General features: G+C 40.4%; 1 protein-coding gene and 1 long non-coding RNA gene across 2 annotated transcripts; both read right to left on the reverse strand.

Moving 5' to 3' along the window:
* Nucleotides 1-4,872: 4,872 nt before the first annotated feature.
* LOC118350862 (uncharacterized) lies at nucleotides 4,873-37,131 on the reverse strand. Its single transcript, XR_004805460.2, has 3 exons — nucleotides 36,976-37,131; nucleotides 8,664-8,851; nucleotides 4,873-5,207 (listed from the first exon to the last, which is right to left on the reverse strand). It is a non-coding gene; the product is annotated as an uncharacterized LOC118350862 (long non-coding RNA).
* A 12,348-nt stretch (nucleotides 37,132-49,479) lies between these two features.
* LOC112654286 (histidine--tRNA ligase, cytoplasmic-like) lies at nucleotides 49,480-50,864 on the reverse strand. Its single transcript, XM_035698970.2, is given in 3 exon segments — nucleotides 49,480-50,363; nucleotides 50,366-50,659; nucleotides 50,662-50,864. Coding segments are annotated over 3 exon segments (1,347 nt in total). The 5' UTR covers nucleotides 50,831-50,864.
* Nucleotides 50,865-72,089: the final 21,225 nt, after the last annotated feature.

Genomic DNA, 72,089 nt, shown 5'->3' on the forward strand with positions numbered 1-72,089 from the left:
AATTGAAAGGCTTTTTCTTTTTCCATGGAATTGCAGATGTCCGAGTGAAAAAAGAACTTTAAAGATTACCTAGTCCAGCTCTGTTAACTTACATATGAGGATTCTAACACCCAGAGACTTTAGCTGACCGGTGCAATGTCACACAGACCTGGGTCTAAATGTATAAACTCAATTTCATTTAATAACAGACTGCATGAATTTAAATAAAAAAATTTAAAAAAATTAACAGATGCAGATCCAGTAACTACTAATCAATCTTGTTGTTTTTCAAAATCAGTAGATGTAGAATAAAGACAGAAGGCTTTTTAAAATCTCTATTTCAACTAACGTATTAGAATTTTCAGGATAAAAAAACTTGTGATAAAACCCATTTCCATTTATTGGGTGCCTATGATAATAAACCACTTATCATACATTATGTGACATATCTTTTTAACTAATCTGTGCAACAAAACTTTGAATTATATACTCATCAATGCAGAAGGGCCAATATGTTGTCCAAGGACATACAGCTAAAAAGAAACAAAACCAGTGTGAATCTGGTACAGGTTAAATCTCATTACAATGATTTTGGGGGAGACAAGTCATAGTGCCTGATTATAACAGAAGTTTGTTGCTTCTGGAAATCACTGAGTGCTTTCCAGTTAAGACACTTAAGTGGCTGCCATATGGCAATGGAAAAGGAAAAAAATGATTTTGATGACTCTCCTCTTCTTTTCAGGGAGGATTTTTTTCTATCTCCCTCTCATTCTCTCAGTCTCTCTGTTTCTGTCTCTGTCTCTGTCTCTGCCTACTACACACACACTGCCTCTCCCCTACATTCTAGCCAACCAGTTGTGCAGTGTTGGATAACCATCCTAGAGCTTTAGTTTGTCGCACTTTCTTCATTTCTAAAATGAGAGTACACCTACCTCCTTCAGCCTCACGGCAGGGATGCTGTGATGATTAATGAGGAAGTCTTTATGAATCTTACTCGATTTTGCAGAAGGCAGGTGTTTAATAAAGCTGAAGAATCATTATAATCGTAATTAGTCATATTTTAGGCCAGATGGGCAGGTATTTGGCAGTAGTAACTTGGCTGGAGTTGTTGCCACACCAAAGCAATGAAGTCATGTCAACATGTCAGCAGCATCAAGTTGGGTGCAAGGAGGCCATAGTATCTTCTTACCCCACACATTGCCTTGTTCATCATCCCCGCCTGGCACAAAACTGTTACATACTCAACTTCATTTCTAATGCAGTTAGGCAGGTAACCTTAGGAGAATCACCTCATTACTGTGATTTATAGTCTCCAAAGAGAGCCACCACTGATGCCTTCTCTCTCCATATGTGCATACTACTCACGCCAAGAGACTGAGCCTCTTCCTTGTCCTCTTGAATCCGGTCTGGCCCTGTGACTTACTTAGATCGATAGGATGCTGTGGATAGGACTTTGCTAATTCTAAGTCAAGCCTTCAGGAAGAGGAGCAGTTTCTGCCTTCTCGTCCTTGGAAGAGGGCTGCAGGGTAAGACGTTCAACTACCCTGAGATCACCTCACTGTGAAGAAGTCCAAGCTAGCTATGTGAAGGAGAGAGAGAGAGAGAGCGAGCGAGAGAGATGTGCCTGGCCAGCTCTCAGATGTTCCATTCATCACTGCTCATGTTCTGGGCATGAATGAATGAAGAAGCAATCTTAGACATTTCAGTTTCAGTAGACACCACGGGGAGCAAAAGAACTGTCCAGCCCGATTACAGAAACAGGAAAATTAATAAATATTTGGTGGTGGTAAGTCACTATGTTTTCAGGATGTTTGTTACACAGGAATAGATATTTCGAATAATTATCAACACTTAAAATAGGCTCAGATATCTCTTGATGCCCTTTGCTAGATGAAATAGAAATTCCTTCAGAGAAATGAAATGAGGGAAAAATAAATTTGATAAAATGAAGAGGGTAACTCCTTTTTAGAGGATACAGTTTTTAGCTTCATTAAAGTCCTATTAAAATAGAGCATTCATTCTTTCCTTCACTCACTCACTCACTCATGTTCAATAAATATTTGTTGAACAGATATATTGCTGAATATATAACTGGCGCAGGTCTAGGCATGGAGTACACAGTGCTGAATGAGAAGGATAAGGTCCCTGACTTCATGGTGCTGACATCCAAGTTGGAGAAGACAGACAACAACAACCATAGCAAAAAGGTTATTTCAGCTAATGGTGATGTAATTGGGAAGTGGGCAATGTGGGTAGCATTATCGTTGCCTTTCAAAGGTTGCCTATCTGACGCATCAGCAACAAACTAATAGGCAAAAACAAATGAACGAATAAACAAAAGGGAAAGAAAGAAAGAAAGAAAGAAAGAAAGAAAGAAAGAAAGAAAATGCTCCCCCTGAGCTGCTTGAAATTCAGTTTAATTATCTGCCTAATAAGTGGTTTCTTGATATGAGTATATACTCATAACTCTGGATTTGGGGAGCACCTTCCCTTTCGGGACTTTATGTCCATAGCTTTGCTAACACTGAAACAAATTTAATAAGAGAAGTGTTTTTCCTCCTACTTTATCAGCTTTGGGGGAAGTACAGATGGGAGACACTAGCTTTGGAGGAGTAGAAGTGCTGGCCTGTGCCCTGTCTATCGACACAGTCCCTGGGACACGGCCATTGCTACACTCAAAGAAAATGTTGGAATAAGGAAAGAAACAGGAAGACAAAGAATTCCAGAGTGCCTCACTGGAAGTGTCAGTTACTGACGTTCTTCTGAAGAAAAAGCATTTTTTGTAAGAGTGTCCCAAATGGAAAACCACTCTTCTTTCACACGGTTCTCTGTGCTCTCCGTGAGTCTACTGCTGAGGCACTTCCATATTCCTTTAAAATTAGTGGTGACTTCTTTGAAGGCAGGGACTCTGACCTACTCTCCTTGCTTCTTCATCCTCTCACATAATATTATGTCCCCAGCACATGCTTAATAAATACTTGTTACATGAACAAATATTGGGTTAAAAGACCAGCGTCTGGATTTCGCTCTCAGCTCTGCAACCTGCTAGCAGTGTGTCCTTGGTCAAGTTATTTAATTTTTCTGCATTTCCATTTTCTCAATTGTACTGTAGGAAAAACAACATTTTACATGATTGGTTTTATTGTTATTTTAATTTTTAAAAAGATTTATTTATTTATTCATGAGACACACACACACACACACACACACACACAGAGACACACAGAGACACAGGGAGAGGGAGAGGCAGGCTCCTCGCAGGGAGCCCGATGCGGGACTTGATCCCGGATCCTGGGATCAAGCCCTGGGCCGAAGGCAGATGCTCAATCACTGAGCCCCCCAGGCATCCCAGCATGATTGGTTTTAATAAAAATTAAACAACCATACACACACATACTTACTTACTATACATATGCACGCGCGCGCGCACACACACACACACACACACACACAAATACATAATGCAATTAACACAGAGCCTGTGTGTGATTAAAGCTAAATAAATGTAGTTCCTTCCCAAAGGGGTTATTCAGCTTTAGATAAAATTTGGGGATAAGTGCAGATCACCATGTTTGTATCCTCCCCCCCTCCCACGGCCTATCCTGAAATTCTTATGTTGAACCCTAACACCTAACAAGGTGATGATTATAGAAGGTGAAGCTTCGGAGAAGTGATTAGGTCCACCTCCCAAACAGGATTGGTGCCTCCTAAAAAGACGGGAGGGAGCTCTCTGGGCCCCTCCCCCTTGTGAGGACACAGCGACAGGATAGCTGCCCAGAAAGGCAGCCCTCATCAGACTCTGAATCTGCAGGTTCCTTGATCTTGCACTTCCTGGGCTCCAGAATGTGACAAATCAATTTTTGTTGTTTATAAATCACCTGGCCTGTGGGATTGTTATGGAAGCCTGAGCAGACTTCAACAATCACTATCATTAGAATTCAATTTAAATGTATTTTTATTTAAATGATGACTTTTCAAACTCTGTTCCATCTAAGATAAATTTCTTATTTGGCCAGTATTAACTGGCAATGGCTGAGCGTTTATTATAATTTTCCAAGAGGCGCTATTTTGGAAACTTAGTATTTTTAAATTGGTGATGCAGTGATCAAAATTTGCGAGGGCAGACGAGTCAGAGCGACAGAAAAGGTGCAGCAAACGTGATTCATTCGATAAACTATAGGTCCAACGCCAGAGAGCTAGTCTCAAAATATCTGTTTGAAAGAGGACTTCAACTGTCTAGTTCCATTTTGACCTCAGTCTATACTTTCTAACGGATTAATTTCTTTCCAGGGGCAAAAATCCCGGCGGGCAAAGTGATGGGAACTGCAGGCCTCTCCTGGAGCCAGGGGAAGGCCGAGAGGCCAGCAGGGCCCGCACGAGGGACTCCAGGACCCGAATGCCCACCTGCGCGGACCCACGGGCCTTCGCCTGTTTTCCTTCCAGAACCTGGAAATATTCTGAGCACGTTGGAGACAGTCTCCGAGACTAGTCAGCGGTCTTCCTGGTGCTCATCCCACTGAATAAATCCCTCTGTGGTTCACCACCATCGTCTCTCCGCCTCGGGATTTTGTCAGTGGCAAGTGGCAGAGGCCGGGCTGTTGGGGCCCCCAGGGTCAGAGGCTCTCGCACCCTTGGGCCCTAGGCACATGTTATGAAAGGCTCCTTACAGAGTCCTGCGATGTTAATGGGATAAATAATACATCCTTGCATAAAAGGGACCCAGCTAGAAGCTTTGGGGGAAAAAAGTGTATCCTCAATGAAAGGGTAATAGTAGAGAGAAGAAAATATGACAAAGATTAATAGTTTTTGTCCTTTTTTATGCTTACCACGTATTTGTGGAATAAGTGGATAAGGAATTACTGATACAGACCTCGAAAAACTCAAACGAGAGAATTATTTTTGAGAGCATGAGCTTTATTTGTCAAGCTGAGAACACGTTATGGCTAATTCACTAGTGTTTTTAAACAATTGATAGTGAGATAAAATTATGATTCGAACAGTCAGTTTAACACTAAGAACCATTTGCTTTAGAATATAACGTAACAGGAAATAAAATAACATTCAATTTACAGGATGATCTCTTTATGTTGTTAGGAAACAGCCTTGAAGAGGACTCAAACTTTTTCTTCTCTAGACACCAGAGTGGGCTTTATCTGTGCCGGGAGTTGCTGAAACAACCTTTCTGATGTTCAAAATCTGTATCATTTCTAATTCCACGGTGCCTCATCCTGCAGTGAACATAGGGTTTAGAAAGAGATTTAGAAGTAGCCACAACAGGGGCTCCTAGGTGGCTCAGTCAGTTAAGCAGCAGCCTTCGGCTGGTGTCAAGACCTGGGGTCTTGGGATCAAGCCTTGCGTCGGGCTCCCTGCTCAGCTGGGTCTGCCTCTCCCTCTTCCCTCTTACTCTCTCTCAAGCAAATTAAATTAAAAAAATCTTAAAAACAAAACAAGTGATTCCTCTTTCTGGAGTGAATTCTTACCGTGGGTAACTAATGACAGATTCCCAATTGCTCACATGTTTGGCTGACCAGGCAACCTGCAGTCTGAAGTGTGCTCTAGCCCCCAGCAACCTAGACAGTGATGTGGAAATGTTGGGGTTTGGGGCCGACAGTCAACAAAGAATTCTTGAGCTGCCTTCGGTGCAATAAGGCGTTTTTATTATAGCACAAGGACAGGGCCTGTGGACAGATAGAGCTGCACCGGGATTGTGAGGAGCAATTCATTGTCTACTTTGGAATTGGGGGAGATGAAGACAAAGGAAGTTTCCAAAAGGACTTTCCCTTTCTTTCTTTCTTTCTTTCTTTCTTTCTTTCTTTCTTTCTTTCTTTCTTTCTTTCTTTCTTTCCTTTCTTTCTTTTCTTTCTTCTTTCTTTCTTTCTTTCTTTCTTTCTTTCTTCTTTCTTTTCTTTCTTTCTTTCTTTCTTTCTTTCTTTCTTTCTTTCTTTCTTCTTTCTTTCTTTCTTTTCTTTCTTCTAAAGATTTTTTTTATTTATTTAAGAGAGAGAGAAGAGAGAGAGAAAAAGAGAATGGGGAGGGGGCGGGGCAGAGGGAGAAGTAGCCTCCCCCTGACAGGGAGCCCTATGTGGGGCTCTATCACAGGACCCCGGATCATGGCCTGTGCTTAAGGCAGCTGCATCCAGGGGCCCCTCCAAAATGACTTGCATACGCTAAAGACTCACAGGATCCTGGAGGCCTGATTGTTGTAGAGCTCCGAGCTCCTGTTTTTTCCCTCTAGCAAGGCATTAACTGAGATATTTGGGAGTTCCTGAGGTGTATCTTACTCTGCCCACCTCAAGTACTTGTCAGTGGGCTGCAGGTTATAAGGAAATTTAATCTTATCTACATTTCTTTTGCTTTTGTTCTCCACATCAGACAGCATCTCTCTTCGACATAAAATTGAACAGAACAGTTATCTCTATAATCTTTGAAACACTGAGACCATCTTCCAAAAGCCGTTGACAACAAGGTAAACAGCAGACCCCAAGAATGTGGCAGTAATTAAAAAAGGTGTCTTTCTCACCGGGCTCCAGCTGGATAGAGGCTCTAAGGTAGGAGAATATGTAAACTGGTTATGCATTCCATACTGACGTGGAGAACAAAGGCAAAAGAAGTGCAGATGAAATTGAACTTCCTTATAAGCTGCATCCCATTGACAAGTACTTGAGACCAGCAGAATAGGATTCCTCCAGAAACTCCCAACTGTCTCAATGTTAATGTCTTGCTAGAGGAAAACACAACCTTAGCTTGACAATAGCTAGGTCCTCTAGGATCCTGTAAGTGTTCTTTGTCATATAAAAGTCTTTTTGGAAACTTGCTTTCTTTCTACCCCCCAACTTTAAAGTATATAATCAATCTCTCCTTACAATCCCAGTGAAGCTCTTTCTGCCCACGGGTCCTGTCACCATGCTTTAATAAAACCGCCCTTTAGGCACCAAAAAAAAATCCTTTCTTGACTGTCCGTTCACAGACCCCACCTTCAAATCATTTCACAAACCATCCCAGATGGCGCTCAATGAAGAGAACTCAGGATTTACCACAACAGATACCAGTATGATCTCCTTAGCTCTGCATTTAAACTTCCATCCAGAACCTCTGGGTCTATAGTGTTGTCAGGTAAACAATATTCTCTCAGATAGTGGAACATTTTACTGAAAATGAATCTCCATTTCCATTCATTCACAGATTCACAAGGTGGAGGGACTTAAATGCTTCTTGGTTCTAGGAAAGGGGTTACCAGGGGGTCAGGAATGGAAGAGGTAGCAAAATCTTCCTTCGTCTAATACCGTATTACCTCTTTACCCAAGTTCTGCTGATGACCAGAATCACAATGGCCTTGAAAATGCAAGTGACTGGGGAAAAAAAGATCACAATCTCTATGGAGTGTTGCTTAGCATCTTTTGGACCATCTGGTCTTTAGTTTATTCATTCTGTTAAAAAACAAAATTCAACTGAGTAAATTTGAGTACATTTGAAGATCTAATTGACTTTGAGTGACTCATGGATTGAGTTGCCTGGTGTCGATCAAGGACAGAGATACTCCAAGGAGGTGTACAACATGGGAGGTTTTTATAGGAAGGAGGGTGGGGCAAGGAAGTATTAGCAAAAGAAAAGAAAGGATTGTTTCAGGCCAAGACATCTTTTGTTGGGAAGAGAACAGCAGCGTTTTTATCATGGAGATTACCTCACTAGTACTGATCAGAAAATTCCAGATGGACTGTTTAAAGGTCACATTCCTGAGATAGGTTGAAACTCCAATTAAGTCTTGGTTTGCTGGGGGGTGGGGCGGGGCACAATGACCCCATTTAGAGTTTTTGTCATTTCTTCCTCTTTTTAAAACAATTACATAAAAATATATGGAGTTCCTATTCTATTCCCCAAATTGTATTGGGCCCTAGAAATACTGCTTTGAAGGAGACAGACATAGTCCCCACCTGCATGAGAGTTTACAGTGTAGAGCTGAAGGACACTAAAGAGATCATTACAATCAACTATGGGAACCACGTGGTGCTATGGGAACGCCTGGTAGGAGTGTTCCTAATTCTTCCAACTGGTAAAATAGTACCGAAGCGGCACTCCCCTGGGTGGCCCATTGTGGAGGATGTGATTGCCTGGTGTTCAGTTTCCTCAGATGAGATAAGAGAGCTTAGGCTAACTGAATTCTAAAGGGCCCTTCTGAAGGCCATTTTTAGGCACACAGGCTTGAGCGATGGAATGTGGAAGGGGCCACAGCTGTCCCCCTGGCTGGATACACACAGGCCCGTCAGGGGACCCATCGCAAACTATCCAGAGACCCTAACTGACCAATGGCTACTTACAACCAGGCACAGTCACCAGAAAAGGGAAGATACCATACCTTCTCCCCTTCTTCCTTTCTACATGGCCCCCGCCCATGCCTCATTGCAGATGGTCTTTTTTTTTTTGCTGTTCTGCCCACAGCTCCCTTGCCATATATTCAATAAATTTTTATCACCTTTGTTCTGCCTCAGGTGAATCCTTTCACCACTTCCAATCCCTCCCCACCCCGTGCCACCAGCTCACTTCCAGTAGTTGCCCCATATTTGGGGGCCCTCCATCTGATTGGAGAGAGACCACACCTTCCATTGGTAAGGTGCTAAAATTTTATGTGCACCTTCTCAATCCCAAATGACACTTTTAAGGGCTTTCTCTGAAAGATGCTCACTCACCTCTCCTGGGAATACTCTGCGAATTAGGTCCCTGTGGCACACCACCTGGTCTTCCTTTGCACTTCCCAAAGGTCCCCTTTCTTGTGTGGGCCCCACGCTGGGTGAATACTACTGTCTTCTGGTTCATCGTGAGCTGTCACATGCCCCAAAAGTTCCACCTCAGAAGGTTGCATCCTATTATTTTCTCCCTGGAGTAACCAAGTGGATTAGCAAAACTCCCAAATTATTCTTCTTAGAATCTTCCCAACCGAAAAGAGTTGTATATTCAATCAGACATGTAGAAACACCCTCATGTTTTCCATAATTTCCAAGATACATATGCAAAAGACTTCCATAGTTGATGCTGTAGTATGGCTCTTTCAGGACTTTTTCCAACCCTTTTCTCTTCTACAAGTGAGGCTAGGCAATGAATATGTTGAACTCCCAGCCTTTCTCTCAGCTCAGAGTAGCTACATGACTCAATTCTGGACTATGGCATGTAGATGGAGCCCCCTCGAGGCTAAGAGGCCTTCTTGCTGCTCGGAACATGCCTGTGATGACTCGAAGTATGGCAGCCATCATGAAACTGATGGTTTGAAGTAGGGTTTGGAGCCAATGGCCAAGAAAGAATTCCTGAGACGTTTTTGGTGCAAAACACGTGTTTTAATCAAAGCATGGGGACAGGACCTGGGTAGAAAGAGTGCCCTGGCGTTGTGAGGAGTGGCTGATTATATAAGATTTTCTATCCTGTGGAGGAGAGGGTGGTGTTAGGGCTCCAGGAAATTGAGTCTACAGGTTCCTGGAGATGGCTTTTTTTTCTTGTAAATCATTCAGACAGTTGCCCACTGATGGAGACTCCTGTCCTGTATGACTGTGATTTCTATCCAGCTAAAATGTTTTTCCCCCTTCCTTTGTTCTTGGGCAGCCAGCAGTCCCCAAGGAGTGTTACACATATCCTGTCTGGTGGGCAGTGGAGGGAGGGGGGTGGGAGTGTCACTGGGTGTTGGCTTTGCCCTCAGCTTGCTTTTTGCTCCCTCATCAAAACCATGAGGCTGAGAGTTATCACTAAGTTTGATGGTGCAGGAAAAAAAAGAAATTTAATTCTTTTTTTTTTTTTTAAGAAATTTAATTCTTTGATGACATTTTAGAGGCTGCTTTTGCCTTGTGCAGTCTACACTAAACTTGGCATTTTATTTTAAGAGTTTATTTATTTATTTGACACACACACACACACACACACACACACACAGAAAGAGCACAAGCAGGGGAACAGCAGAGGGGGAAGGAGAAGCAGGATTGCAGCTGAGCAGGGAGCCCAACAAGGAGCTCGGCCCCAGGACCCAGGATCATGACCCGAGCCAAAGGCAAACGCTTAGCAGACTGAGCCACCCATGCACCCTAAACTTGGTTTTGTAAATGTTTACTTAATTTTTGTTTCTTGCAGATGAACATCAATCCTACTGATCAACTTCTAATAATAGTGCTGATCATAAATAAAAGTTTCATATGTAGACACTTCAGGGTGGCCTTGCTATAATTAGCAGGAGCCTGAAGTTGATCAGAATATGCTTATATGTGTTTGGATGGTATAAATCATTTTGTTTTGGAACATCTGGCTGGCTCAGTTGACAGAGCACACAACTCTAAATTTTAGGGTTGTGAGTTCAAGCCCAATGTTGGGCATGCAGCCTACTTAAAAGAATAATTGTGGTTTTTTCATTGCATTTTACCTTCTAAGTATGAGGTTTTGATCAACCGTATGATTGTTGTGCTATATTTTGATTAAAATGAACTCTATGTGGCTCTTAGTTAATTCTAAAATTCACTTTCACCCTTAAATAACAAAGCTTTGTCACAATTAAGAATATTCTTAGAAGGAAATATAGAGGGCAGCCCAGGTGGCTCAGCGGTTTAGCGCTGCTTTCAGCCCAGGGCATGATCCTGGAGTCCCGGGATGGAGTCCTGCGTCGGGCTCCCTGCATGGATCCTGCTTCTCCTTCTGCCAATAGTATCTCTGCCTTTCTCTCTCTCTCTCTCTCTCTCATGAATAAATAAAATAAAATAAAATAAAATAAAATAAAATAAATAAAATTAAATAAAATATAAAATTAATATAGAGTACTACATTGATTTAGGGAAGAATATCAGAGACATCATATAAAAAGGAATTTTCGAAAGTATGTCCACACACACTGAGTGTATGTATGTGTATGTGTGTCTCCCAGGATCACTAAATTGGAATAGACAAAATCTTTTCATACATAATAATCTATTTTTTTTTAAGTTCTTTACTTTCATTTTTTTGAAGGAGAGCATGCACGTGCACGTGTATGTGTGCAGGAGATGGAGGGGAGAGAGAGAATCTTAAGTAGGCTCCTAGCACAGAACCCGCTCCTAGCACAGAATGGCTCTATCTCATGACTCTGAGATCATGACTGGAGTCAAAACCAAGAGTCGGATGCTTAACAGACTGAGCCACCCAAGCACCTCTCTCATTTTTTTATACCATCCATTCAACAGGTATATTTTCCCAAAACATTGTAGATCAACAATGAGCAAGTCGCTTGCATATTCTTTAAGAAGTAACTGTTGTGGGCAGCCCAGGTGGCTCAGTAGTTTAGCACCACCTTTGGCCCAGGGCCAGATCCTGGGGATAAAGGATCGAGTCCCACGTTGGGCTCTCTGCATGGAGCCTGCTTCTCCCTCTGCCTGTGTCTCTCATGAATAAATAAATAAATAAAATCTTCAAAAAAAAAAAAAAAAAGTAACTGTTGTCCTAAGGAAACCCTAAATCCACAGAGAGCTCCAACAACAAGTGCCATGTTCCAAGTGGTAAGGGCTCCCCCAGAAGTAAACACCGGGCTGGGAGTTGGGGCATCCAGGGGGCGTTCATAGCTTTCATTGCCAAAGGCTGTGAGAAAGACAAGGGCAGAGAGGAGGGGGCCGAGGGGCCTGAAGGTCTTGTGTCACATGGCAGAGAACCATGTCAGCCTTAATCTTTGTCCAGCCAGACCTTGTTTATAACCACGTGTGTAGCCACCATCACAGTTCTGTCTGCCGCATAGAAGCTCCTACATCCGGTTCATAGGGGGAGAGCATAGGAAAAGCCCAGCATCCTTAGCAGCCAGTTACCTCTTGAGCATGTGCATTCAAGGCTGTTGGCCTCCCTGCTAAACGAGAGGCAGTGAAGTATGACCAGGAGGGACAAAATCATTAAATGTCCCTGTTTGTCATGTGTCCTTGCATCCTCATTTAAGAGAAAACTGTAAACTGAACTGTCTCCAAACATAAATTCAACTCATGTCCACAACTCTGTGCTTTACGCTGAATTTGCTAATATCAATAAGTTATGTCTGTTGCCCTTTGACATTTTCAGTGATTCAATGTATCAAGAGACTAGATTTATCTGCCACCAATTTTCAGTTCTATCCTCTCCCTCTCTGTACCCCCATCATGTTCAGAGAAAGCATCACACAGGGACGCAGATGTGTACCAGGACTGACAACATGGTTTCCTGGTCTCAGTGATCAAAGTTATTTACCAAGCATAGCTTTTACGCTCGCGTAAGGGACGCTTGGTTGAACGCCTGCCTTTGGCTCAGGGAGTGATCCTGGGGTCCTGGGATCGAGTCCCTGCATCAGGCTGCTTGCAGGGAGCCTGCCTCTCTCTCTGTGTGTCTCTCAGGAAAAAAATAAATAAATTAAACCTTTAAAAGAAACCAAAACAAACACTGGGTAATATATGTAATATGTCCAGATTAAGAAATAAGAATATTTTATAGGAATAATTTTCCCATTGCTTCTCTAAAAAAAAGCATCCAGTGTAATGTTGAATAGAAGTATCACACGTTGTTTTAGAATATTCTCCAATTAATCGAATACACATACACCTATGCATGTATTTGTTTCAGAGTCAATTTCTGGCTAGATAGTGTTTAATTGTGAAATATTTTAGACATACAAAAAGGTATAGAATAAGTATAATAGTCTCTTAGTACCCATTACCTAAAATAATATTTTGCCTTGTTGGGTTTCAGAATTCCTCACCCTTCACTCTCAGTGGGTATCATTGTCCTAAAGTTGGTGCTTGTCTTTCTCATGCATATCCCTACTTTTATAACATACGCCTGCACACATAATCCCATGCAGTATGGTTTTGTGTGAGTTTAATTTATGTAAGTATCATATGGAACATATTTCACAACACATCTTTTTACTCAATATTATTGTTTCTGTAATTTATACATGTTGGTACATACAACTGTCATTTATTTCTTTTAACTTCTGACATTGTATGAACATACTCTGATTTTTTTTTTCACTTAATTAATAGACACTTCTAATTGTTATTATTACCACTATCATTGAAACAATGGACATTCCTGTATAATGTTTTCTTTTAGAATGTAGAGAATTTCTCTGGAAAAAGTACTTAGAAATGAAATATAGTCATAGATGAAAATATAACTTCAACTTTCATAAATACTACCAAATTGCTATGCATAATTATTTGCTTTTCTTCACATCCTCACCAAGCTTAATATTCGCCTTTAAATTTTATCCATAGTCACAAAATAGTATCATGTATTACAAACAACTTCTCACTTTATATAACTTTTCTTTTCACTTTTTAAGTGATGTCCTTTAATAAATAGACTTTTAAAATTCTATTATAATCTAATTTGTAAAACTCCTTATGATTTGTAATTTTTGAGTCTCCTTTAAAATTTTTTCCTTTTTCATAAAATACAATATAAAATATTCTCATTTTCTTCCCCAAGGCTTTCAGGATTTTATTTTTACATTTTTGTTTTAGTTCTCCTTAACTGATTTTTGCATGTGGTATAAAGCGGGTATCAAACTGTATTATTTCTATATAGAAAACCCGTTGTTCCAGGAATATTGATTAAACTGTCCTTTCTGGTGGCTCTACAATGCTTCTTTTGTCATATTTTACTTAGTGGGTACTAGGTGACTATGATATTTATTCTGTATCTTTTTGTATGTCTAAAATGTTTCACAATTAAACACAATCTAAACAGAAATTGACTTTAAAAATTTTTATACATGGGCTTTCTAGTCTGTTTCATTGGTGTAGCTATCCATACCAGTACTAACGCTGGGCTTTTTTTTATAGGGGGTATTGAGATATATCTAGTAGGAAGATGTTCTGCATCTTCTCCTTCTTTTAAAAAATTGCTTGGGTTATTCTTGTCCCTTGGTTAATCAAATGTTTAAAATCAGTTCTCTGGTTATGCATACACACAAACACACACAGCTACTGGGATTGAGATTTGATTTAAAATTAATTTGGCAGGAATGGACATCTATAGGATATTGAACTTTTCTATCCATAAACATGGTGTAATCTCCCCACTTATTTACAGCTTCTGGAATGACTTTCCGTAACATTTCGTACATTTCTGAGCATTTCTATAGGTATTCTGAACTATCTAGCAATTGTATTCTTTTTAAAACATATCTTTTAAAATTACATTTTCAGTATTGTAGACAATTACAGTGTAATTGACTTTTACATATTGATATTCTATGTAGCAAGCATTCAGGATACTCATTAATTTATAATTTTAGTTGTGGATTCTCATGGGATTTTAACATAATCAAAATGTAGTCTCCGTATAATGCTGGTTTTGTTTCTTTCTTCCTAATCCTTAACATTTTATTTCTTTTTCTTACCATGATGGTTTGGATATTCCATATTGTTGCATAGAAGTATCACCGATTGTTTTTAAATATCTTCCAATTAATCAAATATAACATACACATGTGTACACATATATTTGTTTATTTTAAAATTAATGCATATTTAGATCAAATTACATGTTTATACACTTCTTTGCTCACAGTTGCTTCTCTCACTCTATGGATTCAATATATTTCTCACTGAAATATATGTTTGAATAATTCTTTCAGTGTGTGTGAGTGCTAAATCCCCTAACCTTTTATATGTAATTTCTTTTTTTTTTTAAGATTTTATTTATTTATTCATGAGAGACACAGAGAAAGAGAAAGGCAGAGACACAGGCAGAGGGAGAAGCAGGCTCCATGCAGGGAGCCCGATGAGGGACTCGATCTGGCCGGGATCACACCCTGAGCCAAGGCAGACGCTCAACTGCAGAGCCACCCAAGCAACCCCTTTATGTAATATCTTTATTTTATTCTTATTCTTGAAGAAATTCTCTTGGATATAGAATTGTAGGTTCACATTTTGTCAGCATTTTATGGATATTATTCAATTTTCTTTCTGCCTTTACTGTTGCTGATAGCAATACAACTATCAATTTAATAAGTGTTCCTCTGTAGGTAATCTGTGCTTTTTCCTCTTGTTGCTTTTAAATTTTTTCTTTGTCTTTGGAATTTTGTCGTTTACAACAATTATCAATGTATCTATCAATGGATTTTTTTTTATTATATGTAGGACTTGTGTGTTTTCAGTCTGTAAACTCATGGTTTTTTTTTAACTCATGTTTTCATTAACACTGAACATCTTTATCTGTTTTCTCCTTAAATATTATTTTCCCCACTCTTTTTAAAAGATTTTATTTATTTATTCATGAGACACACAGAGAGAGAGAGAGACAGAGAGAGACAGAGAGGGAGAGAGAGAGAGGCAGAGACCCGGAGAAGCAGGCTCCATGCAGGGATCCCGGGTCTCCAGGATCAGGCCCTGGGCAGAATGCAGCGCCAAACTGCTGAGCCACCTGGGCTGCCCCTTCCCCACTCTTTCTTTTTACAATTCCCATTAAAGCTTTGTTGACTCACTATGTCCTTCTTTTCTATCTTTTTAATTAAAAAAATTTTTAAAAATTGTTTTTAGTGTGTGTGTGTGCATGTGTGAGCAGGGAGTGGGGAGGGGTGGGGGGTGCAAAGAGAGACAATCTCAAGCAGATTCCATGCTGAGCTCGGAGCCTGATGCAGGGCTCAATCTCACACCCCTGAGATCATGACCTGAGCCAAAACCAAGAGCTGGATACTTAACTCACTGAGCCACCTGGGTGCCCCCTCTTTTTCTCTTAACCACTCTTTGATATTTGGTACCTCTTTATGTCTCTGTGCTTTATTCTAAGCTATTTCCTTAGAATTGCCTTCCAATACATTGTTTTCCTTGTAGCTATATAATTTCTATACATTCTATTTGTTTCTTTGTCTTCTAAGTATCCTTTATTCTTGGTTTTTAGCCCTTTTATTAAAAAAGACTTTATTTATTTGAGAGAGAGAGTGTGTGTCTACACAAGCTGGGAGGTGGTGTGGGGGACGGAGGGAGAAGGAGAAGCTGACTCCCGCTGAGCAGAGGGCCCCATGCAGGGCTCTATTCCAGGACCCCAGGAACAGGATCTGAGCTAACAGCAGACGCTTAACTGACTGAGCCACCCAGGTGCCCTGGTTTCTAGTCCTTTTATCTCTTGAACACATTAAACATTTATTTTATAGTCTTTTTCAGATTGTTATATTAGCTCCAGTCCTCATAGAGTGTTAATTCTCCTAATAGTCATGCCTACTAACTTTCCTGCATAGCAAATATCCGTGTAGTAATTTTTCCTATTGTGATCTCATTTTCAGTTGAAGATTTTTTTTTCTACTGTAAGATTCCTGAACTTTCTATGTTTTGAACTATTGGTAAAAAGCTCTTCTAGTTGCCTCAAGGTGTTCGTTGATCCAGAATTACCTCATTGTTATTTTTGAACCTAAGAGAACCTATACAAAGCTAGCAATAGACAACTGGATTCCACATCAGTATATGACACAGGCTTTAAGATTTTTCCAGTAGAGCTTTTTTTCCATTCAGCTTTAGACCAAGACAAACTTTCCTGACACTCATCTAGCAGCCTTTCCAATGTACCGTATATATGTAAAGGCATCTCAGTAACATGGCATCTCAACTCACAAAGACAAAACTTGCTCTCCTAACAGGGATATCAATAATCCCTATTTTCTCAGCTAGGATTCTTTTAGGTATCAGATTACAAAAGTATCACATTCGCTATAAATTTTCTCTTTCTTTTTGCTGATTTAGAATTTTCCTTTAATAAATCAGCCATTTATTTGTGTTTGTGTGCACGTGCACAGACTTGTCTGTGTTGTGTTATAATTTATCTAGAATTTCCACCTATTTTTTTACTAGGTTGGTGTGCATTCTTGACAGAACTAGGAGGTTTGATTACTTTTTGAATACAGAGACACTTAGGTTATATAAAACATCCCTTCTTGTGAAACTTGTTGCATTTCTCCTCTAGTGCTAAGCCAACTTAGCTAAGCAAGCAGATTTTCAGCCATGTGCTTACTAATGACTGTTTAGACCCATAGATCCATTTCTAAATCCTGATTTCTTAGCTAAAAAAGGGCTTATAGTTTTTTTCATAAGTAAATTTTAGAAAGTTTATTTATACTATAACAGTAGATTCATCACTCATATGTTATAACAGCTATTCATCTTATGAAGATATTTGAAACATAAATCTTAGGTCACTGGAGGCAAATTAAGTGTATCAGTAAGGAATTTTTGCAACATTATTTTCCAGGAGAATGAGTGGTTTTGATTGAACATCATTTATAAATAAAGATAGATAAGATTTCCTGCTTTTATCAACAAAGTGCCTATCTCATTAAAATGAAAGTAATGGGTGTTTAAAAAAATTTGAGTTTCCACACTTGTCTATTTAATGTACATGCTTTTAAGAATATTGATCTAAGGTCATTACTTAAAACCCATTCTTTTAAAAAATATTTTATTTATTTATTTGAGAGAGAGAGAACATGTGTGCCAGTGCACACACGAGCAGAGGAAGGGGTGGAGGGAGAGGGAAGGAGAGAATCTCAAGCAGACTCTGAGCTGAGTGCAGAGCCTGATATGGGGCTTGATGTCATGACCCTGAAATCATGACCCTAGCTGAAACCAAGAATCGGACACTTAACCAGCAGAGACACCCAGGTACCTCTAAAATCTATTCTTTTTATATCACAAAACACTTAAGTACCCACATGTCAGTCACTGTGGAAACATGAAAATGACATTGTCCTTAATTAAAGAATGACCCAATCATAGACACAAACATGTAAACAAATGATTATAATGTATTTTGATAGATGTCACATTAGAGGTATATACACGATCCAAATTCATGGAATCATAGGGGAGGAGGGTGATTCTGCAGAAAACTTCACCAGAGTGTCATGTTTAACCTATAGTTTTGAAGGCTGATGAGTGAGGGACTAGAAAAATTCAGAACTATTCAGCTTGGAGTAGAAGTGAGGAGTGGTAGAAAGATAGGCTGGGGTCAGATTAGGGAAGACCTTGAATGCCATGCTAAAAACATCAAAATTTATCCTGGAGATGGTGGAAAGCCATCTCCAGGGTAGATGATGTGGTCAGATTTCATTTTAGATAAATAACAAATTTGGAGAGTCAAATCTAGGAATAAGAAGACAAATTAGGCAAGAACATTCCCAGTCCAGATAAAGGGCTATAGCAATGGGGATGAAGGTAGAGGGAACAGAGCTGAGAAATATTTAGGAAGTAAAATTATCAGAGCTTGGACACTGATAATATGTAGTCAAGAACTTAAGGGTAAAGAAGTCTCAAGTGACTCCAAGGCTTTTGGCTTCAGTGATGTAGGGGATACTAGTGCTATTTTATTTTTGTATTTTATTTCATTTGTTAAGTTTTATTTTAATTCTGATAGTTAACATACAGTGTTATATTAGTTTCAGATGTACAATATAGTAATTCAACACTTCCATACATCACCTGATGCTTATCCCTAGTGTACTGCATAATCCCCACCACCTGTTTAATCCATCCCCCTCCCCCCCAGTCATCTCTGTTCTGGTAACTGTCAGTTTGTTCTCTACAAACTGTTGTTAAGAGTCTGTTTCTTGGTTTGTCTCTCTTTTATTTTTTTACCCTTTATTTGTTGGTTTTGTTTCTTAAATTCCACATATGAGTGAAATCATACAGTATTTGCCTTTCTCTGACTGACTTATTTCACTTAGCATTATACTCTAACTCCATCCATGTCATTGCAAATGGCAAGATTTCATTCTTTTTTATGGCTGAGTAATATTCTGTTATATATATGTTATATATAACATATATATAACACACATATATAACATATATATTAACTGATATATACATATACATATATATAACATATATATATGTTAACATATATATAATATATATATATGTTAACTGAGATTAGAAAACAGAAAAAGTGGGACGCCTGGGTGGCTCAGTGATTGAGCAACTGCCTTTGACTCAGGGCATGATCCCAGAGTCCCAGAATCAAGTCCTGTGTTGGGCTCCCTGCATGGAGCCTGCTTCTCCCTTTGCCTGTGTCTCTGCCTCTCTCTCTGTGTGTCTCTCGTGAATAAATAAATAAAATCTTTTTTAAAAAAAGGCAGAAAAAGAGTAGATGTGTGGAAACTAATGAGTGCCTAGGCGAATCCAGATGTATATTCTTAATGCCCAGGAGAGAAGGAAGGGCTAGAGACTGAGATTTTTGCATCATTAATAGATAGATATGGACAACATCACAGAGAACCAAGTATATCTGAGGACAGCATGCAGAGTAGAAGTGACCTGGGATCCAGATTCTAGAAGTCATCGGTATTTGAGAACAAATGGATGATGAGACAAAAGGGAAGTATTAAGAAGAAAGTCCTAGAAGTCAAAACACAGAATTTTATTTTATTTTATTTTATTTTATTTTATTTTATTTTAAAACACAGAATTTTAATAAGGAAGTGTGTGTGTATGTTGTATTTCTAACACAAGTCCCATTTTGATACTTCTAAGATTCATCAATTCACTCTATCTTTACTCTTTATAAGAACTGATGGGTAGCTGGGACTCTACCTAGAAATCGAGATGAACAGCAAATAAACAAAACCTTGAAATTCTTAAGCAAATAGTTCTGGAAAAGAATGAGAATTTCATCACAGATCTCATTTTCCTATCAGCCAGCGAGATGCCACCATTATTGTTAATGGTTATTGTTGTTAATAGAAGAGTTAAAAAAAACTCTCTTGAGGAGAAAGACATCACTTTACCGGTAAAGTAAGTAACTAAAACTCCCTACTATTATGCAAATTGAAAACCAGGAGGTACATTTTAATTAAAAATATTTATAGCAATGGAATACCAGCTGCTAGTTTCTCTCACCACTCATGAATGTGTTTTGCAGCTGGCCATAATTCTCTCTTATTTCAATCAGCTTAAGCAATAATAACAGCTGTTCATTAGGCAGGGTCCATTTTATTAGCACCCATGTGATATGCAGTAACTGGTAAAGAAGTCTTTAATATGAATGATTTTTAGGAGAACCACGCTTTGATTTGATGGGCCGTTGCTTAAAGAAGGTTTGTTTCTATAAGTAAGAAAAAAACTCCTACGGCCTTAAAAGTGTCTCCATCTTCTGTAAGGCTAAAACATTTCCATGCATTTCCTAATCTATTCATTTAAAACCGTAGGAACATCTTAGACCACGTTAAACCTAACAGGAGGAGAACTGGGAGACACTAATGAGTGTACACGAGAACGACATTGATGCAATATTTATGGTGTTTCTTTAGAGACCGTGTCCTTACAAATACCAGCAATCTCCTTCATCAGTGCAAAATACCTCTGAGTCCAGGGGCTAATCACAGCTGTTTATTTGTTTTGGTTTGTTTACGCATTTGGCCAGCATTTGTGTGTCTAGTAAGATGTTCTGTTCTAGTTAGTGGAAAGCAGAAAAATCAGACAACTCAATGGAATGAACTCAAGTTGGTTCATGGTTTCAGAAACCATCCACACACATTACGATAAGGACCTTAACAAATTTTTGACCCGTGTTAACAGAAGAAAGTGATGACTCAAGTGAAGAGGATCCATAGTAGAGCCTGCTATGAAGGCAGATTGAAGGCAATCTTGCTCTGCTCTCTACTCACAGGGAGTAAAACTGATCTGGTTAGTAGGACTTAATAACAGAAGGAAAAAGTGCTTTCTTCAAGAAAAACGTGAAATAAGTAAAAAAGTTATATAAAACATGAGCAGATCCTAATAGAGTTCATGTTCCTGTTGTCAGGGCGACAGCAATAGCAGAATTGAAACTTCGTTTTCTTAAGCAGATCAAAGATACCCCTAGATGGGACAGCTCAGGTCTCTGTGCCCTGGACTCCTTTCTAAAAATATCCCCAGCGTCCAGTTATTAGAAACCATTATTTATGGAATTCCACTACATACCAAAGGTCAATACCACAATCCTTTGTGGTATTCCCCAAATGTCTTATAAATTTATTTATTTTTTACTTGAAACGTGTATTGAATTATAAAAAAGAGTGACAAAAGAATGTGTCTTTTTTTCTGACCGATGTGTTCCTTTTGCTCAAAAGAGAAAACAACAAGGGATATTTTAAGGTAGTTTTCTTTTCCTTCATCTTTAAGTATGACGCTCCTTACATATGGGCATTTCTTTTTGAACAAAATGAAACAGATTCTGAAATTATATGTGGACTAAAGAGGGCAAGCAAGAAGCAGGAGACTGGAAACCAAGCAGCCTGAGTCTGAAGCAGGAGTTTCTTGCGGCCACTCTTACATCTGCAGAGACCCAGCCCGAGCTTGGAGGGGGTCGGTTTCAAAAGTCTGATTAAATCTGCAGCCAAGGATCTCTGTCCTTATCAGTCTTTATTTGATGGGAGAGGAAGGAGATTTGATTCGTTTTCTATTTACAAGTAAAATGAAGGGGCTCGGATGACTTTAAAGGGCTCTTCCTATCTAATTTTCTTCGAAAACATTGAGCGCCTCCATCTGAGTGGCTGTTCTAAATTTACACAGGCAGGCATGGAAATAGTCAGGAAGCCAAATTTACTTCTAAGTGGGCCAGAAACTTCATTTTAAAATAGAGGGGAATTGGCAGGAAATAGGAATGAAGCCAGAGCAATTTTAAAAGGAGAGGAGCATTTGATTTTTTTTTTTTTTAAGAGTAGAGTGGAGAAACAAAATTAAGGAGAATAAGTTAGAGGGAGAACTTTTAATAGTGGGAGGCTTTTGTTATTTCATTGATATGCTTAGAATAACTGGTTTAAAGCAGCTTGACTCTGCTTATTTTAGTACAAAGCAAAAAATACAAATATGGGGCTTTGAGATAAAAACTTAACAAGCAGAAATGGTAATAACAGAACTCTTCATTCTATTAAGTTTCACTGGACATCCCCATTGAGACTACTTACTGGGTTCTGTGTAATCCTCATGTTTATAAAAGGACAAGCTCATGATTTTCTGATCAGATCAAGACAGAATAATTAAAGTGTGCAAAGTGCAAGTGGTTATCCCTGCTCTAATTCTGTAAACGCCAGGGGGATTACCAATTAAAGATGCCCTCTCCATCTGCTATGAAAAAATTTACATCTTGGAAGCTTGCTGAATTTTTATTATCCCAAATTCCCTGTTTCCTAACACCCTCTTCTACAAACTATTTTTCATTCTTGGATAAACTTTTATGAACGTGATACACATCTCGATTCATGAAGTTATAAGCAAACCACAGTCCTTGGAGCAAAAAGGGAGGAGTTGTATGATACTAAAGATCAGGTTTTTTTTTTTTTTTTTTTACATTTTTTTAAAGCCAACTTGTATCTGCTTGACTTGTGTCTACTTCTGTTGCATTTATCCTTTATTTGCATTGTTTTTTGAATATGCAAGCTATACTTCAAGGAGGGTAGTCACACCACTTCTGTTAAGAATTATTTTAGGCTTAGAAAGAGGAGGGAAAGAAAGAAAGAAGAGGTCAGTTAGAAAGGAAATTGCTAATTATTTCTTTGTGTTCCTTTCTTCTAACTTCTGGCTCTCCTTGGATTGCCCGGGAGGAGATGGAATGAAAGGGGAAAGAATTCCAAGCAGCCGAAATTGAACAGAACCTGTGGGGCTTGAACGATAACTCAACTAGAAAGGAAGAGAATAGGTATAATGGAATAAATGTAAATTGATGAACTTTAATTAGCTCTCTCAATTCGATCGTAGAACTCTATAATTTACTATGAGGAGTTGAATAGAAAAATTTCTGGAATTTAAAATTTCTCTGCTTACTAAAGATCTGTTCCTTTATTCACTTACATGAAAATTGAGAGGGGCACCTTGATGGCTCAGACCGTTAAGTGTCTTCCTTTGGCTCAGGTCATGATCCTGGGGTTCTGGGATGGATCCCGCATTGGACTCCCTGCTTCTTCCTCTCCCTCTGCCTGCTGCTCCCCCTGCTTGTGCCCTCTTGCTTGCTCTCTCAAATAAATAAATAAAATCTTTAAAAAAAATTAAACAAATAAGTAAATGAAAATCGAGGCAAGCCTCAATCTCAAAAAGTTTCTGGGAGGGTCATGAGTTCGAGCCATTACACCTCATACTGGGTGTGGTGCCAAGTTAAAAACAAGCCCAAAATGTTTCTGAGTAAAAATATGTCCAATTATTTATAAAGAGAGCCAATTGTGTAGATATAAACTTGACTTATCAATCTTGGTCTTAGTTTTGTTTTCATGTAACTCATTCTGTCTGAAACTTGGTATAAGCAAAAAAAATACTCTTTTCTCATTAGTAGGAAAAATATCTTGCTTTATGTACTTTCATCAAGTACTTAGGGACCTGATGTTATTTTTATTTAATAAACAGGAGGTTTGTTGTTTTGTATTAAATGAAAGCCAGTATTTCTGGAATACTAGACTCTCAGCCTGCAATTTTCTTCCCAGCTCTATAAAAAGGTAAGGGAGGAAAAAAATAACTGGGAGGAAAAAACCCAAATAAACACTACTTTGGACACCACTCAACATTTAATGTACACTGTTTGCCTAGCACAGTGCTAGCTACTACTATGTGATAAGGAGGGAGTCACTAAAAATTGAGACCATTCAAGTTCACTCTCTAGGTGATGAGATAAATATAACATCAGTTGGGTGAAAAATCAATGCACCAATGAGAGGTGTTGTTAAAATATAAATTGTAATCATATGTTTCTTTTCATCCAGTTTTTAATATCGACAGCACTTGACAACCAGATCTCAGGAAAAAGAAAGCAGGCATGAAAAGCCACAAGAATATTTATCTCAGCAAAGACAACGACCTATGAAAGCCATGTGTAGAGGGGATTGGTTACATATTTATTAGTATTTATTGAGAATTTACTAATTGCCAGGCAGCTCCTTATGTCTAATTTTTAATTTATTCTTCACAACAATCTTATGAAGTTGTATTACTAGTATCTCTTTTTAACAGATGGGGAAACAGGCATAGAGAAGGAAATTAGGAAAAGCAAGGATTAACTCCAGTTTTGTTTAACTCCAATGCCCCTGCTGTTTAAAAATTACATACCACTCCCCTCCCTTCCCTACCCCATCAGACAACCTTCAAAGGATTACAGGCCTCTAAGCCACTCCCAGCTCCAACTTAAAGGAGCAGTGAATTTGCTTCTCCATCAGGATGGCCTAAATTAGTAAACATCATGTGGAGTAAATAAATTACAAAGATTGAAACTAATTTCACACTGACCCTCTTCCATCTAAATTCTAGACTCCGATCAAAAGGTCGTTTCCTTGCCGTCCACTAATTTTCATTTGGGGCTTTCCCATTTCCAAAGAAATAAATGCAGTTTGGTAAGGCTAAATGTGCCCCCACCCCCCATTTCCTAGATTTCCAACCACTGTTCTGGAAAGAGTGGGCTCAGTTCTTGTCTGCCTGTCAGAGTGATTAATTAGATTTAATTTCATGCTGCCTTCTCCGCTGTCCCTGTCCCTTCCCCCGATGACTAATAATTCTTCCACAAAGTCCAAACAAATGGCCACGGTATCTAGTTTTTATTTTTGGACATGTTCCCCAGCCAAAATGCATAGAACCTCTTCACTGACAGCAGTGTAGGAATTCCTGGCTGGGATGCCTGCCCCCACAGCCGCCCTTGATACAGCTGGGGGGCCAGGGGGCTGATAGGCGGGGTGGCCTGGTGCCAGGTCAGAAGTGGTGAGGCTGTTTGAGTCAAGAATCAGCAGCGGGCGGTGATCAACATAGGCGGGCAGCCTACCAAGCAGCCCTGCGAGGGGCCATATCTTCTTCAGGAAGCACCTTTGTGCCAGCACTGAAGCACTAGCACCACATGTCTTTTTCTATACTTGACATCTGTGGACACTTCGAGTGTGTGACAAAAGGAGGAAGTGAATGAGGGTGGAAGGGAAGAGTTTATAGGTGAAGCTAGCAAACCAGAGGAGGATGACCTGCAGCTGGGGCCCGGAAGTCCATTAGGAACCTCACCTCAATGACTTTTTTAGCAAAGCAGGGGGAGCATTCACTGCTGGCGCCTGGTTTCAAGTCCAGAGCTTAGCACAATTGAAGAACGAGGTTGGGAATCGACAAGTGGAACCTCTGTTTCTAGTGGGGCCATAGACCCCTCACAAGGGTCCATCAATCAATATGCCACATGGCCACCAGGTGAAGCCTTAGGATAGGAAACAGACTCTTCCCAATGAGCTACAACATGTCATGAACCCAGCTCATTGGCATCTCCAGGGAATGAGAAAATACGGCTGTTCAGAAAGTTCCAGACATCCAGACAGGCTTGACATAGCTTTAATAAATTCATCAGTGAAATGAAGATGTCTAGTAGTCTAAATATGTGTGTGAACATGGGAGGACTTCAGATTTGGGATTTGTGGGACTGAAACTCTGCCCTGTGACTAATTTAAGGCTCGTGAAGGTTAACAACTGGCCCAGTATCATTTTACAGATAATCCTCAATTTCCTTATCTGTAAACTGAGAATAAAATTAAAATATCCCTTGCAGTGTTATTAGGCTCAAATGAGATGATTTATGCAAAGCACTTTTGAAATGGTGAAAAGTCCATTACAATGACCGTTGTGCTTGCGCCTTTGTACAAATGAGTTACAGTGCTAGCCTTCTTCATCAGTCCTATTTAGAAGTCATGTATAAAACACTATGTAAGTCATGACTCTAGTGTTGGTACTACAGTTGTTTCTATTATTTTTTAAATTTTTTGTTGATTTTAGTTTTTTAAAAAGATATTTTATTTATTTATTCATGAGAGACACAAAGAGAGAGGTGGAGACACAGGCAGAGGGAGAAGCAGGTTCCACGCAGGGAGCCCTACAGGGGACTCGATCCTGGGACTCCGGGGTCATGCCCTGGGCTGAAGGCAGGCGCTCAACCACTGAGCCACCCAGGCGTCCCTTAATTAATTCTTAAAAGATTGATTTATTTTAGAGAGAGAGAGAGAGCAAGGACCTGAGCCCGGGAGGAAGAAGGAGTGAGATTCTCAAGCAGACTCCATGCTGAGCACAGAGATCAGGAGCTGAGCCCAAACCAAGAGTCGGACCCTTAGCTGACTGTACCACCGAGGCACCCCTACAGTTATTTTTATTATTTTATTTATTTTTTAAAGATTTATTTATTTATTTATTTATTTATTTATTTATTTATTTATGATAGAGAGAGAGAGAGAGAGAGAGAGGCAGAGACACAGGCAGAGGGAGAAGCAGACTCCATGGAGGGAGCCCGATGTGGGACTCGAACCCGGGACTCCAGGATCGCGCCCTGGGCCAAAGGCAGGCGCCAAACCGCTGAGCCACCCAGGGATCCCCCCCACAGTTATTTTTAAACTGGTAATGTTTAAAAGAAGTCATCTTGGGACACCACATCTTCACACGGCCAAGGAAGCGTATGTACTTTCTAAAAAGTTATCTCACTGAGTTACTTTCAGAATCTACGTACAAATTGGAGGAAAAGCCGGTCTCAAAAATCACTGTTCATTTATTTACTGGATTAACTCTGAATGACTTTTGGCACAGATTTGAAATCATGCTCATCTTCCAAGGAAGATATTTGTATTACACTTGCTGGTAACAGTGTCACACGACCTTAGCATTTGAACCTCCCTGTGGTTCTTTAGGCTAGGCAGGGCACCTGCTCAGGGACCTGCTTATACAGAAACGGAGGGCTGGAGAGAGGCCTCTTCCTTGGCTGTTTCCACTCAAGTTTTCAAATCATTAACTATGGTTACAAAAAATATTTTGAAAAAAAAAGTAGGGGTCCCTGGGTGGCGCAGCGGTTTGGGGCCTGCCTTTGGCCCAGGGTGCGATCCTGGAGACCCGGGATTGAATCCCACGTCGGGCTCCTGGTGCATGGAGCCTGCTTCTCCCTCTGCCTGTGTCTCTGCCTCTCTCTCTCTCTGTGACTATCATAAATAAATAAAAAAATTAAAAAAAAAGTAAAAATATATATTTTTGAATGATGCTAACACTACTGGAATATAAATACAGTCCCCCAATGTAGCGGTATTGAAATTCCTAACATTTCATGACTCTAAGTCCTGACATAATCATTTAAAAATCAATCTGTTTATCAAAATAGAAAAAGTATCAGTCTGTTGAAATTTTAAAATCTTATGCATTATCTATTTCTAAATCTTCCACTTTTATTTTATTTTATTTTTTTAAGATTTTATTTATTTATTCATGAGAGACAGAGAGAGAGAGAGAGGCAGAGACACAGGCAGAGGGAGAAGCAGGCTCCATGCAGGGAGCCCGACGTAGGACTCGATCCTGGGTCTCCAGGATCACACTCTGGGCTGAAGGCAGGTGCTAAACCGCTGAGTCACCCAGGTGTCCCAATCTTCCACTTTTAGAAGAAATTGAGGCTCAGAGGTGTAAGAAACTCATAATGGTCACTGAGGTTTGGGTGATTTGCCAAGGTCACACAGCAACTTGGTATCAAATCATGAAGAAATACAGTGAACCCAGAATGGCTTTTTAGAAAACAAAGACGGTGTGGTGGTAAAAAAAAAAAAAGGCTTACAAGGTATTATCAGTGTGATGTTAATAATACTCTATTGAGTATTGACTCTCATTTTTCTCAACACACCGAAATTAATTCCTGGCTACTTAATGTTACTTCCTCAGGGAAGCCCTCATTCTGCCCTCCACCCACTATAAACAGTCTCTTTCTGTGTGTCCCATTAGCACTTGGTTCATGACACTGGCACATTATCCTCTAGTTGTTTCTTTGTTTTTGTTTTTTTTTTTTTGTGTGTGTGTGTTTTGTATCAATCTCCAGTTTACATGTTAAGAACTTTTTAAGGGCAGGGACTCTTACTGGTTTCTCTTTCCTGGTGCCTAACATGGTGCCTGATACATAATAAAGTATGTTCAATGGATGTTGGATGAATGGATGGATGGCTGCAAAAAAATTTAAATGATGAGGCAATATAAATAAACAAAAAGGAGTTTATACCATGCTAACATATTTTCAGACTGACCAAGTGCTTATCTATTTACTATCTCTTCTTTACCTCTGGAAAGTACCAGGCCTTTTGGGTCTGGGTATTCTAAAGAGCAAAGTCATGCCACCTCAGCAGGACCTGGGTCGAGGACACGGCAGGAGGGTTATTGTTGTTACCAGAATTATTTTTAGTGCTGGATGTCGTTGGATGCATTCCTTTGTGGGGAATTTAAAGTGCTTCATTCACATGTCTGCCTAGTTGCCACAGTCCTGCGAGCTGGGTGGGGATGGGATTATTACCTTACTTCCTGAATGAGGAAGCCAGAGAAGCTTGACGCCTTAATGGCCACTTTGGTAGCTTTTGGGAGGAGAAGACTAGAAGTGCTCTTCCTATTCTTGGTGTGTCTGTTGTGTGGCACTGATGCTGATGTCAGCACTGGAGCAACCAAAGCGCGGCTGCTAGTGGGAGACCCAGACGTGCCCCTGGGTGTGGACTCTCGGGCCTGGCACCCTTGAAGGGGCCACAGTCGAGGGGGTGCTGTGTCGCGTGTGTCCCACCCTGACATACAGGGGTTGGAGCCGCTCCCTCAGGATTGCAGCACTCAGTGCAAACTAGAGACACAGGCTCCTTGTTCAAGAATCAAGAATTCCCAGAGGGTTCTGCAAAGCATTAAACCCTCCTGAGCTCGCTTGCCCAAGAAAGTTGCTTTGTCCTTGCTGTCCCTCTGTTACTCTACAAATGCCCCTAAAGTTTTTTTTTTAGTAAGTTTTTTTTTTAAAGATTTGATTTATTTATTCATGAGAGGCAGAGACGGGGGGTGGGGCAGAGGCAGAGGGAGAGGCAGGCTCCCCATGGGGGCCCCACGGCGACTCGACCCCAGGGCCCTGGAGTCAGGATCTGAGCCAGAGCAGATGCTTTGACCTGATGAGCCACCCGGGCGCACAAACCCCCCAGAAGTCTCATGTAGCTATTGCTCCTAATAGTAGCTCCCTCTTTGGCACCTGCTTTCAGGAACATCCTCTTCAGTGTAGCCTCCATATTGACAATGGGGTAACCTTGCCCAATTAGGAATCTGTTTTACCTGGTGTAAAATCTTCTGACAAAGTCCATCCTCTCCTGGATACAGTGAAGACCTCTTCGACGTTTCTTTCACTTACCTGCTGCTGCATAATGAGCCACCCCAGAACTTAGTGGCCTAGGACAACCAGTGCTCACAGGTCTGGGTTCCACAGCTTGTCCCTGCTCCTCATGGTGTCTGGGGGGCAGAGTCACCATTTCATGTCGGGGGAGGCTCAACGGGGGACTGGCGGGTCCGGGGACAGTTGCCTGGGGCTTTGGGCCGGGGCGCCTTGGTTTTCCTCCAGGTGAGGAGGGCTCCTTCGGGTGGGCCTCCAGAGGCTGGCCGGGCTCTTCTCCGGAGATCAAACTGGAGCCTCTGGTTTCTGAGAGTGAAAGTTAAGCCGGAAATGGTGGTCGAGGCACCCCAGCTCATTGTGCAAGGTGGCCTGTCCCCATCCTGTTGGTCCAAATATCAGCGTCCTGCATCTTCCAAATTCTCTATCACAGAGGTATTTGTGTTCCTGCTTCAGACATGAGAAACCTGGGATGTGCAGGAAGAACCGGAATTGGGAATCCAGCTGGGGTGTGCTGGACTCCAACACGCGGTGGCTTTTCCCAATGCCGCGTGGCCTCACCGGGCGAGGACTCACCCTGTCTTCGTGACCTCCACGTGCTACTCTCTCGGCCTGGGAGTGTCCCTCTGCATCTTCCGCCTGCCTTGTCCTTAGCATCCCCCTCTCCATGTGCCATGGAGAACCACCTACACAGCTCTTCTTGAAAACCCTACCTTCCCGGCGGAGAGAGGCGGCCCACCTCAGTAGCCTACCCAGCCCTCTGCTTCTCTTTCTCTCTTTCCTGGGCATTTGTTCCTTCAGCAGAGGAATCTCATGTTGCCTTGCATCTCCCAGGCCGAGTACGGTGCTCAGTTTTTAGCCATCGTTTCATAAATGACTGTGGAATGGAATTTTCAAAAGCGTGTTAACTTTGATCATTAAGATTCATTCAGTCATGTTAGTAATTTTCACTGAAATAAGCAATGGAAAGACTCAAATAGTCAAAACGGTTGTCCATGTTGCTGAAGCTCTTTTGTACGGGCCAGTCGCATCAGGCCATTCATTCATTCACTCATTCATTCAGTTAGAGGCTAAAAGGCAGGGATGTTTGTTTGGTCTTGCTTTGTTCACTGTGGTAGCTCCAGAACTTGGAAGTGACTGGTCCGTAGTAGGCGTCAATCCGTGTTTGCTGACAAGACTCTAACTGTCCCAGGAGCCTCCTCCTGAATTGCTGCCCTTGACTCACTTCGGCAAGACTCCTTTTCAGCATCTACCTCGATGACTCTCTGAAGCCTGACTCAGCCACTGTGTTTGAAGGTCTTTTTTTTTTTTTTTTTGAAGGGTCTTGAAGCAAAGTTTCACGCAGCCTCAGAAGAAGTCCAAGAAGTGAACCACAGGAGTCCTCTAAATCTGGTGACGGTCCCTGCTCACTTTATTATAATATCACAAGGGCCAGAGTAAGAGGATATGGAAGAGGGACCTGAACTCTTAGCTCTAAATAAAGAACCATGTCACATATTTTATGTGAGCTCAGTGGCTGCCTGACTCTGTGTGCCCCCATCCCTCACCACTCTCTCTCCGCAGGACATGATCTATGAGAAGGCTGGCCCCCAGCGCCCAGATGTGGTCATCAAATTTGCAGTTTATTGCCTCCTCTCTGCGTTTTATCATCAGGGAGGTGATGGAAGTTCATGAGGCAGAGAAGTGCTAGTTGTCAAACTTTGGGCTTCACGCACATACTCACAGGTGTTTTGCTCTCTTTCACATCTAATATCTCCGAATAGATCAGAGCATTGAGTGACTTTGGGGTGACTTCTTCCTCCTTATCGATCCACTCTAACAAAAACACCTTGCTTTGTTTTCAGCACTCAATATACCTGCCAGAAAATACCTATACCTGTCTCACATGTAATTAATTCTAAGGTGTCAGTGTGAGGACGATGATGCTGGTGTAATATGCTAATGCAGAAATAGCTGGGGGTGGAGTTCACTATGCACAATGAAGTTGTCACCCCCTGAAAAATTTTTATCTACTGCTATTATTATTTTTCCTTTTTAAAGGTTTTGAATGAAGGATTCATTTTGATTCTTTAAAACTTTTTTGTTTTAAAGTTTTAAAGTTTTTTTTTGGTTAATCTTCAAAACTTTTAGTCTATAGAAAACAATACCAAATACCTGCCTTGAAGTGGGTTTTTGTGCTATAATTGTCGTGCCTCTAATGTCCAAGGAGGGAAATTACTCTCTGGAGAACAGTCTAAACTAGTCCAACAATTTGCTTGAGGAAAGCCTGAAGTAATAAGACTATTTTCACTTTGTTTTTAAAAATAGAAACACATGCAGCAGCATGATAGGAGTTCAGTGTCCGTGAATGTGCCGCATCCCAGCCAGAAGGTACGGAGTCCTTCGTGTTTTCATAAGAATAAGTTCACAGATAATTCAGTCTTGAGAATCTCCATTTTCCTATTCTCTTTGGAGTTCCTGGGCTCTACTAAGTACAACTGTACACTTTGTCATTTCTTTCAGATCGTGCCAGGATGTCATGAGAAACAGATTTGGGAATTGTTTGCCTCATTGTGGCTTTCCTTTGGTTCTCCATTCAGGATTCTCTCCAACTTGGGCCAAGTCAGTACATGTGTTTTTGGAGATTTGTATTGGGTTTGCCTCTGCAAAGAAGTAATTGGATTCCTCTGTGGATTTTTGACCCCCGTTATAACCTCAACTGTCACCCCTTCTCTGGCCCAAGGGGGATCTGAGCTTTGTTTATGAGCAAAAGAGCTGGTGAGAGTCGACTGACAGGTCAGGGTCAGGCGGTAATGAAACACTGGGATCAGGTGGTGGCAGCTTCAGCATCTTTCACATGACACTAAGCAAGCAGGAAGACTCTAGGGCACTTTTCATAGAGAAGCAAAGGTGAGGATTAGATTGGCTCCGCTGAAGCCCCCATTGACCATCGCTGTCTTGCAGAAACATTCCTAGCCGTGCAGCTGGCCTGGTTCATGGAAGGATGGAAGAGTCTATGGTAGAGATGCTCTGTAGATCCTTTTCTAGCCTCGCACGGTGTTAGACATATCTATGAAGCAATGAAAAGTATGAATATTTCACAGATTCTTTCCGGATCTTAGCTTCCCAGGAGTTCCCCTTGTACAAGTCTGTGGTTTATGCTGGTTTGGGCATGGAGGTTAGATCACTATTTTGGGAACTGACAGCGGGAACAGTCAGCTTGGCTGTGTTCATGCTCTTGAGTGTATATAAGCAGTCACAAAATTTGGCTTCTTGATGTGAAATGACACCTGATATGAAACGGTCCCCTAAGGAGGTGTCAAACATAAAAATTCAACAGAGAGGAAGAAGCACAGTCCAGCTGAGCACGCACACCGAGCCAAGACTGGATCTGGTAAAAGTGAGCACTTTAGTGATTTCTGGTTTCCCACACGCTCTATTGAGAGATTGGTTTGGACCTTGGTTAGGGGACAAAGAACTTTCTGGAAGCTATGCCAAAAAAATTACAAAAGGTATTTTTAAGAATATCAAACATCTACTTCGTGTTTGTGAAGGGCCAGCGACTATGTTAAGTATTCTTCAAGCATCGTCTCATGAGTTCCTGATTACATTTTTTGAGGAAGATTTTCTTATGATCCCCATTTACAGCTCAGGACACTGAGGTTTAGAAAGGCCAGCTAACCAATGAATGGTTTACCCGGGTCTGACTCAGTCTAATGCCCCAAACCTTAACTGATACACCCTGTTCAACACTCACTCATAATTTCAAAGTCAGGCATGACACCAAATAAAATTAAGACAAAATGATCTGGAAAATGTGAATTGTCATTAGGCCCCAAAGGGAGTTAATAAAGACAAATCCTGAACTATCCCATCAGATAGCCCACTAGGCTTGAGTTGCACACGCAGTTGAAGAAGTTGACACATCTCCCCTACATAGCTTCTAATTTCAGAATAGGACATTTGTCAACACGAAACTCCTTCCTTTAAAGTACTGATTTTTAAGAACATAGGCAACGTACCCTTTTCTTTGTCTTTCATTCGGGAGCTTTTGGGATTCATGTCATAGCATACATAAGCAAGGCCTCTTCTCCCGTTTATTCAGCGTTTTGTGATGACCTTACTCTGTCTGGTAAAGACATATATGCTCTCAGAGTTTTTCCTTTTCAGAGTTTCTTCAACTCATGTTGTTAAAAGGGTCAATTTTGCCCAGGAAAAGCACTTGGTGGGTTGGTGGAAAGCACTTCCAAAAGGCTGGTGGTGGTGCCAGAGATGCAATGCTTGTTCTGAAAGCGCTAACATTTATTTTCCCCACTAGAGGACAGTGCTTGAAAGAATAATAGATCTTACCTCGGAGGTTAGGCAGTGATGAGGACCGGAACAATCCCCTCATTGTTACTCCCTCCAGCCCACGTGCAGAGCACATAAAGAATTTATTTCTTTGCAGGAAAAAGGAGAAATAAATATGTTTGCTCTAACATGATGCAGAAGTCAATGATGATGCTGTTTTAACTTTTGCTGAGCATGGAGAAAGAGAAATGCCACTAAAATGTAATTCAGAATTGCTAAAGCATAAATGAAGACATCCTTATAAGCGTAGGTGAAATCCTTTTACAATAAGCTCTTAAGGAAGACTATTTGTTGAAGCCATGACCAAATGCTCAGAAAAATACTCTGTTGCTTTCTTTGATCATTAGAATTTATTGTGAATAACTTATTTCAATAAGTAACTTTCCCCCTTTACAGTATAGTCACACATAAAGTATGGTTCAAAATACTCAAAAGATGTATAATATTATGTAATGGTTAAGCTTTGCCCTTTGAAGAAAGGGATGAGTATTGAAAAGCGAGTAGTTAATGCTATTTGAAGATGGATTTAAAGGCTGTAGAGCCTTGCCAAGAACCCCCTTCTGGTTACCTGCTCAAATCTTCCAGTAAGAGTGTCACTAATTAGATAGACTGCTAAAGTGGAGGCATTGTTTCCTTAAACCATAATTAAAGCCCACTCTCCCTGGGGGCTTGATCCCTGCTTTCACAATCCCTGCTTTTCGCAATGACTAGGAGGCTGAGGTATTAATTGAGGACTCATACTTTTCAAATGGGGCTTGTGGGGGTGGGGAAGGGGACCAATAGATTGAGAGAATAAAGTATTTTATCAAAGGTACCAAAGCCAACTTCTCATTTTCCCTGGAGTCAGCCCAGATGATTCATCAATCAGCAAATAGTTATCGAGTGCCTACCGAGTCACAGAATTGGAAAATATTGGAAAGCCTGGCACAGTGCTGAAAATTATCAGCCTTTTCCCTGCCCTAAAGGAGAAATAAATACACTCGCCAATGCAAATGGAAGACAGGGATATGGTGAAAGTGGAAAGAAGTCAGATGTGAGGAGGAGGGAATGGAGGGTACTGTCCCTACCTCAGTTTAGTAAGACAGGGCACATTCCCTCTACAAGCTTACAGGCTAGTGGAGAAGATACCTTGACGCTCAATTAACCCTTCTCTTTCCTACTCAGAGGGCAACCCAATCTGAGGAGTATGCACTCAGTAAATACTGGGGGGTTCACTCTCATTTACTTTCTGCTCTTGACTTGGGAATACTTCTGGGCACCCACAAAACAAGATTTGTAACAAAAATCAGTGTAGTTCTAGACGATCAGGATTTTTGTCCAGCCCTCCCTAGCTGTGTGACTCTCTATGGCTCTGCACAGGGCAACCAACCGGTCTGTGCAACACCAACACAGTTTTCCTTTTTGAGGAATGAAATTACAGATCCACCCACGTCACAGGATTCAGTGTGTGGATGGACAGGAAATAAGGGCAGAAACCACTCTGAGCCCCTGACAGAGCTCTTTCTGTTAGGGACCCATCATGATCTCATTGACTTCACAAATTTCAAAGGAATAGGCTTCATCATTCATCCTTCATTTTGGAAGTACAAAAATTTAGCCCTAGATAAATGGGGACCTGATTATTCACATTTCAAAGGATCCAACTTTAAAAGCTTTAAAGCAGGATTAAAAAAAAAAAAAAGACACCCCCACCCCCCACCCCAGTGTAATTGTGGAATGCTGGATCTGGAAGAGATTTCAGAGATCTTTTAGGCATATACACTCATGTCTCCCAATTCATAGATAAGGAAATAGCAATCAGGCTGTTTTCCCTAAGTCAAGAGCCAATTTTTAGAAAACCTGGAACCCTGTCTTCTAATTCTCAGTCCTATAGGTTGCTCAACTGAGCCACAAACACAAGATTACAATCAGATGTAAAGATAAAGTGGCTTTAAAGCCATCACATTATTCAATGAGATTTGTTCACTAAAGAATTCCACATTCTATGACTATTCAGAAATTTGTTTAAAAGAAATATGGAAATACCAATATCAAGAGTAACAAAAAATGTCTGCACAAATACCATTTACTGCATGCAGTCACTAGCCCACCAGGTTATTTCTAGTCTTACCAAAATTAACATGGCAGTAGAATGTCTCCTTGTTCTTCCAAACTCCTTATTAAAATGCATTAAATTTGTTTTTCTCATGCATAGAAAGATAAGGTTATTAATTACAGGAACTGCCTATCAGCAAAATGTAAAATGGCAAGAGAGTCATTTAATGGTTTAGCTAAGAAGAAAAAGAAATGGAGGAAGGAAGAAGGTCAGAATAAAGGAAAGCTTTAGGGGATGAAATATGAAATCTATATTCATAAAAGATTTTATATTTGTAATTTAAAATATTTCTTGGAAAAAAAATAAAATAGTTCTTGGAAAGGATTCTCTTGGTTTAAAAGAAAAGAGATACTGCAGAGTAAGTATGTATGTAAACTGCCATTTAAAATTAAGGGAATAGGGGTGCCTGGGTGGCTCAGTTGGTTAAACGTCTGCCTTCAGCTCAGGTCATGGTCCCAGGGTCCTTGGATGGAGCCCCGCATCCACATCCGGCTCCCGGCTCAGCGGGGAGCCTGCTTCTCCCTCTCTCTTTGCCTGCTGCTCCCCCTGCTTGTGCTCTTTCTCTGTGTCACATGAACAAATATGATCTTTTAAAAAAATTAAAGAAATAAATTGTTGGATAGCCTTTGCTAGATTTTTCCAGGGGAACAAGGTTACCTCTTCTCCAGGATTCCTGGCAGGTTTGTGGGTGGCTGGGGGCGCACAGTGGAATGAGGGAGAGGGGACCTCAGACTCCACTCCAAATGCCTGACTTTGGTTCCTCTATAATGCTGTCAATAACTGTAGTTTGGGGGCATCTTACATTGTGAGAACTTTATTTCATAGTGATTTAAAATAAATATGCTGTAATAGAAAGCAGGGGATTATCTTCTCTCCAGAAAGGGAAATAGAATGCTCAATTCTATCCACTTTGACATGTGTTTCGAGTGTTTCTGTTAAATGGGCAGCCAGCTGTTGTGTTTTCTTGCCTGTCAATCAGAATGTCTGGCAACTGGATTCTCAGCGTTGGGTGGTAGTCAATAAGGTCAGTCTTGAAAAAGCCTGTGTCAAGGCTAGATCCACTGGCATCTGATTTCTACACGTTCGAGTCACAGGTTTTATTTTCCTCCACAAAATAAACTAGTGAAAGTCGCTTGTATCGATATAAAGGTTTTCAGCCTAATTCACCTGAAATACAACATGTACACTAATCCTAATTAGAGAAACAGACACTGAGTTTAGAGAAACAGACACTGAGTACTTGGAGGTCATTGCAGTTCTGTTGTTTTTTCTTTAGTAGGAAGGAAAATTTTGAGTATATTTGGGTGCTGGTGCAGGAGTTTTAAATGCACAAAGCCCTATGACTCCAAGCAGTAGTTCTGATGTCGAACTACAATGTCCTATGTACAGCATCTCTCTTTCTACTCATCTTTCTATCTCTTAAGAGTAGTTTTGTAAAACTCTCTCAGCTCTAGAACTTTGGAAAAGAACCTCATCTGAAAATATAAAGACAAAGGCACTCTGCTTACCTGGGGAGCAGCCCACACCCGGGCGGGCTGTCACTCCACTGTGTGTTTGGAAAAGAGTTGGTGGTGACGGAAGGAATGGTGTGTGAGCTCATGGTGGCAGCTTCAGGCAATCCCGAGAGGAAATGCTTGCAGGCCAGCCTGTGTAGAAGTCAGCAAATAGGCTGCTTCAGCCTTTGCCAAGCCAGAGATAAATAATTCACTGTCATTAACTAATTAAAGTATACAATCCCCCTTTTTAATCTGTACTGACTGGAAACACTATTTATAAACACTGTTTAATAAAACAAAATTAGCAAACACTCTAAATAATAAATCTTATGTGTTAAACATCCCCAAATCATAGTCTATACATTAAAAAGACATCTTCTGAGCCAGCGAAAAGTAGAGTAGTTCAGCAAGAATCCATCGGTAGCTATTTATAGAGAAGAGATGTCAATTTGTATTCTTCACTGCGGTGGGAGGGGCTAGGCTGCTCTTAATCTATTTGCTTGTATTTTCATTTCAGTCTATAAGAAATACCTATTTTGGCTGTTTTTGAATATTTGTATAGTTGGCCAAGTGGTGTTTAATCACGTATTTGGGATCCCTGGGTGGCGCAGTGGTTTGGCGCCTGCCTTTGGCCCAGGGCGCTGATCCTGGAGACCCGGGATCGAATCCCACGTCCGGCTCCCGGTGCATGGAGCCTGCTTCTCCCTCTGCCTATGTCTCTGCCTCTCTCTCTCTCTCTCTCTTTCTGTGACTATCATAAATAAATAAAAATTAAAAAAAAAATCACGTATTTGAGTCAATGTTGGTCCGGGACTATGAGTTCTCAGAGAACAGGACTCACGGCTGCTTGACTTCAACTCTTGGCCAACTGCTGTGTGTGTTAGGCACCTAGGGATGGCCTTGGAGTCATATCCTTTTCTGTTGCTTCCTGTTCCCTCTTGTGCTCACTCTGATACCCATTCAGACTTTTTAAAAAACAGCAAAGCACTTCCCTCAGTAAATTACTGCATCTGCAGAACTTTCCTCCTGAGCATCTCTCATGCAGGACCGAAAACTCCATGAAATGCTGTTGATATTTGGCCCTTGCCAAAATAATTCTAAGAGACTTTGAAGGCATAGGAGCTCTACTCATGGTGTTTTACCTGGCAAAGTGTTGCTTTTCTTTTTTTATTTTTTTGTTTTAAACTAAACATTGAACCGTAGGGTTAGCTCATCAGATCATTCAAACGACCAAACTTTATTATAGTCCCAGTGACAATATTTTATAGGGAATGTGAGACATGGATGAGACAGATGGGTAGACAAATTATGATTCTCTATGACAATGGAAAAGCCAGGTCCAGAATCTTCCTAAACTTAGGCTCAACTTTCTTCTGAAGCCTTTGCAGATTGCATCTGATTCTTGGTGCCTTCTAGACCAGGAAAAACAATGTCATCAAAACCCCATTTTCAACTGCTGCTTTAAGGTAGGGAGTCTCAAAAGTCCCTTCAAGTCCCAAGAGAAACGATGGTTCTTTGAAACTTACAGGTCTCTCAGTAAATTTGGATTGGTGCCGTGGTCCTGGGCAATACAGTAGCTTTCAGCCCTTGGACAATCAAATCAACCAGGAATGTATTTATCACCTATTAGTTATATATGGGTCCTTACAACTTTAAATAAGCATTTGTTTGGAATGACTGGTGATCCATTCGCTCATTTCCCAGTACATTCTGTAGATGTTTGCTGGGTGCCTGAGATATACCAGGCACTGTGCCAGGTTTGGGTTACAGTTGAGTAAGGCACAGCTCCTTTCCTCAAGGGATTATAGGTTAGAGCTACAGACACAGAAGTAAACAATGAAGATTGATAATGTATGGGCAGAAGATGCACAAGGTCCTGAGGAAGAACATACACAGGGGACCTAACATAGCCTTGGATATGAGAGCTGAGCTGGGCTTTGGGAGGTGTGTATGGGACAGTGGTGAGAGGCAAGGGGGTGAGGAGAGATAATCAGGCGCCGGGTTTTGAAGGGCCTTGTACACCAAATTAATTTATCTGACCTTCATCTGCCATTGTGTTTCTCAAGACTTTGACATCCTGGTGTGGCCCATATCCCAGAACCACAGGATAAACAAGAAAAGTCTTCCTGAAGCACTGGTTCCACTTAGTGGTGAGTAATAGAAAATATTTGCTACTAAAGGAGCACAATGCAAAATCTACCCACAGTTGTAAGATAAAATATGAGGTCCTAAGACATTTTGCTTGTGATGGGGCACTTCAGGTTGTATCTTCAGGCCCACTTCTCCTCTGCCATTAGGGAGCCCTTGTAGAAAGAGTTGCAAAGCACACTTAAGGGAGCTACTTAAGGGTTTTAAGCAGACCAATGACAGGAGCCAGTCTGCAGTGAGAAAGACTCCAAGACAAAGTAGCTAACGAGAGAGAATGGTGGAAGAGGAAGTGAAAGCAAGGAGAGCAACGAGGAGGCTCTTGTAGCCACCAACATGCAAAATCATACTGGTGCTAACCAAGGTAGTAGCAGCAGGGATGAAAAAAGTGATTTGCAAAACATTATGGAGATAGAATCAAAGGCATAACTATTGACTGATTCATTATTTAATAGACATTTACGGAGTGGCATTGTTTCAGGTTTACCGCAGGGAATAACACAGAAAAGACCCCTGCCTTCTTGGGCTTACATTCTAGTGGGAAAAGACAGACACAAACAAGTAAACAAGAAGTTTACTTAATCATATAAATAAATGATAAATGCCCCCAAAGAAAATGAACTGGGCGATAGGATATTTCCTTGGGGAGCAGATAAGGTGATCAGACAAGGGATTCAGAGCATGAGTGGAGGATGAAGGCCAACATGATGGGTGAATGACAGTGTCCTACATTGAGCCCTGGAATGCAAGAGAAAAGGAAGACTGGAGAAGAAATAGTGTTGAGTTATGTTTGGGAGATCCATGAGAACGTGCCCGTAAGAGAGATGTGAAGATATGCACCACACACACACACACACACACACACACACACGATCACATCATACAAATATGGGGAAGCAGTGAAGCTAAAGATCAAAATATAGCAGCAATACGAAGTGAAGGTGAGTTTGTAGAGACTCCTTAAGCATGTGAGAGGGTTTGAATGAAAGATCACTTATTCTTTATTAGCTAAGAACCGTCATCACTTGCGGCATGAATGCCATGTCCCCTTGCATTCAGTTCCTACAGTCCATGGTCTCATGGTTTGATCTGATGTGTGTGCTCCTGTGCTTTTATTAGTGGAAACAACCATAAATGTGCACGGAGGAAGCTCAGTGGATCAGCCTGTGCTCTCCTTGGGGGCATACGCTAGACATCACTTCCTCACTGTCCACCTGAACTTCAAAAAGGCACCTGCACCATCCCTAGAGAGACTCCAAGCTACCATGAAGCCCATGCCAGCAGCTCAGGGAAGCCATTAAGCTAATGAGGGAGTCGGGTGTTCTTCGTTGCAAGGTCCCTAGAGCCCCAATTATGGAATTGAAAACCCCCAATTCCAAGGATGTGTCGACATTGAAGAACCCCAAGTTTTTCCTCCGCAGACAATGTGAGACAATAAAACCCCAGTCTGGGAAAGGAGGAAGCCCAAGAAACTTTTTTTGTGAAAAGTAGAGGAACAGTATAGTATGTAAACATGTTTTCCCCTCCAAACAGTCTTGCACCACAGGGAAACGTCTTACTTTGACTACCACTGCCTGACAACGTTAGCATTTACACTGACCTTTAAACTGGGCGTTTGGCTGGAGCCAGTTTGCTGTGAGGCAGATTTAGCTAAGAAAGTGCCTACTGGTTTGTGCTGAAATCCTTCATAATTATAAAAGCCACAGACCTGACTGACAGTCTTCCAACAACAACATTAAAGAACATCCCACCCCCCAAAAAAATGTGCCTGCATGAAAGGACACTTTGAGTAAATGAGAGTGTCTTTTCTGATGTGAAGCTTTAAATAGATCTTTTCACGGATTATCCTATTACAGGGGATGGAAATGAGCGATTCTTTCCCAGCCATGGGGTTATATGTTAAGAGCAGGCTTAAAAACCACAGTGTGCCGGCAAAATCCCGAATGACAGACGTCTTAGGAGGATGCTGGTCATGTTGGACTAGTAACTGGTTACTCAGGAAACAGAATGAGGAAAGCTGGATGTTAAAAGAGGAGACCAGGATATGAAGTAGATAGTACGCCTTTATCCAAAAGCCATATTCTGGGATTGAATGCCATCATCCTTGTTTGTTTTTCTGTATTTTTTTTTCTTTTTAACATGGTAAGAGTCTCAGGAAATTCCTGGTACATGCCCACACTCTGAGGCTGTTTCTGTACTCATCTAGGCTGCCATGCCATGCGCACCAAAAAATCCCCTAATTTTCTAAGTCTAGACATGAATGGATAGTCAACGACCAAATAAATATGCTCATTTATTGCCTTTCTCTGGGTGGTGGTAGTGGTGGTGGTGGGGATCAGTTAGTTGGACTCCATGAATGCAATTCTATAACCATACCTTCCCAAACCAAGGAGCTGGATGTCATTGTCAACTTATTTTTAAAAAAGAATAAGCTGCAAGCCACTCAAGTGAATTATTGAGGGCAACTGTATGTCATGACCACATTGGGATGGCATGTTAAAAACAGTTTTAATTTAATGTTCAAAAGAAACCCAACACATCATTTCCAGCTTAAAAGTATGATGAAAGAAAAATTGAGAAAAATTATCATTTGTCTAATATTCCAACTTGGAATCCTTTAACTCAAAAGACCTTTTGTCCACCCTCCCTCCCCTGTGAGGTCTTTCCATCTCTTCAAAGAAACCCTCAAAAGAAGATGAATAAATTAAAAGAAGACCTACAGCAAGAGAGAGAGGTGCTATGTTGGGAGAGTGAGCTCATCACCATTAGGAGCTAGAAGGGCCCCACGGATTAGCTTTTGCCTTGATGAATTCACCACTACTGAGGACCTGGCTCTCAGTCTTAACAAGCTCAAGAATTTACTCTGGTCTATATTCCAAAGTATATTCTTTTCATTCTCTCAAACATCATAAAGATATGTATAAAACATAAAAATCTTTAAATTTATTTATTTATTTATTTATTTATTTATTTATTTATTTATTATTTTTTCTTTCTTTAAATTTATAAAATGAGAAATATAACACTCCAGTGGAATGGACAATCACATTAACCTGACCAACATATTCTCTTCCCAACACATTCTCTTCCCATAGATTAGAATTATGAGATGTCAAATTATGGTCAGAACAAGCAAGATTTTGTAAAAAAAATATACCACATTAGACTCTGATAGCCACCCACCACAATCAGGAATTGATTACTTAGACTGAGTAATCAATTGTTTTTGACTATGAGGGGCCAAGATTCAGTCAATCTTGACCATTTGGATCTACATTGACAATATTTGCCTCTGGTGCTCTCCTTTCCCAATGCCTCTCTGGCTAAATAATTCCTTTTAATTCACAGCATCAGCACAATTAATTAGAACACTGACGATCCGGGATCCCTGGGTGGTGCAGCGGTTTAGCGCCTGCCTTTGGCCCAGGGCGCGATCCTGGAGACCCGGGATCGAATCCACATCGGGCTCCCGGTGCATGGAGCCTGCTTCTCCCTCTGCCTGTGTCTCTGCCTCTCTCTCTCTCTGTGACTATCATGAATTAAAAAAACAAAAACAAAAAAACACTGACGATCCTTGAGTCCAGGGACTCATTTTTATCTTTTTAAGGTTTCTTTCTTTTTCTTTTTTTAAAAGATTTTGGTTGTTTATTTATTTATTTATTTATTTATTTATTTATTTATTTATTTAAGAGAGAGGGAGAGAGAGCGTGCAACTGCAGGAGCAGGGGGAGGGGCAGAGGGAGAAGCAGGCTCCCTTCTGGGCAGGGAGCCGCTAAGATCAGGACAAAAGCCAAAGGCAGATGCTTAACCTACTGAGCCACCCAGGGCCCCTTTATTAAGGTTTCCTGAAAGACATTTGTGTTTAGCCATTCCGTATTCACATCCCAACCTTCAGAGAGTAGCCATTAACTTCATCCAAATCTAACTTTCCACCGCCCACCTGGGGTAGAAAAGAACCATTTGAGGGTCTTAGCTATATCTGAGAAAACACAAAAATACAGTTGTCATTAGACTGACATAATAAATAAAAACTAAAATAATAGTGATTCTATATGCAAGTAATAGCTTGACACAACTGTCCCTTAATCTGATGCTTCATTGAGTAAAATTTCAACCAGCTCATTTGTAGCATAAAACTGAAGTCATTCTAAAGAAAAAATTTCTCATGAGTAATTATACAAAAATTAAATAAAAATGCTGCCACCAAGTGAATTTGTTAAACTGTACTCTGACTGTATCCGGGCCTCAATTTGATTGTCATCTGTCTATAAATACCGGGGAAGAATTTGCCATCATTTTAAGAAGATAACGGCTGGCAGTTTTCCAGTTGTAATAACTCAAAGACAGGACAGCATAGTGGAGACTGCAAACCCTTACACAAAGGATATGGTTTATGCATGAGGTAAAGGAAAGGCACGGAGGAGGAAATATTACTTTTAAGTCTATTACAAATATCAGGAAAAGATTAGAGAAAGACAGTGCCATTGAGTTGATGAAGGTCACATTCCAATATATAATTACAATCCCATTTAATGGGAAGAGAACTGTATCCTTCAGTAGCAGACATCATAGAAACCCATCAAATTTCAATCAGGCTTATGTTATGGATATTAGGGAGGAAGGATGGCTAAAAGATAATTACTTAGATCAGATCACTACTTTTCTAGTGGATGAGGTAATGGCGTTAATGGAACCAAATATGCTTGTTTTTATGTTCCAATGAATAGAAGCAGGACAAATTGAATAAGAATTGAATAGTGCCTCGGAGAGCCTGGCTTGCAGGTAAAGTAGGCTCAAGGTGTTGCAATCAAGGGACAGGAAGGAAACCCTTTCCCAGAACAACTCTGCCCCTTACATCCTGCCAGGGAAATTCCTCCCTGGAATTTCTCCATGACAGTGCTATTTCTATTCATATTCAAAATGCCATTGAGAATGAAAGAACATTAAGCAGCTGCCAATTATTTACTTTTCAGTGGGAAATAATTTCACAACATTTATTTCACAAAAGTTTATTTATATATTGGGCCCTGGCATAGGCACAAGGGATACAATATGGAATTAATACAGATGTGATTCCTTGTCTCATGAGGTTTGGGTTCTAGCTGGGGAGACAGACATTAATCAAAAGTCCCTAAATGACTGTTTCTTTGCAGTGGGAGATAAGAGCGGTCAGAAGAGGAAGCTGGCCGAAAAATGCCTATGACATCATCGAAGCTGGAGTCTCAGGGAAGTTCTCTGAGGAAGTGATCTTGAACACTTGACTGACTGCTGACTGCTGAGGGCTTGCACAGGAGACAACTAGATGATGGGAAAGATGGAAACTCATTCTTGACAAAATAACAGTGTGTTCAGCATCCATAAAATGGAACATTATTCAGCCATAAAAAGGAACAGAGTACTGATACATCTTATGACATGAACGAACCTTGAAAACATTAAGCTGAGGGAAAGAAGTCAGACACACGAGATCACTTACTGTATGATTCCATTTAGGTGAAATACACCTAATAGGCAAGTTCATTTGATTGCAGGGGAATTTTTTTTTTTTTTTAAAGTTGGCTCCGGGATCCCTGGGTGGCGCAGCGGTTTGGCGCCTGCCTTTGGCCCAGGGTGCGATCCTGGAGACCCGGGATCGAATCCCACATCGGGCTCCCGGTGCATGGAGCCTGCTTCTCCCTCTGCCTATGTCTCTGCCTCTGTCTCTCTCTGTGTGACTATCATAAATAAATAAAAATTAAAAAAAAAAAAGTCAGCTCCGTGTTCAGCGTGGAGCCTAACACAGGGCTTGAACTCATGACCCTGAGATCAAGACCTAAGCTGAGGTGAAAAGTTGGACTGAGCCCCTGTCTAGTAGGCAAATCCATAAAAACGGAAGCCAGATTAGTGATTGCCAGGGTCTTCAGAAAAGGAAGAATGCAGAGTGATGGTTTAATAGGTATGGGGTTTCCTTTTGGGATGATGAAGATGTTCTGGAACTCAGTAGTGGTGATGGTTACACAACATTGTAAATGTACTAAATGCCACTGCATTATCTACTTAAACATGGTTAAAATAGTGAATTGTTGGTTACTTATATTTTACCACAATTTAAAAAAAAGCATTATGTTCAAAGGCCCTCCTCCTATCAGGGGTGAGCATGATCCCTTCTAGGAACTAAAAGATGGCTACTGTGGACAGATGACAGGGCGTGGAAGGCAGTGGGGGTGGATGGCAGAGACTTGCAGCAAGTGCAGGCAAATGGCAGAAGCAACAGGGAGACAAGAGAGACAAGGCATTGGAGAGCTAGGCTGGGACAAGAGCATGCAAAGGCATAGAGATCATGTTAGAGTTTGGTCTTTATCTTAGAGTAATGGGAAGCCACTGAAAGTTCAGAAGTGGGTCGCTATATATATGTATATATCTCCCATATACACTTTAAAAAGATAATCATACAGCTAATGAAGAATGAGTTTTTATTTTTTAAAATTTTAAAAGATTTTCTAAAATTTTAAGTAATCTCTATACCTAATGTGGAGTTTGGACTCAACTCTGAGATCAAGAGTTGCACACTCTGCTGACTGAGCCAGCCAGGTGCCCCAAGAATGAGCTTTTATACCTTGAAAGTAAGATGTGGTGAAAATGAGATGAAGGATGGCTTAAGTGTACACAAGACAAATGCTGCCTCTTTCCCAGTTTTTATATAGCTAATTTTGTCTGTATCTGCTAGATATTCCTAAATAGAAGTCTCAGATTATCATAACACACGAGGATTTTTCAGACTAAGCTAAAGGAGAAATTGATGTTGAGTTATCACGTGGGGCTTGAGTGTAAGGGGGTAAAATACTCTTAATACAGGAAAGTAAAAGAGTAGATTGGCAGACATTTCATGGGTTTTTAAGATAAGCAGACTAACTGGTGCTCAATAGAGTGTTTTATAAAAGTTCTCCAGGGATACAAAACATAAGAGACTCTTAATCATAGGAAACAAACTGAGGGTTGCTGGAGGGGAAGGGGGGTTGGAGGATGGGGTAACTGGGTGATGGACATTAGGAGGGCACCTGATGTAATGAACACTGGGTGTTATACAAGACTGATGAATCACTGACCCTCTACCTCTGAAACTAATAATACATTATATGTTAATCAATTGAATTTAAATTAAAAAAAAATGTTTTCATGGTAGGAATTGATAACCCCCCAAATTACCTTCTTCAATTTTAGTCATTGACAAATGATTACCTATTCCAGGTATCAGCAAACTATGGGATGAGGGTCAAATCCGGTCTGCTACCTGTTTTTATAAATAAAGTTCTATTGGAACACACAACAAAAAGTTCTTCAGGGAGAGTCCTCAGGTGAGCTTGGAATCATCAGTGGCAATAATAGGACTTCAAGGTTTCCATAGTTAGTCCCGTCTCTTGAAGATAGTAACTTCTGGACTTGAGATCGTTCCTGGAATGCTACGGACCGGCCTCTCTCAGCATCCACAGTGTGTGCTGTACTGGGGTGGAAATAAGGCTCTGTCTCAGTTTAGAGAAGGTGCTTTAGGAATAGATATGCTAACTGATGCTAGAAATTAGAGGGCTGGTAAACATAATATAACATTGTGAAGGTATGTATTCATCCATTTGTTCCTTTTTCATTTGGCAAGTGTTTTTTGAGTATTATCTATTATTGGCCACTATCCTATGCATAAGTTCACGAGATTAACAACCCGAACTGGGTCATCTTATGTAATAACTAAGAAATTACAAGTAGGGATCTGTGGGTGGCTCAGCGGTTTAGCGCCTGCCTTTGGCTCAGGGCATGATCCTGAAGTCCCAGGATTGAGTCCCACATCGGGCTCTCTGCATGGAGCCTGCTTCTCCCTCTGCCTGTGTCTCTGCCTCTGTGTGTGTGTGTCTCTCATGAATAAATAAAATCTTAAAAAAAAAAGAAATTACAAGTAAGGTGTAATTTTACAGATAAGATACATAAGAGGAACCTTCTGTATAGATCATAAGGCCAGAGCCTATGCACTCTTGTTTGCTTTCTATTATAAGAATTGTTTTCTTGGGGCACCTGGGTGGCTCAGTAAGTTAAGTGACTGACTCTGATTTTAGCTCTGGTCATGATCATGAGATCATTGGGCTCCAAGCTGGGCATGGAGCCTGCTTAAGATTCTCTCTCACTCTCTGCCACTCCTCCCCCCATCCTGCTCCCCACCTCCAAACTCACTTACACAGGCTCTCCTCTCAATCTCTAAAAAAAAAAAAAAAGAATTCTGTTCTCAATGGACGTAACATAGTCTTTGAATGAATAAGTTAAAAAGAAACTAATATAACTTTTTGTTCTGATGTCACATTTCCATCAACTGCTATTTTTGGTCTCTATGAAAGTTTTTTTTTTTTTTTAATAATATCAGGAGTGCAGAAATCTTGGGTAAAGCTTGAAAATGGGAAAAAGGTAAAGGCTTCTTTTTGTTTCTATTTATATACATGTAAACTGTGTCATCATACACATCTTACACTCTAAGATGTAATATTTTCAGACCCATCTGACAAAGGAAAAGTAAAATGTTCAGTGAAATCCCACAAAACAATGTCCTTGTGAAAACAGTTCTCAGAAAACAGAGTAGTCCAAGTTCCCATAGTGATAAAGCAGCACTGCATAAAAATCCCCAATATCTTGGCTGTTACTATCTAGCTCCATAATAGAAAGCCTTTCCAGTGTGGCAGAGAACAGATGGGCCAGGGCTTGCCTCCTTTCTGTGGAGATGAAGATTGGTCAAAAGATCAAGAGACAATCGAACTGAAATGTTTCCTATTGACTCAAAACCAAGAAGCCAGGGTAGGAATGAAGGGCCATCCAGTGTTCAAGAAGTTTGAAACTCCAGATGAATAGCAATATCTCCAACACAATTCTATGGCTTAAATATATCTGAAGCATTAGATGTCAGAGGAAAAAATATTCACTTATTTAATTTAATTAATTAAGACTGAAGTCAGTGGCATATATAATAAATTTATTTTTTTAAAAGATTTTATTTATTTATTCATGAGAAGCACAGAGAGAGAGAGAGAGAGAGAGGCAGAGACACAGGCAGAGGGAGAGGCAGGCTCCATGCAGGGAGCCCGACGTAGGACTCCATCCTGGGTCTCCAGGATCACGCCCTGGGCCGAAGGCAGCGCTAAACCTCTGAGCTACCCGGGCTGTCCCCCTAATAAATTTCTAATAAGGGATGCATTCGCTTGAAAAATTGGAAAATAAAACCTACACTAAAAAAAAAAAAAAAAAAAAAAAAAAAGCATGATCTAGAAGGTGACTTCTTAGTACCTACAGAAGACTGACCAGCTTCTTAAAATGCCTGCTCCGGGGGGAAGAGAAACTTAGAAAGGCAACAAATATCATACAGATTCTTCAGCTGTTATAATTCATGGACACTGATAAGCTTAAATTTAGAAGGCATGTTTTCTTAACTGAGTCATTGATACCAGTCCTATTATTGTGTCAATTCAGAAAGAGATTTGTAATAACTCAGGGTTTATAACCCATAGCCTACCCATGAGGAGCTTTCGGGGGTCTGTAAGCCCCACTTCACCAAATTCGCGGATATATAGTGTGCGATGGATTTGTATCCTCTCAACTCAGCTAAGTTGGAACCATGTTTTCCAGAATTCCCTTTTCTACAGATTTCTAGGATAGTATGGCCCTCAAGAGAAATTCTACACAAGATTGAGAATGCAGAAGTGGGGCAGTAGTCATTTTTTTAAATTTTAAATTTTTTTAATGCTTGAAAGGTGGATGCAGGACACCAAGTGCCGTTGGAACTCAGGCATGTTGCTGCTTATCTTCAGGCTCACCTTGAGGGCCCGAGGCAGCAGCTGGGCCCCTGCCAGATGCTCCTGCGGGATCAGCTTCCCTGACTCCTGGACCACATGCATATTTAGTTCGACGGTAGAAGGCACCACCTTCTCTTTTATCCGGCTTGTCTTTGCTTGCTCTACTCCACATCCATCTTCTTTTCCCAACTGCCTGTAGACTTCATGTGCCAGCACCAGACACAGAAACAACTTTACACCCTTACTTAGGCCTCTGAACCAGCTCCTATAGTACAGTCACATCAAATCCTTATAATAAACTAGATATACGCTTATTTATTAATTACATATTTGTAATTAAGAAATACACATAAAACAAATATCCATATGGATTTGCTTAAACTCTGATACATAGTATGCCAAAGCATAATTTTTAAAAAGCTGCAAGTGTAACTCTCGTACAGGTACACCATGGGCATGACAAACTTAGTTTATTGATGAGGGAAAGAGCAAGGTGGCAAAGACTGTTCAAAGAAAAGATGCAGGAAATTGCTGTCACTAAGAGACAGGATGCTAGAATATGATTAATAATTTAGATTAAAAACTGGATGGTTTTATTTTTTTTCAGTGGTTGAGTCATTTTATTGGACCAGAGCTCTGAGACAAGCTTTAGTCTCTCCTCCAGCAGCTTTTTCTGTGCAGATGCCACAAGCACTTGTGTCTCTGTGGTCCATACTTTCTCCTCCGTAGCCTCTAGCCTCTGCTCCACAATGGAAAAGATCCGCTCCACCCCAATGCTAAGCCCCATGCATGGCACCTTGCGTCCTTTCGGGTCGAACATGCCCACCAGCCCATCATAGCGTCCTCCAGCAGCCACACTGCCCACACCCAGGGGCTCTTCCCCTGCCTGCACTGGGGTTTGTAGCAGCACCGCCTCATAGATCACCCCAGTATAGTAGTCTAGCCCTCGAGCGAGGCTTAGGTCGAAGGTGATCTTGTCAGCAATGCCAAACAGGGTCAGGTATTCAAACAGTAGTTTTAGGTCTCCCAGGCCCTCCAAGGCCTGTTTGTTTTGGGACAGTTCAGGATCCTGGAGCAGCTGTTCCACTAGGGATATCCCACCATGCTGCTGGACGTAGTCCCCAATGTGGTCAGCTACCTCGGGTGCGAGGCCCTTCTCTCCCACCATCTCATTCTTTACTTCCTCCCAGGACACCTTGTCCAACTTGTTCCCTGAGGAGCAGATGGCACGGAACTTGCTATCAGGAGCACCACAGATGGCAAACATCCCATCTAGGATGCGCCTATCATTTACCTTGACCAGGAAGTCGCCTATCTGAAGGGATCTCAGGATCTCACACATGATCTCCAGGCACTCTGCATCAGGGATCATGGGGTCAAATTGTCCGGCAATGTCAAAGTCACATTGATAGAATTCCCGATACCGGCCTTGGGTCACGGCTGGGTTATCGCGCCATACACTTTGGCTATGTGGTAGCGTTTAATGTTGGTCAGTTCATTCATTGCCAAATATCGAGCAAAAGGAACAGTGAGGTCATAGCGAAGGGACAATAGCTCTCCACCCTGGTCCTTCAGATCATAGATAAGCTTGGAGTCTTCTCCATACTTTCCAGTTAGTGTTTCCTTTAGTTCGGACACAGGTGTATCAATTACTTCTGTACCATGACGCTTGAAGCAGCTGATGATGACATCAAACACCTTCTCTCCAACGGCCATCTGCCGGGGACTGTAGGCTCTTGTACCCTTGGGGTTTCGAGCACAAACTTCTGTTTCCCTTCATCAGGGCCCAGCTGTGCCTTCAATTTCAGTAGTTTTGCCACCTCCTCCTCGATCTGCTCAGCGCTGGCCTTCTGCTGCTTGAGGCCCCGCACGCGCTCTCCCTGAAGTCGCACTAGCTCCTCCAATGCTGCATGTTCTGCCATATTGCGGCCAACTGGCGCTGAGGGCTGTCTAGACCCAAAAACTGGATAGTTTTTAATTGCCTCTAAATTCCAGAGCTGCATTTCCAACAAATTGTTATGTTTCTTCACAGGGTATCTCTCAAGCATTTCGAGCTGTATGCCAAATAAAATACACCTCCTGCATCTTCTCCTTTCTCTCCTTCCCCCCGAAAAGATACTCTAGTTTCTATGTTCCCTTGGTAGTCAGGTCACCATGATGTGCATAAGGCCAGGGTGCATTAATACAGGGGAGCATGAGGACACAATTTCTTGGAACATTAATTTTACTCACTAGTTTTTTTTTTTAATTTTATTTACTTATTCATGAGACAGAGAGAGAGAGAGAGAGAGAGAGAGAGGCAGAGACATAGGCAGAGGGAGAAGCAGGCTCCTTGCACAGAGCCTGATGCAGGACTTGATCCCGGGTCCCAGGATCACGACCTGAGCCAAAGGTCAACCACTGAGCCACCCCGGCGTCCCGGTTTTACTCACTAGTAAGTAACACACAGCATTATTCTACTCCCTGGGTATTTGCAGGGCTCATTCCCTCACCTTTTAAATTTTTGATACAATATCACCTTTCCAGTGGTCCTGACCACCTACCTCATCTGACACGTAGTCTGTTGCTCTTCTGGTTTCCTTCACCCTGCTCTCTTCTTTTTCTCTAGCATTTAATATCTAATAATACCCAATATGATTTACTTCTTTATCATGTTTATTGTTATTGTCAGTCTCACCTCTCAAGAATGTCGGCTTCACAAAGGCGAATGTTTTTGTTTTGTTTACCAAATTATCACCATGGGATCTAGGGTAGGCCACATAGTTGGCACTCTGTAAGTATTTGTTCAATGAATGAATGAGTCCACGAATGCATTTTACAGCCACACAAGCACGGCTATATTTTGGTGTAAACTGCGAAAGCCGTATGAATTAAAATGTAACACATCAATGAAAATCCTTATGTTTTCTTTATAATTCGGTACGTGTTTTTCACCTAAAAATTTTAAAGGAAAACTTTTGATCCCACAAAAAATGGAAATCAGTATCACATGCTTTAAATAGAAGGAAACTCTACAAAGATTATGTGATTATTAACATAAATATTGTAAATCTACCACTTAAAACCTTCTTTCCACCGGTAGCATACACTGTCCCATACTTCAGGAAATACTAGTCTAAGACATTTAATAAAATTTGAGATTAAATGTTGCTAACTCCTAAACCTGGAAGGGATTGCAGAAACTAGCCCATTTTCAGAACTGATGATAAGGGGGTTGAGAGAGGTTTAAGTGACTTATTCCTAGCCATGTAATGATGCTTTGGGGCTTCCACTGCTTCATTACAGAGCTCCCATGGCATGTGTTTACCTGTCTATAACTGTGCCATTTGCAATTAGGCAAATCCTCTCCGGCATTTAGCTGCCTCTGAGCTTTTGTTCACCTTGAGCACTTCCTTTTGTCTTTCTGGCTCCTCCCGCCCCGCCCCCCCCAACACACACACAGACTAGACTCAACCAGAGTGCCAACCTTCTCCATGAATGCTTTGTGTTTCTCTGTGATAGCATTTATTGGTCCTCTCTTGCATTATATTATTCTCTTTTCGTACTTGTTTTATATTTCCCACTTTCCTTGAGCTTCAGCAAAGAGTGTGAGCACAGAAACAGCCATATTTTATACTATTCCTGTAGGATGCCAACCATTATGCCTTTGTAAGAGCTTGGGCTCAGTAAGATTTTTGCAATGACCTATATTGCATCTCATTACTATTTGGGAACAAAGCTGTGGAAAATGTGATGCTGGTGGTCTTTCTACATTCCGGGGTCCATCTGTTTGCTATTACCTGTTTCCTACCCAGTGTCGACACCGACCTAAAACTCCATCTGCTACTTCCTCTTCTCTTCCAACCTGATTTGGCACTAAATCCGTCAGACTCTACCTCAGATTTGTCTAGTCAGCATTGCTTGGCCCTAACGATTTTTACTAATTACTAAAGGTCTATTTGATTTTATGTGCCTCTTGAGAGACTCTAAGATGTGAGCAAGGTAACCAATACTGAGTTCAGGACAATGTGTCAAAACTATTTGGAAAGAAGTACTAAGCAAGCATTCAGGTTTGGAACTGGAAACATTACAGATGGGAGAGTGTGACCTTGGGAAACGAATTAACCTTTCTGGTTCTCAGTGTTTTCTCCTTTAAGATGAGAGAATTAGTTACAAGACCTCTAAAGTCCCTTCTGAATGTAACATCGCTGGTAGCAAATAATCAGCTTTTATGACAGCCTTAATTCCATTTCCTTCACCAATCTTTCCTGACCTCTATCACTATAAAAATGAATTCCTTACTTCAATTCGTACAGTGTTTAATTCTCAACTGTCTTACGGTAATGCCTTATCCTGAACTGTAGTAAAGTCAGCCTTGGTAGTTGTGTTGGCCTTACTCCATTATGTGGCCCTCCCTTAAGTAATGGGTTCTTGAAAGCACTAACAGCATCCTCGTGACTCGCCCCAAATGCCTAGCAAAGTGGGTTATATATAGTATCTGCAGCATGTGCTGAATTTCCCGACTGAGTCAATGAATGAGTGAACTGAAAAAGTATAACATCATGATCATTCTGTGCTGAAAGAGCTAAAAACCCAAAATGCTACTAGACGGATTGTATGATTAAAGAAATTCAAGAGCCGCCTGGGTAGCTCTGTGGTTGAGCATCTGCCTTTGGCTCAGATCATGATCCCGGGGTCCCAGGATTGAGTTCCATGTCGGGCTCCCCACAGGGAGCCTGCTTCTCCCTCTGCTTGTGTCTCTGCCTCTCTCTCTCTCCCTGTGTGTCTCTCATGAATACCTAAAATCTTTAAAAAAGAAAAAAAGAAAAATTTAAGCTAGGGTTATGAATTTTTTTTAATAAATTTATTTTTTATTGGTGTTCAATTTGCCAACATAGAGAATAACACCCAGTGCTCATCCCGTCAAGTGCCCACCTCAGTGCCCGCCACCCAGTCACCGGCCCCCCCACCCTCCTCCCTTTCCACCACCCCTAGTTCGTTTCCCAGAGTTAGGAGTCTCTCATGTTCTGTCTCCCTTTCTGATATTTTCCACTTATTTTTTCTCCTTTCCCCTTTATTCCCTTTCAGTATTTTTTATATTCCCCAAATAAATGAGACCATATAGTGTTTGCCCTTCTCTGATTGACTTATTTCACTCAGCATAATATAGAGTTATGAATTTTGATCACCATGGAAAGCAACTCCAGAAAATAAATGTTTAAACCCAATCACAACAGGCAGCAGGTAGCGTCTGTAGTATGTATAGGAGGAGAGGCCATGCTGCAGAGCCATCTCGAGCACAGATTCCAGAGGTGGTTGCCTGACTTTCATTGTGGCTCTAAAAATCTGTATGACCTCGGGAAAGTTAGGCAACCGTATCTCAGCTTTATCTTCTGTATCATTAAGTGCATCTACTTCCTAGAGGTACTGAGAGAATTAGGTGCCTGGCCTGTGTTGTGTTCAATAAATGTTCACTGTTACTTCATAATCAGTACCGACATATTTCTGTATGTCTGTCTTTAGAACACAAACGGGAGTAATAATGAAAGCTCTCTCCTGAGAGCTCTGTGAGATTTTTCGTTAGATCTTACGACCATTGAGTATGTTCTACTTACATCATTACATCCGGAAAAAAAAAAAAATCTTAACTTAAAATACGGTAAAAAGCATGGAGATATTTTAAAAGTGACCTGGATTCTTACTCATCCCAAGCCAGTTTAGTTTTCCAGTTTAAGAATCCTGGCATCCTTGCTTGTCAAAAAACTGGCATAACATGAACTGCACACTGTACTTATCTTCTTAATGCATGCACTTCAGGCAGAAAATTAATGAGCGTGCATACTCTCCTTTAATGCTTCAGAAAGCAAATTCTCTAGAATATTCTCTAAAAATATCATCCTCTTGGAGACAACCAAGTGATTTCCTCAAATCTGTCATTTGATGTGAGGCTGCAGTTAGAGAGTAGGGTGCAGACAATGGTTTGCATCCTGGCTTTACCACTTCTTAGCCACATAAAACTGAACATGTTATCACATATTTTATTTTATTTTATTTTTTTAAATTTTTATTTATTTATGATAGTCACACAGAAAGAGAGAGAGAGAGAGAGAGGCAGAGACACAGGCAGAGGGAGAAGCAGGCTCCATGCACCAGGAGCCTGACATGGGATTCGATCCCGGGTCTCCAGGATCGCGCCCTGGGCCAAAGGCAGGCGCTAAACCGCTGCGCCACCCAGGGATCCCTGTTATCACATATTTTAAACATCAGCTTTTCCATCAGTGATACAAGAATAATAATAACATCCTTACTCAAAAGACTATTGTAAGGACTAATTAGGATCACAAAGAAGGTACTGAGACCAGTGTGTTAGACAATAAAGGATCAATATGTGGGATAGCTATTGTTATTTCTGATGAAGTACACCTGAAGTTATATCAAATAAACTGGTAAAAATTTAAATCCATTTAGGTAGACTGCATTTCATAAAGAGGTTCCAGTTTCCTACGATACCAGCTGATTGAACAAGCTGAGGATATTTTTTTTTAATTTTATTTTTATTATTTTTTTATTTTATTTTTTTTTCTGAGGATTTTTTTTAATTTATTTATTATTTTTTTATGAATGGCAAATTTTTGCTTACATAGTGGAGAGTCTCTGTAACAAGGTTCACATATCTGGGGATAGCGGTTTCACCACAACAAATCTCAGTATCATCCCTCTCATTGCTGGAAAACTGGCCGTCCATAGGATTGTTGCCTTAGATACAGGCAGTTATACTTTTTGAGTAAGAAGAAGAATAAGGGGATGCCTGGGTGGCTCAGCGGTTGAGAGTCTGCCTTCAGTTCAGGGCGTGATCCCATAGTCCTGGGATAGAGTCCCACGTTGGGTTCCCTGCATGGAGCCTGCTTCTCCTATGTCTCTGCCTCTCTGTCTCTCATGAATAAATAAATAAAATATTAAGAAGAAGAAGAAGAAGAAGAAGAAGAAGGAGGAGGAGGAGGAGGAGGAGGAGGAGGAGGAGGAGGAGGAGGAGAAGATATTGTAGTAAGGATATGAGAGTGTTCTTAAGGCAAGAGAATTTCTCGTGTCTTGCCCAGCAGAAGAGCTGTAAACCTTGATAGCACCTCCACCTGATGACATTCTGGGGTACAGGGGCTGCTTCAAGGTCAGAATATGCATTTATATTTCCCTTTCCTGCCCCTTTCCCCAACTTTTCACTTCATTGACCACTGCAGGATGAAGTCTGGGAAAGCAGATGAAAAATTCAACAGCATAGCAGAATTCAGTGATACAGTAAGATGAGTTTTCAGGCAACTCAAGCTATAAGGAATGTTTCTTGAAAAACGGGGAATAATAACTTGAGCAGTTTGAGACTGAATCTTTTTTAAAAATTCTTTTTGGTAGATAAGTTGATGATTTAAGATTGCAAAGTGCCAAGGTAAACAATCCCAGATTTAGTGATGAGCAGAGAAGTGACCTCTAATTTTTATGACCCTCTTGAGCTCTGCTTTAATTCACAACATTTCCACTGACAGCTCACCGAACTGTGTACGTGTATCTTTTCTTTCCACATAGAAGTCATGCTCAGAAGCTCACAAGCTGCTTTAAAATGTCACGCTTCTAGCTGCAGTTCTAAGACACAGCACATCTATAATTTCTTCATATATTTCCACAAATGGCACCTATGTACAGGACTTTATGAGGCCAAGATCAGAATAAACTGCTATTATGAAACAGCCTGTTACCTATTATCAGCCCCCATCACCCAGTCTGTGTGTGGAGATGGAGAGCACAGAGAAATGACATTAAAGGGAAATGAAATTGTTCAAAAAGATGGAACAAAAGATATGCGCCCAGCTCTACAAATGAAAGGTCCTGGAGTATAACTATCTCATTCATATTAGGTCATCGAGCCAGAGAAAGCTGAGGAGCACTAAGAGCCTTGGTACTTCTAATACTACAACCATTTAGTTTTCTCTCTGCCTTTCAATCGTTTTCTCTCTCCATCCCCTTCCCCCCACCTCCAGCTCTCAGTCTTCCTCTATCCTCAAGTGAAAACTCTCTATTATTCAAATGACAAAAGCAAACCTGTTTGAGGAAAAATAATAAAACTTCTCTTTTCTTCCAATTTATTGTTCTTCTAGTGTTGTGAAAACTATTATATGATCCTCGGACCACAGAATACCACTGAGTAGCATCAGGCCTCTAATAGATACTTTAGCAAGTGGTTGCTTCGATGATCAAAATCATCTAGATTTGGGGGCACCTGGGTGGCTCAGTGGTTGAGCGTCTGCCTTTGGCCCAGGGCGTGATCCTGGAGACCCGGGATCGAGTCCCACATCGGGCTCCTTGCATGGAGCCTGCTTCTCTCTCTGCCTGTGTCTCTGCCTCTCTCTCTGTGTCTCTCATAAATAAATAAGTAAAAATCTTTAAAAAATCATCTAGATTGGATAATTCAATCTTCTTTTTAATTAAGCAGCTATTTCTAACCATCATTGTACAGGAAGGTATGGAAATGGATAGATTTGAAGCTGCATTTATAAACTGAGTTTATTGTAGCATTCTAGAAATTTAGAGATCTGGGAGGCAGTTGGGCAGAATTTTTTTTATCAACGGACAGAAGAGTCTTAAAGGAAGAGCTAAGAAGAGAGGCTAGGGCTAGAAGGTGACATCTGGGGAAATGGGCCAGAGCATCAGAGTAAAATGATTCTGAGACACGAAGGTCCTGGATATTCAGGTTATCGTGTTCTAGCAGCCAGGGTCTCACTTCCTGAGAGCAGCCTCCTTGAGTCCACAGCATAAACTGTGTTCCTTCTTTACTCCTCCCCGCAGCATCTGCAGTCCACGAATACCTTAGGATGTTTGATGGGAAAGCCTCGGGCCTTTTGACATGCGAACTGGTGAGTCACAGAAAGAAATGAAGCTGGCTTTACTGGAAACAGTTTGCACATCTCATGCTCTCAGTTTCTCATCGGGCCTTTTATAGCCTTATTCGGAATATTTCCTCTGCCCGCAGAGTGGCTCAACACGAGAGTGTGTCATCGGTTGATTATTGCTTAACAATATTTCCCCCTGATAATAGTTGAAGATCCAACAAAACAAACAAGAAACCCCAAACAAGCAAAAAGCTAGCAGTCACTGTGAAGAGGAAGATGCAGAAAATATAAAATGTATGCAGAAATGCAGATATAGACCATGACTGATTAATGTGAGAGGGACTTTGGGGTAACTTTGTAACAGCGACCAAACACCTCTTCTCCAATCAGTCCCTTAAAGCCAAAGACTTCACCGAACAACTTCCTCAGCCCAGTGCATTCACCCAGGGGCAGACATAATCATCCCAGTTTTGGAACTCCCATAACACTTTGCTCTTGCACCAGAAACACACGGTGAAAATTAAAACTCGGTATTAGAATTAGACGTGCTCTGGCTAGGACTCCAGGTGCTGGGCAGGCTCCTGCATCTGCAAAGGTGTCTTTCTCATCTTGGTTTTCACAGCTTCTGGTTTAGTTGCTGGTACTGGGGAAGCTTTAATAAACAATTATAAGTGATAATGATCCAAAGAGAGCATAAGTGCCTTTACTGTCATGTGGATGGCTAATGTTAGAACTGAGACTAAGAGTCATCATGATTCTTTCACATACAATGTCAGAGATACCTCACGTCTCCCTGAAGGATAACTCTACTCATGTCATTTTCCTGCTCAAAAACAAGATAAAAAACTCAAATGGCTCCCCATCACTGGGAGAACTCTGGACTCTTCTTAATATTTGGTCATAAACCCAGTGCTCTCCCTCTTTGCCCCATTGCACAAACCCAAACCTAGGAGTCATCTAGATTCCTCTCTTTCCCTCCTGTCCTTGATAATCAAGTCCTATCAGACCTGCCTTCAAAATATACCCCAAATTCGTCTATTTCATTCTACTTCCTCTGGCACCTTCCTAGTTAAAGATATTGGCACCCCTCACTCAACCATGTAAAAAGGCTTTTCACAATGACTGGTCTCCTTGTTTCTAGCCTTGCTCTTCTCAAATCCATTTTTCAGATAAAAGAGCAATCGAATACATTTTAAAAGTTGTCCATTTACGGGCTTGTGGAAAAATTTTAAGTTGATAAATGTTATACAACATGTTGCAAACTGTAATATATAGCATAGACCATTGCCAAGATTCCAATATCATATATATGTTTTTCTACATATTTTAATTGTACATCCAGGGCTTTCCTTAAGACCATCTGGCAACACTTATTTTCTCTCCTTTCTTTTCATCAACACTAAATTGTGCTGCTTCCTATTTCCCCCGGCTATGTGCCACCTTAATGAACTAATTCAAGGTCTCAGGGCTTAACATGATACTCCTTCTAGATTACATTTGTTTTTTTAGATTACATTTGTGTTGTAAAAGTTGCCTATGGAGCTGACATCAAGGATTAACTAGGAGAGGGAATTACCAGCACAAAAACTCACCAAGGGAAGTGTTTCCTGGAGCCTCTCAAATCCACCAAGTTTGATGAATGGAGCTAGAAGAGGTTTTGTTTTTTTTTGAAAAACAAATTGCAAGTGTAAAAAAAAGCCAGAAGAAAAATTAGAATTCTATAGAATACAGACGTGCTCCAAAACGATGATAGCCCTGACATTCTGAGATTCAATAAAATGAGGATGAGGGGAGATGAATTAAGTTTTTCTGAGTTACTAAAAGTAATTTCAAGAAAAAAATTCCCTGAAAATGTCCTTTAACATACACCCAACAACACACACATTGCCTAGAAAGATTGCAGAGGTTAATGACACCAGATGGTGGGGAGATGAGGAAGTTTTTCAATATAGCCGTTAGCAAAGCAATTAAGAGTTGAAGTCAGGTTGGCCTTCTGGTTAACAGATGTACCGTACAAATGACTGTTAAGCTGTTAAAAAAAGAAAAGAAAAGAAAAGAATAATGGAGGTCCTCCCGTGATACAGAATCTCTCAATGTAAATGGTACTGATAATTTAATGTCTTAAATACACATTGTGAGAACAACTTCTTAGTGGCAAGGCACAATGTACTTGAGAAATTACCAAAAATAATAAGCTCATTTTCATGAGCTTCAACCCGACTTCAACAGATCGGGTTCTTATGAATCCTCTGAAGTCATGAAATAGTCAGGAGACCACATAAGTGAATTAAAATTTTAAAAAAAAATTATTTATGAGACAGCAAGAGAGAGAGTATGTGCTGGGGGAGAGACAGAGGGAAAGAACCTCAAGCAGACTCCCCGCTGAAGCCTGTCTCAGGGCTCCACCCTGTGACCCTGAGACCATGACCTGAGCCAAAATCAAGAGCCAGACTCTTAACTGACTGGGCCACCCAGGCATCCCCAAATTTTAAAATTTTAAAAAGAAGATGGGTTGAATGAATGGAGCTTAATGGCAAAATCGTAGGGTCAATCTCTCATTCTCACTGCAGCTAAACACTGGTAAGAACACATCTTTAAGTTTTTTTTCTCATTTTCCAGAATATACACAGGCTTTCTCAATATTTCTCACTGAATTAGGAGATCATTAACATTCCAGATTCATACTGACACACACAATTGGATTATTAATCTAGTGAAATATTTTTTTTTAATTTTTAATTTATTTATGATAGTCACACACAGAGAGAGAGAGAGAGAGAGAGAGAGAGAGAGAGAGGGAGAGGGAGAAGCAGGCTCCATGCACCGGGAGCCCAACATGGGATTCGATCCCGGGTCTCCAGGATCGCGCCCTGGGCCAAAGGCAGGCGCCAAACCGCGGCGCCACCCAGGGATCCCCAGTGAAATATTTTTGTAATGAAAGGATATCTACAGACAACGCCAGCGAGAATTATGTCCTTGAATTGCTTAAAGGCTAGCAGGAAATATGTGGTGTGCTCAGAAATACATTTGTATAGGTGGAACTGCCAGGTAGGGTTGGGTAAGTTGTGGGGCCAAACCTGCACTGTCATCTGGTCACTCTGTAAATGGAGTGATGAACAATAGGAGTACAAGGGGGAGAGAATTTTGTCTCATGTGGAAGACCAGGAAGGGCTTCTTGGAAGAAGTATTGTTTAAGTTCTACGCTGGTGGGAAGGATTTCGTTACACACATGTTGGAATGATTGGGAGAGGCATTCGGCCAAAGGAAACAGGCTGTTTTCTGACACCAGTGGCCCAAACCCCTGCACTGATCCCAGTCCTGTGTGGTATGGTGAATGTATTGTCATTCTCTGTGGGACTCCTTCACGTACCTACTGCTTCCTTTGCCTCACGCTCCCTCCAACCACACTCCCCACCGGGCCCTGCCCCAACACTTTGCTCAGCTAATCTACCTGCAGATGTCAGGGTGGGCTTTACTGCCCACCACCTACCCTCCATCCCAGCCTGGGGTAAGCATTACTCCAAATGAAACATTCTTTGTAGAACTCTGGGCAGATCTGTTATCACACTTCTCATACATGTTTCATACAGGTTTTCTGTACAATACAGCTTCTTTCAAAAGTGCCTTGATGTTTATAAAAGAGAGATCGTAGATAGTGAGATTGCATATCTCTTTAGTTTTTTAAACTTTGCTTTTAGAACTTTAGGGTTGTTATCTGGTTAAATATAAATATGTCACATCTGGCCTGCCCTGCCATTCATCTCCATATAGCGAGGATATAAAAACGTATAAGTTTCTGTTATTTTGAAATATACGGTGAGTATATGACAAGCCAAGGCGCTTGGACATTATCCACCAATCCATCCATTCAAAAACTATTCTCTTCATGCCAGGATCATTCCAGGCATTGGGGGTACAGTTGGAAACAAGACAGAAAAGATCTTGCAGGGTTAGCAGGGGGGAGATAAACATGTAAACAAACAAATAATCAAAAATATTTGGAGATGGTAGGTGCTATTGACAAAATAAAATGGAGTTTGTGGTAAGAGATGGGAATATGAGATGACTTACTTTTTAGGTGGTTTGAGAAGGCATCTCTAAGAAAAGGGCATTTAGGTAGAGAAACAGATGGCAAGAAGGAAGCAAGAATGAGAACTGGGAAAGAATGTGTGGGGACCAATAATACAAAATTTTAGAAGACAGTATTCAGATATTTCACTTCAGGGAGGAGTAAATCCATTGAATATTAGTGATACATATCATCCAGGCTTCTACAGAGATCCCCCTTCCCTACCTCCCTGTCCTCCTACCCCCAGAATCAACAACTCCTAATTAGAGGAGCAGGTCCTTGAAACTGGGGAGGTGAGATAAAGTTCATTTTAATTTCATTTCCCATTTCCTACTTAAATAACTCCAAAGAGTACCTCTTTGTTCTCTTCCCAGCCCTGAGCCAGGCAGGCTTCTTGCTTGCAAAACAGTGAAATTGACTCTGGTTAATTTAAGATGAAAATAGGTTATTGGAAGGTAATGGGGATTTCCTTCATCTGATGAAAATGCTGGAGAGTCAGCTTTAAAAACTGAGAGGAAACAAGGGGACCTAGCCAGCAGAGAACATAGCTAAATCCCCGAAAGGAGCATTTGCTTAGGACACAGCTCTGCTCTACATCACCTAAGGTCATCTCACAGTGCTCTTGTCAGGATTAAATTTTAAGATAATACCACAATAGCTGTTGTTTATGTTGTTTTCAATTGGCCAACTGGATGTCTCCCTCCAGATTCAGATTCCTTGGCAGAAACCAAGGAATCCAGTAGGCTGATTCTAACTCCATATGTCAACATTTGGGTTTTCTCATCTGGAAATTGGATACGCTGGTATCCATCTCACAGTGGTATTGTCAGGGATTAAAATTTAAGATTATACAGAGTACCACAATAGCTGTTGTTCCTATTTTGAGCCCTTGGGACACCCGTTCTTTGAGGTAACTAAAGTCCCCATTTACACCTTGATTCTGATTCTAATTGTTCCTCTTACCATCACAGGTTTCCATCCGGTTCCATCTTGCCAATTTATCACTCTTTTCCTCTTTTATTTTCTCTTCTGTCTCCTGTCTCATATTCTGTGGGGAATCTCAATTTTCAAAATTACATATTGGTGTTTTTAAAACATTACTGGCCCATCTGAGAATTTTTTCATTTTATGAGGGAAAAGAATGTTTCAGGGAGAAGTGTCAGGACTTTGGTTCTTCTCTGCCATATTTCAAAATTATGGCTTTGTTTTGTTCTTGGAGACAGATAGGTATTTTATCCCTGTTTTTCTTCTCTAAGTCCAGATTCGGCCTAAAAAATGAAGTTGCAGAGGATTATTCACTAGAACACAGTTTTTCAGTCTTAGCACTACCGACATTGTGGGCTGCCTAGTTCTTTGTTTGGATTGGTGTCTTGTGCACTGAAAGAGTTTAGCGGCATTTCTGGCTGCAATTATCTCTCTCTCCTTTCCCCCACTCCAGTGTCACAACTAAAAATGTGTCTTGGGAGGTAAAATCATCCTGGTGGAGAGCAATATTCAAATGTCTTGCCCCAACTTAGGTGACTTGGATCACTTCCTTGAACAAACAAACTAAATTATTCCAGACCTACCCATAGGCTACATCTCAAACCTCATGCCTTGGTGATAAGACAAAATTAGCTTAGAGGGTATATATGGATCATGCCCACATAGTTTTTTTTTTTTTTTTTTTTTAAATGCCCATATAGCTCTATTAAGAACCTTCATTAAGCAACTGAAATGCATCCTTTTTATATATGACTTGTAAGCTCAGTGTCATTAAAATATCATAGTTCTTTCATTGTAAAATATCATTGGCTGGAGGATTCATCTTAACTCTCTTTTTACTTGTAAAACATTATATGGAATGTTCACAATTTTCTTTTTAGCTTAATTAACCATAAATAGTACATATATTTGCATTCCGCCTTATTGAGATTCTCAAGATTGCACTCAAACTATGAATCTAAGAGTAGTCTTCAAATGTTAAAATACATCAGAATCATTGTGGGAGCTTGTTAAAATGCATTATTCCTGGTTGTACTCTTTATACTATAACTTCAAGGATAAGCAGTAGAGCCCAGGGATACAGTCAATTCTAGACAAGCCTCTCAGTGAATCCTGATGCAAGTAGTCCATCAACATACATTGAGAAAGATTGGTCTAACTGTTCTTCACTTTTAGAATATAAAGATTTTTCTAAATCACCCTTGGCCCTCTAAAGCCACATATACCATCCATTTTTACCGTACCAATAACACACTGCTTTTCGTGGTCTTGATCATGATCTCAAGACATCCTAAATAGTACCAGGGATTCATCTGAACTTTCTATTTAGCTAAATTTGTAGTTTTGCTTCAGGTAATTAAATTATGTACCACTGGGAGTTAAATAGCTTATTTTATAAGCCAGCTGGGACTTTTCAACAGATGGATGTTGGATGCTGTGGTGCTAGACTTTCCTGATGCTTGCATTGGCTAGACCAATCTTTGCTATCTTAGAAAATTCTCTGTTCCCCCTAATTTGGCACTTTCTACCGCCTTTCAATTTATCACCTGGGGCAAAGCAGATGATCTTCTGGATATAAATAATTTTCATTTCAAGACTGCATAATAATATCAGTTTTAGAAGAAATTTTAACTGACAGTTGGAGATTTGAGTATAATTTAACATTCACCTGACTGTGATATTACTAATGCAAAGTGCTTATCGAGGTGACAATGGATTGATCAAAAGCTCATACACGTGTCTGGTCATTGACACTACTTATCAACTTGCTTTCTCCCTGTGGCTGGACAATTTCACTTGATATTGACTTTAAGATGCATCTAGATTTTAGAGCCAATCAAATATGATAAAAGGCATTTTGCCATAAAAAAAACAATTCCTATGATTAGGATTTTAAGTCTAAGCTTCACATTGTTAATCAGTGTACTTTTAAAGGATATTAAAATGGTCAGGCAGCTTCATCTGAATTGGGGAATTGTGTCTCTTATAGAATTTTTTTAAAACAAGAAATTTTACTTTTGCATGAAAGAAATAGTAAAATTTCTGAGTTAATGAAGCTTCTGTTTATATCACACATATTAGTATATATGAATGATTGGCACATTCTTAGTAAATGTGCTTTTTTCTAATTAAAAAAAGCATAAGCTAATTCAGTAAGCATCAATCAGAAGATACAGAAACAGGTTTATCAGACAGAAAGCTACAGGATTAAGTCTGTAAACAAAGTTAATAAGAAATTGGTTGGCTGTATTTGACTTTAGAAACGTGTGTTCCACGCTGGTAACCCAAGAATATATTCCAAAATGGACTATTTCTATCCATGCTATGTGCCAGTGCTTCTTTTATTCAGTAGGTTAAGAACCATCTGACAACTTGCTTTTACTCCACAGAGAGTACAAATCAGAGGCACAGAAGAAAGCGCACAGGTTTTCTTACTCTGGACTGCTCATCTTATAAACCATCATTATTTATCCACCCAAGCTCTCTGAAAAGTGTTACTAGAGAACATCGGTCAACAAGAAAGCTGAGAGTAATGGACTTCAAAGGATGCTCATGAAACATCTCTGAAGGCGATTAGGTAAGTTGTATCTTAGTTTCATTAGAAGCAGCTCGTCTATATCGGAAAACATTTCTTCTGATCTGGCCAAACTACAAGAAGGCAGCAGAACCTCCACCTTGCAGAACCCCAGCAACACCAAGAAGTCTTCTGTGTTGTTTTTCCATAGAGTCTGGCCTCTAAGGTGTCATGATCAAGTGAGCATGGGATTTTGTCAAGTTCAGAGGCTCCTGAGATTTATCTTGGACTTGGAAAGCCTCGGTGCATCTGTAGCAGGAGGGTCGTGATGCTGAGGGCCACAGCCATGGGTGATGGAGGTGAGAGCTCGAGCACAGCCTCTCTAGTGGCAGTGAGCATCCCCCTCGCAGACCATAGCCTAAATGTAGCTAATGAGGGTCAAAACGATGGTGGTGAAAACTAGAATAAGAAAGAGAGAACAAATAAGAAGGAGGGAAAAATTGCTAAGAAAGGCTAGCTGGAACTTGTCAATTTTTAAAATGGGAAGGGAAAGAAAGGCAAGAAACAAAACAAAACTAAACAAAAAAATGCTTCCTGTTTCTATCCCTGGGATACTGTGAAGATAACAGTGGCATGAATAGCACTTGGAGAGTCAAGAGGATAAGTATTTGGGAGCTCAAAGATGTGGGAAGCTTTTGATTTATTAAATTTGAAGGGCAAGTGTAGTTGGAAATGTCCAGTTGGCTCCTGAAGGAATAGAAATAAAAATCAAAGGACGATTTGGGAATTTGCACAAAGATGTCAGTGGAAACTCCAGGGACAAAGTATAGGGATTAACGAAGAGGTGGCTAAGGAAAAAAAGGTTCCAAAATACTCACATTTAGCACATGGGGGGAAGGAAAGCAGGCCTCTTGAAAAGACAATTCTGAAAGTATGTTCAGAAAGTTGCATGTCAGAGAATCCCATTTCAAGGAAAGGGCTGGTCAGCTGTGTCAGTGATGGGAAAATCTAAGGCAGATGACGATGATGAACACAGTAGAAAAAGTAGCTTGTGATTAGTTGAAGGCAAAGTTGGAGGAAGATCATTTGGTGACAGTCCTCCAGGGATTGTGCCAATGACACCTTATATTTCATCTCCAGTTCAGCCTGAACAGATGGCACAAATGAGAAGCTCTTCATATGCAGGTTTCATCTGGATTTATAGCCCAGTTAGTCCCATTTCCTTATTTGCCTCCAGAAGGGCTGGAAGCAAAACCTGTCTGCATTCCCAGAGGAGGCAGCATAAGGCTCATTAACAAGATGTTTGAGATGGCTTTGCCTGCAGTTTTATGAAGAAACTTTATGAATTAGCAATGTAATATGTGGTGTAGTACATTCTCTTACCACTACAGATCCACATTTTGGTGCTTTATTTTATAGCTATATTTTAAATGAAATATAATTGGTTCTGAACTGTCAGATGTCAGTATCTTAAAGTAAGCTATTAAAAGATTGATAAAGTTATTTTCATCTCAAATATAAAGATATGGTTTCCTGTGAATAATACAAATATGGCACTTTCTTAATTTCTAAATCTAGCGAATCCCAAATACTACACTGACATCCCCTCTAGTCCATGCCAGAGGTTTGAAATAAAGTCTGAAATAAACACTTAATTCATTTCTATAAAAATATTTCAGGTTTCCTTTTTGATGTATGGCACTCCTCTGATTTTATGCATATGTCCTGAATTTTAATATTGCTATTTCAAATGTCTTATCATATTTTACTATATTGCATGATGTAGTGACAATTTATGAAAAATAGGACTACAGTTTGATTAATTATAGTCCACCAGTTATACTTCTGCCTTTGAATTAATCAGTAATTTCTTTTATAATAACCCCAGTATTCCTTTTACAGATTTTTTTTAATGGATCCTAATAATCCTGCATTCCATAGAGTTATATCTGGTTGCAAATAATAGAGCACTACATTGAATTAACCCCAGCATTCTTTTTTAAAAAATTATTTATTTATTTATTTGAGAGAGAGTGAGAGAGATCACACAGGGAGAGGAAGAAGCAGACTCACTGCTGTTCGGGGAGCCTGATGTGGGACTCTATCCCAGGACCCTGAGATCATGACCTGAGCCAAAGGCAGATGTTTAACCAACTGAGCCATCCAGGCACCCCAACCTCAACATTCTTTAAAAATCAGCAACAGAACCCAACACAGGAGTCTGGCTGGGCTCCTAGAATGCTCTAGAACAAGGGCTTTGTCTGTACTCCTTTTCTATTCCACAGTTTTTTTCTGAGGACTAACTTCCTTTGCCACAGTCGACACATGAAACATGGGGATCAATAGCACCCTGATTTATGTGTTGTAATTCAGCCATCTAGAGAGAAAGTAATCTCTCTCTCAGTTCCAATTTTAAAATTCTGACTGGCTATTTTTTATCAGCTGTTATTCAGTCTTAGGTGAATCAACTGTGGCCAAAATTCTCTCTCTTCCAGAGAAGAGACTGGAATTTTTGACCCAACCTGTCCACTGTGGACAGGAGCCAGATATATGTTGGACAAAATGGTTGCCCTGAATCTATAGCCATTATGACCATGAAGGGAAAGTACCTAGAAAAGTGGTATGTGCTGTAAGAGTCTGTACTTACAAAGTGATGAGATAACCTGTTGATTCAGTCACTTAAATTTTTAAAAAATTGGCTGATTTGCCTAGAAGAAAACTATAACTGTAACTATCATTTTGGTCTGTTTAAATAAATTTATTTTAGAATATTTGTTATTTGGGGCACCACATACTGCGGTTAATTTTAATTTATTATTGGGGGACTCTTTTGGAAAGCTGGGAGAGCAGGGGGACGGATTTTTAAAAACACAAGACACCCAGTCTTATCCAGTCACTGTGATAAGAATGGGGAAGGGTGTAAGTGGAAGTCTATTAGCACTGCCTCTTCTGCTTTGCTTTTTCATGCCTGGAAACCTGGTAGGACACCTATGGTGCCTCAGTCACCCCTACAGATAGCAGAGCAGGAAAAGAGAAACCATGGACTACCTTTGCCTGGACTTTTTGTTGTATGACAGATAATCTCCTGACCTAATTTAAGCTGCCCTGTCGTATTCTTCTGGCATTCACAGCTGATACAACCAATGGATGCATCTATCACAACATTGAGAAAGTATAAAATACTGTAAGTCTGTACCTTGGTACCTAAAGGTTGCTATTTTCTACTATAAATCTTTGTGCCCCTTTAGGAGGTATAGAAGGCTGAATAATGGCCCCTCAAAGATGTCCACATCCTATCCCCAGAACCCGTAAATATGGTATCTTACTTGGCAAAAGAGATCATGCAAGTGTGATAAGGTTAAGGATGTTAAGATGGGAAGATTATCCAGGTGGGCCCAATGTGATCAGAAGAGTCCTTTTAAGCAGGAGGTGGGAGGATTAGAGTCAGAGAGCTGTGACTAAAGAAGCAGACAGAGGTCAGAGAGGAAAGATGTGACCCTGTTGGCTTTAAAGATGGAGGAAGGGACCACAGGTCAAGAAGTGTAGACAATCTCTAAAGACTGGAAACGGCAAGAAAATAGATTCTCCCCTGACACCTTCAGAAATGATATAACCCTATAGACACATTTTAGACTTCTGACCTACAGAATCGTAAAACAATAAACTTTTATCATTATACTACTTCGTTGGTGGCAATTTGTCACAGAAATGGTACCAAACTAACACAGAGGCTTTAATTAACAGCAGTACAAACACACCGAACCCCTTCAAGAGTTCCCAAAGACTTGCCCAGCCTCCTGTCACCCGCGGATCCATTCGGGACACTGCAGGGGCCGCGTGAGGCTGTGTCCTTTCACTAGATTGAAATTTTCCTCTCTGATCTAATAAGGTTGACATTATAGACCTGGAGGCAAATCTGGCTTCTTTTTATCCATAATTGGTTTTTGAACTCCGTTTTCTAGAGGTTTTTGTGACGAGGTTGTATCTACTGAGTGGAAATTTCACTCATGTGACATTTAATAAAGAACTCTCTGAATGCATGATTAATTTTTGCATACCAGATATTACCTCATTATCAGATTTACAGAGAGTAGCAATGTAATTATAAAGCAGCTATTTTCAGCACACTCTGCCAGGTTATTGCTCTGCCAAATTATGATGCCCTGTGAAATAACACGTGGTACCATCGAAAACAAGTTGCGTCTTGTGAGCAATCAGTTCAGATAATTGCATCTTTATTATTGACGGTTCCCTTAGGACTCTAGGGTCTTGTGATCTGCCCTGCTCTGGGACTGCAATTCATTAAGGTTTCCATCCCGAGCCAGTTTTAATTAAACTGTCCGCCTTTTCTCTTTAGCTCCCCACAGCTCATTTTTCTTAGCAGGTCTTAGTTGGTATAGAAATCTGGCTGTTGAGTTAATCTGAGACCCCTCCTATCTGTCATTTTGAGGAATCTCTTCTCAGCTTATAAATTCAGCAGTTTATTTAGCTGAATGAGCATAAAATGTACCCACTTCCACAAAAAGAAAACAAAAAGGAAAAGAAGAAGAAGAAGAAAGAAGAAGAAGAAGAAAGAAGAAGAAGAAGAAGAAGAAGAAGAAGAAGAAGAAGAAGAAGAAGAAGAAGAAGAAGAAGAAGACAACAACGACGTAGGAGAGGAGGAGGAGGAGGAGGAGAAAGAGGAGATGGAGAAAATACCATTTAGTACCTCAGTTTGTATCTTTTAGAAAATAAAACAGGTACTTGGAGACATTCATAAGCTGATACCATGTTTGTGCCAACAATACTAGATGATGAATATAATATCCTGAGTATAGATCAACTTTTAGTCTCTTTGTTCTGAAATTAAACTGCCTGTGATTGATATGATATGACATATATGATAGATTTCTGGAAGATTCATAGTTTTTCATCCTTTTTCCCATAGGATTCTCTTGACTGGCTATAATCATCCTTTATTTTATGCACAAAGAGGAATAGATTTGTTTGTTGCTTGTTCATTTTCACTGAGAAGCAGTAACATATAATGCATCTCTTGTTAGTTGCCATTATCAGTTTTCAGAGAAATAACTTTGTTTTAGCAACACAGGTTCTCCTTCATTGTGGGTAAGAAAAAACAGTTTCTTTGTTCATTCAACAATCTAATAAATATTCATTGAGCATCTTCTTTGTGCAAAGCCCAATACAAGGCAATGCATAGAATATAAAATTGCCGAAAATAGGCTCGACTTTCAGGCAATTCACTGAGTTAGGTTATACATGTTAACTTTCTTCTCAGATTGCACAGGGACTCCTTGTTGCTACTGCATTCCTTATTACAGTGTTTGGGAGAGAAGATCTGTGAACAGGGAGTCTGAAGGAAAGGTGATTAGATAGAAGACATTCTCTAGCCATAAGGTACTATGGAGACAAAATTAATAAATTAAAAATTTTTAAATACTCATGAATCAAAAATTGAAACATTGCCTTATAGAATTTAGGAACAAATATTAAGTACATATGGAAACTATAGAATAAAGGATTGAACGGAATAAAATTACAAAATTGCTACATAATGTGAAGTAGTACAATATTTTAACTAAGATGTGAAAAGTTAAGGGTACCCATTCTAATTCCTGCAGCAACTAATAAAAAATTAATGCAAAGATGTAGAGCTAAAAAGTCAATAGGTAAATTCAAATAGGATTCTAAAAATTATTCACGAAAACAGAAGGACATACAGATAGCCAAAAATAAAATGGTAGACCCAGTCCAACTATGTCAATCATTTTTTTAAATGTTAAAGGATCCCATTGGGTAATGACAAATTTCATTGGGTAATGAAAACAACTGGATATGCATATGGAACACACCAAACTTCATTCTCTATTTCACATCATACACAAATATTGATTTGAGGCACATCATAAATCTACATGTAAAACCTAACATCACAAAGCTTTTAGAAGAAAAGATAGGAGAATACAGATGGGCCACAGAACGCATTATCAATTAAATAAAACTGTTAAGTTATACTGCATCAAAAACTTATGTTCATCAAAGGCACTATTAAGAAATGAATAGGTGGGCAGCCTGGGTGGCTCAGTGGTTTAGTGCTGCCTTCTGCCTGGGACCTGATCCTGGAGACCCAGGATTGAGTCCTGTGTTGGGCTCCCTGAATGAAGCCTGCTCTTCTCTCTCTGCCTGTATCTCTGCCTCTCTCTCTTTCTCTCTCTCTCTCATGAATAAATAAATAAAAAATCTTAAAAAGAAAAAAAAGAAACGAATAGGCAACCTATGTACTGGAAGAAAACATCAGCAAAACTGACCTCTAGGATATATAAACAGATTTTCTCAGTAATAAGAAGGCATACACCCCAATTTAAAAAATGGACAAAAGATTTGGATAGACAATTCATAACACAAGATATACAAATGGCCAATAAATACATGAAAATGCTCTCGACATCATTATTCATCAGAGAAATGCAAATTGAAGCCACAATGAAATTTCATTATATGACCACCAGAATGGCAAAAATTTAAAAAACTGACAACACCAAATGTTGGTGAGGATTTGGAACAACTGGAATCTTCACACATTGTTGGTGGAAATGTGAGTGTAAAATGTTAAAGAATACACTTATCATGATGAGCACTAAATAGTGTACTGATTGGATGTCTATATTGTACACCTGAAACTGATGTTACACAGCATGTCAACTCCAGTGGAATTAAAATTAAAAACTTAATAAAAGGAGAAAAACAATATTGGATGA

This window comes from Canis lupus, chromosome 15 (assembly GCF_003254725.2).
Source record: "Canis lupus dingo isolate Sandy chromosome 15, ASM325472v2, whole genome shotgun sequence".
NCBI classification, from domain to species: Eukaryota; Metazoa; Chordata; class Mammalia; order Carnivora; family Canidae; genus Canis; species Canis lupus.